At 56.2% G+C, this 69543-nt stretch overlaps 1 protein-coding gene across 1 annotated transcript; it reads left to right on the plus strand.

Moving 5' to 3' along the window:
- Positions 1–2531: 2531 nt before the first annotated feature.
- KCTD16 (potassium channel tetramerization domain containing 16) lies at positions 2532–59777 on the plus strand. The gene is made up of 2 exons (XM_041489996.1): positions 2532–3363; positions 59326–59777. Exons 1-2 carry the CDS (start codon positions 2532–2534, stop codon positions 59775–59777), a joined length of 1284 nt encoding a protein of 427 aa, XP_041345930.1.
- Positions 59778–69543: the final 9766 nt, after the last annotated feature.

Genomic DNA, 69543 nt, shown 5'->3' on the forward strand with positions numbered 1-69543 from the left:
GGGACAGCGCTGTCACTCCCAGAGGCAGCTGTCATCTCTCTGGCTGGTCATGCAGATGTTAAATCCTGTCTGCACTGACTGCACCAGGCTCTTAAAAAAGTAATGAAGACATTTAAGTGAACATGATCTCACATCCCACCTTTAAATCCTCTGTGCAGGGGTTACGGAGCACTTGACCTGCACTGCTTCAGCTGCTCTGCGGAGCCACAAAGGCAGGATGCAGGACTTGGGCTTTTCTGAGGCACAACCAGCACACCCTGTAGTGGCCCCAGACTCTGCTGGTTTGAAAATGAGAATCCTGAACTGTTCAGCAGTGCAGCAGTTGCTTAGAATTAATGAATTAAGGTAAAAATCAAGGTTGATTAACTGTTCAGCTCTCAGATTTAATTTGAAAAGTCTGTAGGTACACAAGTAATGATTTTCTGTCTTAGCCTTGAAAATTATTCTTTTTGGCTATTTTGTTTTAAATTATTGCCATGTTTTTAGAAGAATCTCACTGAAGTATCTGCAGCCTCAGCTGGTGCTAATACACCAAGGCAGTGGATTCAATCCCCGTGTGGATTTATTTAAGAGCTGGACTCCATGATCCTTGACCCTTCCAACTCAGAATATTCAGTGAATCTGAGGACTTAAGTGCAGTCAGCAAAAACTACTCCTGCATGGTGACTCCGTCACACAGAGACTTCACTCTAAAGCTTTTAGTCAACGTTTGAGTAAAAGGCTTTCTTTTCTCATACGTTATCATTCCGAGAAGAGTGTTTTTGCCCAGAAGTGGTGTGAGCTGTCACGGGGCTGTGCTGCCCCGTTCCCGCGGACTCCCGGCAGTGTGGGTGCTCCGGGCAGCCGCTCCCGCAGCTGCTCCGCTGGGTTTCGGCTGCCGCCGGGATGCCGGCTCCTCTCTCCGTGCCCGCAGCGCCCGGGCCAGCCGCGGGGACGGACACGAGGTGGCGGTGCCGGCGCGCCCGCGGCTCTTCCCGTTAGAGACCCACAAGCAGAGCGGGTCCTCCGCACCGCCGGAGCCGCCCCCGGTCCCTCCTCCTCCCTCCCGCGCCCCGCGGCGGGTCCCCTCCCTGCCGGCTCCGGGGAGATGAGGAGCGGCGGCAGCGGGAGCGAGTCCCGGTCCTGCCCGGCAGCCGCGGCCGCGCGCACCGGGAGCGCCCGCGCTGCCGGCCCGCATCGCCGCTGGGACCCCGCGCAGCCGGGACAGGCACGTTGCGGGCGGGCACAGGTCGGGCGCTGCCGGCCGAGGGGACGGAGCGGGAGGGACTGCACCGCAACTCGGGCGGAGAGCCGCGGGCGGCAGCGCAGCCCGGCCCGGCCCGGGCGAGGCGGTGACCGGCGCTGTCCGCGGTGCTGCTGCTGTCCGCGGTGCTGCCCGGCGCTGCGCGCGTCCTGCTGCGCTCGCCAGTGCCCGAGCCCGGCGGAGCCCGGCGCTGCCCGGCGCTGCCCGGCGGAGCCCGGCGGAGCCCCGCGGAGCCCGGCGGGCGGGGCGGCCCCGGCGGTGCCGGCGGTCCCGGCGGGCCATGGGGGAGCCGCCGGCCGCGCTGCCGCCGCGGGAGCCGCCGGAGCCCGGCAGTGCCTAGCGCAGGCTGCGGGCTTTCTGCAAGTCATCGGGGCCGGCGGACGCGCCCCCGCTGCCCTCCCGCTCCCCCAGCCCAGCGCATCCACTCGGGAATTATTTAATTTATTTGTTTGTTTATTTATTTATTTTCTTCCGCCGTGCTGTATGTACTGGTTTCCTCGTCACCCGCCACGGTTAACTTCCCTGTGACTCGGTTTAACACTTGAGACCTCCGTGGATGCTGCTAAGAGCACTTCTCTTGCCTTTGCTGTCCCTTGCTGGGATCGGATTCACACTACCCGGACCCTGTGTGCCTGTATGTGTGTTCTGAGTGTCTTGACATTTTGGTTTTCTTTACAAGAGCTATGCATTAATTGTAACCAAGGTAAGACTCCCCGTTCTTGTTCCCTCATGTGCATGTCTAATTTAGTTGTTTCTTTAAAGATGAAATATGCAGTTTCTTTTAAACAGTGGAGTCATATGTAGCCCTTCCATTGATGAATACTTGTGAAATAGAAGTGTAGAACTTGCCAAAAAAAAGAGACCTATTTAGCAGATTTAGCTTGGCTCTACAAACTGCTCTGCTTTTCTCTGTTGCAGCAGCTGTGATGCTTAGAAGAGTAATTTGTGCCTTGGTTTTTTTCCCTTTTCACAGACCTGTGAAGGACCATTGGCTTGGCTTGACCTTGATTTTGATGGCTTTGTTGGAAGATCTGATGATGTGATTGCATGTCATGAGGTGATTGCTCTCCAGCCTCCAGCCTCCGTGGCTCAGTGTATAAACCACTTCTGCCACACTGTCACTCATGGACAATTCCAATTTTTCTTTTAAACAATCCTTTTGGCTGCTTTTATTTTCTCACTTCTCATTTCCCACTTGTTTCTTCTTAATGTTGGGAGCTTTATTCTACCCTCTGATGTGATTGATAGTCCTGCTTCTCCGTGCTGCTGATTTCCAGTTTCAACTACAATGGCTCTGAGTGGCAACTGCAGGACTTACCTTCCTGCCCGGGAGCAGGGCACGGGGCTGCACTCCTTCCCCGAGGTGGTGGAGCTCAACGTGGGCGGCCAGGTTTACTTCACTCGCCACTCCACCTTGGTTGGCACCCCTCACTCCCTGCTCTGGAAAATGTTCACCCCAAAGAGAGACACGGCCAACGATCTGGCCAAGGACTCCAAGGGAAGATTCTTCATCGACAGAGATGGTTTCCTGTTCCGCTATATTCTGGACTATCTCAGGGACAAACAAGTGGTTCTGCCCGACCACTTCCCAGAGAGGGGAAGGCTCAGGAGGGAGGCTGAGTACTTCCAGCTCCCGGACTTGGTCAAGCTCCTGACTCCCGATGACAACAAGCAAAGCCCTGATGATTATTGCCACAGCGACTACGAAGAGGTGTCCCAGGGCAGTGACTCCAGAATATGCCCCCCCTCGTCGCTCCTCCCGCCAGACCGCAAGTGGGGATTCATCACCATCGGCTACCGTGGCTCGTGCACTATTGGCAGGGAGAGCCAAGCAGATGCCAAATTCAGGAGGGTCCCAAGGATTTTGGTTTGTGGAAGGATTTCTTTGGTCAAAGAGGTTTTTGGAGAAAGTTTGAATGAAAGCAGAGACCCGGACAGGGCTCCAGAAAGGTACACCTCCAGGTTTTATCTCAAGTTCAAGCACCTGGAGAGGGCTTTTGACATGTTGTCCGAGTGTGGATTCCACATGGTGGCCTGTAACTCCTCGGTGACGGCTTCCTTCGTCAACCAGTACACAGACGACAAGGTCTGGTCCAGCTACACCGAATATGTCTTCTACCGTAAGTACCGGCGGCGCGGGGGAGAGCCGCGGCTGCCGTGCCGCCGACCGAGCGTTCCCGGGAGCGCCGGCCCCGTGCCCGCAGCCCCGGGCCGCGCTCGGGTCCGGGGGGACACATTGCCGTGGGGCCGTGCAGGTGCGGCGGGGCTGAGCTGGGCGGGCCGGGCCTGGCTAGGTGGCAGCACAGACTGCCGAAAGCGCCGTGCCTGTGCCCGGAGGACGCGGTGCCTCTGGCGCTGTAAATCAGCACCGGCTGCCTCGCACGCTGCCCGGGACGTGTGGGACACGAACCGAGCGCGCAAACGCTGCGAAACTCATTACAGAAAACCTTCGGCTGGGATTCACTTTGCAAAGGTAATAGAGGCTTGGTAATCACCAGGCACAGGCGGCCGAGCCATCTGTCAGCAGCGCTGACACGCTTCCACGCAGGGAGGGGAAAACACAATTCCATCCCTCTGGCCGCGTTTCAGCGGGGCGCTCTCAGAGGCGGCTGCTGCGCTCTGGAATGAGGCTCGGAGCAGAGAGGGGCAGGGGCTGGGCCTCGTTACGCAACACGCCCGTGGAAAAGCGAGTGTCCTCTCCAGGAGAAGTGTGTGCCCTGCTTCCTGCAGCCACATCGGAGCCGCGCTGCTCGCTGCCCTGAGCTGGAGTGCTCAAGGGCTCACTCAGCCTGGTTACCAGTGGTAACACCGGGGTAATCTGGATCCCGCGAGTCTGCACCAGAAAATCCTTCCACTTCTGCTGTGCCAAAACATTTGAGAGGCTCATGAGGCTGTTTGCCTCCATTTTCATTTGAGGAGGACGAAGGATGGAACAATTGCCCCATCCATCAGTGTAGCCAGCTGCTGCTTTGGCTGGTGGCCTTGGGGTGGAGGGACAGAGGGAGAGAGGGACACAGGGACAGAGGGATGGAGGGAGAACGCAGAGGTGCCACCCTGGGTGTGGTGCTCACAGTGAGCAGGCTCCTGGTGTGGGGAGCTGACAAAAGTTTTTGATGGAAGATGCATCAGGAAGTGAACAGCTTGGGTGTAACTCCATGGATTCAGTGCCATCTACCCTTGTGTGGGGCTCAACAGGCAGCCCTAATCTGCTTATGCAATGAAGCTTAAGTTAGCATCCTGAAAAGCCATCTGGGTTTTTGACATCTGTAGATTTACTTAAAATTAGTTTTCTAGCTGGATTTCTTAGCAAAATAGTTCTAAGGTCATGGATCTGCTTATATTCCAACAGGGATAGATGATTTGTGTTATTAAGAAGCTTCTGCTTGAAATTACAGTGTCTTGTACAAGTTCTAAGAGGAGAATTAATGTAGGTAAAGGAATGGATTAGAAAAATTGTGCTGGCATTTCTATTTAAAATAAGGAAAAAACATAAGTTCTTTATAGGCACAATGATCTCTGCTAATTGAAGAGAGGATGAACATAGGCTTTCCCTAAATTAGTAAAACAGACTCCTGATTTTCATATTTCTGAAATTTTTACCTTAAAGGATTGCACACTGCTCCCACATCACTTCAGCCAGGGTAGGGACCAAGAGGAGAGGTACTGTAGAAATTTTGGAGAATGAAAGTCCATAGCGGGTGTCACAAAATCTTCTCTCATCAGTTAAATCCAATTGAAGTTCCTGGAAAGATTCCTATCCAGTTCAGCAGGATTTGGCTCTGGTGGGTTTTGTGGGGTTTTGACACTGCTGCAGTTTCAGAGGTGGATTTTTCAGAGGGTCCTTCCCCAGGGAAAAGCCAAAGCCGTGGCTGTGGTGCCAGATGACCCTTTCTTGTCCCAGCCCGAGTGGTTCAGTTCTGCCTGGTGCTGGTGCTGCTGCCATGGAGCTCCAGCTGTGGATCTTCCCTGGCCCATGCTCAGGGCTGACCTGACAGCAGGCTCCACAATTCACCTGCAGCAAAGGAGCTCCCTCTCCAAATCTCCTGAAATAATTCCACTCCTATTGTCCCAAAGCCTTTCATCTGAAACTTTGAGGACCAATAAAATTGACATCTGGCTTTGCAGTGGAACATGGCATCTCCTCTGCAGCTGCTGAGCCGTAATTATCTCTTTAGATGCTGCCAGCTGTGCCTGTGTAAGCATTAATCATGGAGCTGCTGTGAGCAGGTCAATGGGCCTGAACCTGGGAGGTGTCTAACACAACTGAGGAGGCAGAGGCAGAGGTGGTCTTTGCAGGGCTGCTCAGGAGCTCCTGTGAAAGGCCTGTTGGAGGAAATCTTCCTGGCTGGAAATGGATGATTAGTTCCAAAGAAGGAAGAATACAGGGAGGAGTGGTGTTTCAATACACCAAGCACATTGTATGCTCCAAATAGCACTGGGGAGGAAAATGCCTGTGGTTGGCACAACGATAAAGAGCATTTTTCGTGTTCTAATCCATCTGAAAGTGGCTGAGATGGAGGGGAGGGGGTGTGAGCTGAGCAGCTCTCACACGGTACAGCGTGTGCCGGCGGAGCACTGCCCCATCAATATTGCATGGCCCTTTGTCCCTCGGGGCCGTTCCGGTGCTCTTAGGGGCTGTTCGAGACAGACAGTGCTCCTGTGGGGGAGGCGAGCCCTGCAGGATCAGCCTGGCACTGCCAGCCCGTGCCCAGGATCAGCCTGGCACTGCCAGCCCCGAGCCCAGGATCAGCCTGGCACTGCCAGCCCGTGCCCAGGATCAGCCTGGCACTGCCATCCCCACGCCCAGGATCAGCCTGGCACTGCCAGCCCCACACCCAGGATCAGCCTGGCACTGCCAGCCCCGTGCCCAGGATCAGCCTGGCGCTGCCAGCCCCGAGCCCAGGATCAGCCTGGCACTGCCAGCCCGTGCCCAGGATCAGCCTGGCACTGCCTGCCCCACACCCAGGATCAGCCTGGCACTGCCAGCCCCACACCCAGGATCAGCCTGGCACTGCCAGCCCCACGCCCAGGCTCAGCCTGGCGCTGCCAGCCCCGAGCTGTTTGCTGAGGAGCGCCCGGGGCAGGGGCACAGCAGGGGCACAGCCAGGCTCCAGCCAGCCCCCCATGGGCCGAGGCAGGGCTTGGGGACAGGCTGGCATGGGCCAGCAGAGCCACCCCTGCGCAGTGCAGTGACACAGCTCCCGTGGGGGTGGCACGGGGGTGGGCACGGGGCACTGCCAGGCTCCTGCTCGCAGGAGGAGAGGGGGGTGAGAGCTGAGGGGCTGCTCATGCATTTCCTTTCCCTCTGGCTTCTCCTATACCAAAGACATTTCCTTAAATTTTCTACTGGCTATGGATTTCTGACCAGGACCATTTTATGGGTTCCCCCCACTATTGCTTGAATGATCTTAAAGTAAAACCTCATCTCCAAGCTCTCTCATTTTTGAAGAGGGTGAACAGCCTCTGCTCGGGTCTTCATTTCGCCTGTTTTCAGCCTTTATAATGTGATGAACTGAAAGTGTGTGTGAACATCTGGTGACATCTGGTGGTGTTGGGGGCGGGGGCTGTGACAGCGGCCGGGCTGGCTCAGCCCCCCAGAGCCTGGCCCCGTTCCTGGGCCGTGGCAGCACCAACCAGCACTCTGCCTCCTCCCAGTCCCACAGCTGTGCCAGCCCTGGGGTGGCACCGTGAGCGTGGCTGCTGGGACTGCCAGGAGAGCAGAACAGCGGCGTGGGAAGGGACAGGGCCTGAGCTTCTGCCAGCAGCGCCGTGCCACAGCGGGTGTGTGTGCCTGTGCCTGCGGGCAGCTGGGACCTCAGGGACACGGCCAGGCATGGCATGGCACGGCATGAAACTGCCTGCCAGCCCCATCTCACGTGGCTATTCCCCAGCACCCTGGAGCCGTGTCCCATCTCTCTCTGAGAGAGGCTGACAGTCAGGATGGTTTCTCTGATTTGGTGGAGCCTTTCCTTGCACTGGCCCTTTCACAGCTGCACACAGGGAGCGTTCCAGGCACTGCAGATGTGCAAAGGAAGCGGTGAGATGTTGCTGGTGCTGTAGCTCTGGAAGCCAAGGATGGATGAATGATGCTCCTGCAGGCCCAGTGCTGGCTCTGCTCCCTCTGGGACCGTGGAGATGCTGGGCCCCACCTCGCTCTGTGCAGGAGCTGCCCAGGTGTGCCTTGCAGCTGCTGGCAGGAGGCTGATGGGCAGAGATGTTGGTGAAGTAGGCTTCAGAGTGTCCTGGGATAAACAGATGAATCCTCTTGGGTGGGGACGTGCAGGAGGAAGGAGAAATGTCAGGTGAGATTCCCCGATGCCTGTCCCTTGGACACCATTCCTGGGGATAATCCTGGTGTCTGCTTTACAGCAGGATCCATTTGGGATTGCTGCAGCCAGCTGGGGCCTGTCACTGTGCATGTGTGGCTGAGCTAAAGGATCCCATACTGATGTGCCTACCACTGACTCATAAATTCATTGTGTGGCAGAAATTTGACTCACAAAATGGAGCAGTCTTTGCACAGTGACACCCACAGCTGTGCTGTCAAACGGGCAAGATGTGGGAGAGGAACATCTCCCAGTTCTCTTTAAACCAATACTGTCACATGGTCCAGGAGCTGCTTCTGTCTGGTTTCAAATCAGTGAAGATCAAAATGACCCCAAAGTGAGCAAAATGAAGTCTAATCCAATGAATAATGCAAGCTTCTTCCCTGCTGACAGGAGATGTTTCTGTTTCCAGGTAATTATTGTCATCATCGGTGCCTCTGGTTCCTCTTGCCAAAGCAAACCCTCTCACCAGGATGATCATCTGCAGGTGCTGGGGCTGCCACCAGCCAGGTCTGTCAGTCTGTTCATGGCTGAAGGACCTTGCTCCAAGCTTTTTTGCTCTCCCAGTTTGTCAGGGCAGACTGAAAAACCTGCAGAGTTGTTGATTAGAGTTATTCCATAGATGAAAAAAGCTGTTATTTATTGGAAACCAGTTGTGTCAAATGTGATTGTCAGATTAGGCCAAGAATCTGCTGCTCAGTGAGCAAGCAAAGCAAAACTGGACAAAAGACTCGGCTGGATTTAGGGCTCAGAGTTTGTTCTAACAATGTACAGAAAGTGACGTTGGGGAGGCAGCAAGGATGGCTTTGGCTCCTGGCCTGTGTCTGCCCAGCGCTCAGTGACCCTCGGGTGTGACCCTCGTGCACTGCCACGTGTCTGTCCACACCTGTCCCCCTGCTCCAAGCGCCTCCAGCCATGGGGACAGCCCCTGGCCCAGCAGCTGCACGGCAGCCAGGCAGGCTGCTGCCAAGGAGGAGCCGTGTCCCTCTGTCCCTCTGTTCCCCTGTCCCCCTGTCCCCCTGTCCCTCTGTCCCTCTGTCCCTGTCCCTCTGTCCCCCTGTCCCTCTGTCCCTCTGTCCCTGTCCCTCTGTCCCTGTCCCTCTGTCCCCCTGTCCCTCTGTCCCTCTGTCCCTGTCCCTCTGTCCCTCAGTCCTTCTGTCCCCCTGTCTCTCCATCCCTCTGTCCCCTGTCCCTCTATCCCTTTATCCCTCAGTCCCTCTGTCCCCCTGTTCCCCTGTCCCTCTGTCCCTCTGTCCCCCTGTCCCTCTGTCCCTCTGTCCCCCTATCCCTCTGTCCCTCTGTCCCTCTGTCCCTCAGTCCTTCTGTCCCTCTGTCCCTCTGTCCCTGTCCCACTGTCTCTCTGTCCCTCTGTCCCCCTGTCCCCCTGTCCCCCTGTCCCTCTGTCCGTGGCTCTGGGGAAGGAAGGGCTCTGTGGCTGAGGAGATAAACCAGCACTGCCTGCAGCCGTGCCCAGCGGGTTGTGGCCTGCAGTTTGTGTGTTCCCTCCCTTCCCAAGGTGCCAGGAGGGCAGCGTGCCAGGGGCACTGGAGTGCCAGGGGCACTGGAAACACCCCGTGGGGCCGGTGCAGCCAGGGCCTGGCCGTGGGCACAGCTCTGGGCACATCCTGGCTGTCCCCAGCCACCGACGCTGCCACAGGGCCAGCGGGGAGGGACGGGAGGCACGGCTGTGCTGCTGCTGCTGCTCTGTGATCCGGAAAAAGACCACAGTGACTAACGGATTAACCAAGGAGAGCTGGCATTTAGGGGGGAAAAAAATCAATGTATTTGGAAGTGCAGCCTTGAGCTGGCCGTGTGCCAGGAGCAGCACACGAGGTCCCGCAGCCCCGTGTGGCAGCTGAGCAGGGTTTGCTGTGCTGGAAGCAGCAGTGTGCCAGGCAGGGTGTGGGCATGGCAATGCCCGCTCTGCTGCCCCGGGGTGAGCCATTCCCTGGGCAGGGCTGGGAGGGCTCCCTGCAGCCCCTTCTGCGGCTCCTTCAGCCTGGTGAGGGCTGGCCCCTTCCAGAGTTTGCTGAAATGTAGCTGTGGCTCTCAGGAAAACAGAATCAGAAAGAGTGAAGGAGTGCAAATGAGAAAACACGGCCCGGCATTTGCCGTTCAATAAACACCAGCAACATATTGTGCACACAGACAAACACTTCCTTGCAGCAGGTTGTTTTTTTTCTGTCCAGCCATCCTGGATTTGTTTAATTTTGTAACCACAATATTTTCTCAGTTTCTCCTCTTTTTTTTTCTTCGGCTTTTCAAGTTCAAGGCTAACGTACAGTAAATACGGAGACACGAAGGATAATCTAAATTACATCTTTGCACACAGAAAGAAGATCCCTTTTTTCTTTGAGCTTTCTTGCTCAAAATTGTATTTTTTATGAAAGAAGAAAATAGACTAAAGTGGTTTAGGCTTGGTGGAGTCACTTCAATTGTCACTGAGGTGTAATGCTGCCTGAGCTGGCCAGACCCAAGAATCCTGTGGCAGTGATTGCCCTGCTACTTTCAGATGTACTCGAGTTAATTCTGAATTACACTCAAACATTGCTGCCATTACTGGGCCTCCTAACGCTGCTCCCAGTGCTAAAGGGACAGAGGAGCTGAAGCTGCAGAACTCCTCGGTAGGGGAGGGTGCTGTGGGGATGATTTGGGAAGAGCTGAACACCTGGAACACCTCCTGGCTTCACCCAGGGCCGCTCTGAGGACTCAGGGTGGTACAGGAGCCCAGTGCTGGGGTGACGTGTCCCTTCCTGGCCCAGTGCAGGAGCCTGGCGTGCTCCCAGGCTCGTGGGCCCGGCTGAGCCTTCCCAGCACTCTGGGCTTACACAGAGGCACTTTTCACCAGGGTGTGGAGAACAGGGCTTGCAACCCAACCCATTCCATGGTTCCATGGCTCTATGGCTTCTGGAGCAAGCATCCCTTGGAGTGATTGTCCCTGGGAGTGACTGTCCCCTGGAGTGATTGTCCCTGGGAGTGATTGTCCCTGGGAGTGACTGTCCCCTGGAGTGACTGTCCCTTGGCTTTATCTCTCTAGCAGGGGCTGAGTGAATGGAGTAGGGAATGCCCAGCAGAGCCCTGGCTGGGCTGTTTTCCTTAGTTTCCCCAAAGCAGCTTGCTAAGTCAGCTGTCCAGCAGCGTTTGAAGCAGAGTGAGAAGTCTGGAGCTGTTAGCGCTGTTTTGCATTTCCGTAGCTGGTCCAGGCTGGGTTGAAATGCCCACAAATGTAAATTGGTCAGTTGGAGGGTGCCCCTGCTGACCCCTCTCTATCGACTCTCGCTCATGTCCTTCCCATCCAGGAGCTGCTCATACATCAGTCCTGTTACAGATTTCCCTGCACTGCCTGTGACTCTCCTAACGACGTGATTAACGATTTCCAGGAGCTCATTGATTAGCTGTTAGGGCCGCTGAAAAATTCCTCTGCCAGAAACAAAGTGAGGAGAAGTCTGGCCATCCTGGTCTGCAATCCATCCTGGCAATCCTGCTGCTGTGATGTTGGAAAGTGAGTACAACATCCCCAAACAATAAATCCCAAGGAGGAGGATGCTCCTGAGCTCTGGGAGTGTTCCTGGAACAGTCAGGAGGGCGCAGCAGCCTGAGGGACGCCCCCAGCCCGGGTCTGAGCAGGGGCTGCAGCTGGGAGCAGACCAGCACTGCCCTCCTGGTTCAGGCTTTGGCCAGGGCCTCAAAGCCGAGTTTAGAGAAAAAAAATCCTCTCTGCATATTTTGGAGGAGACTCATTTCAGGACTTCAGATCGAATTTCCATCAATCTGAATCAGAGTGTATTTTTACAGTGGAATTAAATCAGGCTGAAATAGAACCCAGTGGAACATGCTGATTTTGACTGAATTTTGCACTTTAAATATTTCCAAAGCCAAAAACTCCAAGCAAATCTTGAGTGAGGAAAGACCACACCACCAGAGATCTTGGGAACGTGTTTGTGCTCCTGCAAAGGGACTGTCACTGGATTTCTCTCAGAGCTTTCACTGCTGTGGGCAAGTCCAGCACTGGTCCCTTGAAGGATCTCAGAGGCTGATCCCGAGGCAGGGAGGTGAACATGGCTTATTGCAAATCTGCCCTTTGATGCTCCGGTAAAAATGTGATTTTTGACCACCACTTACACTAAATCTACCAGCAGGAGCCATGACGGGGCTCTCACAGACAGCTGGAGCAGGATTTTCTCTCTCAGTGCCATTGCCTCAGTGTGTTGCCGTGTGGCAGCTGAGTGTAGGGGAAACACTGAGGTGCCTCACTGAAGGTCTCAAACCCCCTTGTTCTAACGTGCCAAAATCAACCACAAGGAATTTGAGGAGTTACTGCTTGTTCTAAATGTTGGCTTTGCTTTTCTTTGGTTGTCTCTCCTGACCATCAGTCAGTGCAGGGAGCTGGGCCTCAAGAGGCTGCCTGGTGCTTTTTCCTTTGGTTTGATGTTACAGCATAATTGTGGGGAAAATAAATGACCATTGTCCTCCTGTGGAATTGCAGAGGGAATTCTGTTTCTGAATTAATGGTCCAGTGGTGGTCAGTGGTAACGTAATTTTTATGCATAAATAATGCCATTTATTATATTATTGATGCCTTTTCTTGTTGATGGTTTTTAGAGTCAGAAGAGCAGCTCTGAGGAGCTCGGGCTAATGGCAGGGTTTGTGCTGAGCCCAGCAGAGCTGCAGCAGCTCCCCAGTGCAGAGCTGGCCCAGCATTCGTGCAGCTCTGCCCTGGCAGCGTGTGCTCCCACGGGGCTGGCTAATTGCAAAGGCTGCCATGGTGAATCTCTCGTTGTGACACAGGGAATGTGTTTAATGTGCTTTGCTTAACAGCAGCTGGGCTGCCTTAGAGGTCACTGGCGGAAAAATGTTGCTGAAAACTTCTTGGAACTTGGGTTCCTTCAGTCTCAGGAGTTTGACTGTGACAAGCTATCACAGAGTCCCAGAATCCCGGGATCCCTGAGGCTGGCAAAGCCCTCCCAGCCCAGCAAGTCCCAGCTGTGCCCTGTCCCACCCTGTCCCCAGAGCCCCGAATGCCACCTCCAGCCCTTCCTGGGACACTCCAGGGATGGGGATCCAAACCTCCCGGCAGTGCCAGCGCAGGGACGGGCACTGCCCTGGCCCTGCTTTAACCCCAGTGCTCTGCCTGACCCCTCCTGCCAGCACTGCACACGGTGACTTTGCCTCAATCCTGCCATCACCTCTTGAGCCACAGTGTCCTGGTGAGAGAGGTTTTGTCCCCAGGCCTGCGGAACTCCCCTGGGCACTGTTTAACCCAGCCCATGTGTGGCTTTGCTCTCCCTGGCACGGCCACCATTACCAGGATGCAAAACCTCTCCTTTCTAGCTGGGAGAAGAGCAGTCTCCAGGTATTCTTGATTTCATTAATTTGTGAGCATTCAGGAGAACAAACCCTCTATTCTCTCAAGTCAATGCACTTGTATTATGTGAGGATTAAATCACTCCCTTCCCTCAGAGCAGAGTCTGCAGACAGAAACCTTCTATGCCTTTCCTTGTGTAGACAAAGAGTATTTAAATAAGGATGCTGATAAAAATGCTTTCACTGGTAAGGACTTGATTAAAGAAACTGCTGCTTTAGAGTCCTGTAGGTGAAGGCAGAAGTCAAGAGGTGCCATTTCGTGCAGAGAGATTGAAGAGTTCGTTTAAGTTTGGTGTGTGGGAAGAATTTTCACAACTCAGTGACATCTCCAGGGCTGGGGAGAGCCCAGGTGCCAGATCTAGTGGAAGTCACTGGTGGAGAGGATCAAACCCTGCTCTACCTTATTTCCATTTCTAAATCTTCAAAAAACTTGGCTTGTTCCTAGGAAGCATCATTTCACTTCACACAAGTTTTCTGTGTTTAAGAAGCCCTAATAATCCTTGCTGTGCTGAGACTCGAAGGACTGGAGCTGATCCACTCGAAACTGTCAATAATTGCCTCCCTTCCCTCCAGCAGCAGCCCACGTGTCCCTGGCAGGCTGCAGGGAGGCAGGTGGCACGTTGGCAGCCAGGCCCTGCTCTGGGGGAGGGTGACAGATTTGCCCACCTCTCCCTGAGCAGCTCCTCAGCCTCTTTGGTTCCTGCAGATAGGCCAGGGGATCCAGGGCTGGCTGAGGCTGCTCTGTTCCTGTCATGGGATGGTTCCCACCCCTGGGAATGCCTGCTGCACGCTGTGCCAGCCCCACACAGACTCACTGCAGGAGCACTCTGCCTGTGGAGCCACAACAGCAGACGGGACCAGCCCCTGCCTGGCTGCCAGCAGCCCTGGCTCCACAGCATCCCTGGCTCCACAGCATCCCTGGCTGAACGCTGCTGGTCCTGCTTTCCCTTCCCTTCCCTTCCCTTCCCTTCCCGCCCATGGCAGGGGTGGCACTGCCTGGGCTTTAATGTCCCTTCCAGCCCAAAGCATGCATGGTTCTGGGACTCCATGACACTGAAGTGTGTCTAAAAACATTCCCAGATTTTCTTTGCAAGAGGATAATCAACCCACAGGCAGAGAGGGAAGAGCAAACCCTCCCCCAAAGCCTCTGGAAGCAGCCTCTGCTGATGGAAATGCAGCAGAAATCCAGAATTCTCCCGAGGAAAGCTAAAAGCTACATGGCAGACAGTAAATAAATAATTGCAGGGAAACATTGCACATAGATTTCTTGGGGAACAGAACTTAATTAAATTTTGTGAACATGCCTACAGAGTTCCATTGATCAGGAAAAAATGGATATGGGCTACGTCTGTAAGATTTACTTGCTTGGTTGTGTTTTGCCTTTCTTCCCTCCCTCAGCTTCATTCACTTTATATCCTGCAGTGGTGAGGGAGCACATTTCTGGTTTTCCTCTGTGAAGAAATTGATTCTGGGCAGCACAGGACATGATGTATGGTTTGTAACTCTACAATATTGCTAAGTAAAAAAAAAAATTACTGAAGAAGGCCATGTAGATATTATATTAATTTCCATTTTAAAATGGATTTCTTCCCACTAGGACCAATAAAAAATGTGCAAAGACTTTCAACAACCTCTCTAGTAATGATTAATTAAAAGATGGGATAAATCTTGCTAGGCTAATTTAGCAAAGTAGTTTTTTTTAGACACTTCACAGGACATTTTTTGCCATTGAATCCAAACTTATACCTGATTTCACAGCAGCAGCCACTCTGGCTCAGGCTGGGATCTCAGCATCTGTTTGTCACCATGACCAGAGGCAGGCAGGAGTGTGGCTGGTGCCTGGCAGAGGAGCAGAGGAGCTGGGCAGCCACAGGGCACAGGGTGCTGCCAGCACAGGGCACAGGGTGCTGCCAGGGGCTGCACCTGCACCGTGGTGGGGATGGGGCCCCATTGCAAGGCTGATCCCTCCTGGAAAGGCTGATCCCTTCAGGAATAGCTGATCCCACCTCTGGAAGGCTGATCCCACCTGGAAGGGCTGATCTCTCCTCTGGAAGGGCTGATCTCTCCTGGAAAGGCTGATCCCTTCAGGAATAGCTGATCCCACCTCTGGAAGGCTGATCCCACCTGGAAGGGCTGATCTCTCCTCTGGAAGGGCTGATCTCTCCTGGAAAGGCTGATCCCTTCAGGAATAGCTGATCCCACCTCTGGAAGGCTGATCCCACCTGGAAGGGCTGATCTCTCCTCTGGAAGGGCTGATCTCTCCTGGAAAGGCTGATCCCTTCAGGAATAGCTGATCCCACCTCTGGAAGGCTGATCCCACCTGGAAGGGCTGATCTCTCCTCTGGAAGGGCTGATCCCTCCTGGAAGGGCTGATCCCTCCTCAGGAAGGGCTGATCCCTCCTGGAAGGGCTGATCCCCCTCAGGAAGGGCTGAGCCCCCTCTGGAAGGGCTGATCCCTTCAGGAATAGCTGATCCCACCTCTGGAAGGGCTGATCCCCCTCTGGAAGGGCTGATCCCCCTCTGGAATGGCTGATCCCCCTCAGGAAGGGCTGCACATGCTGCTGACTCTGCAGGTTGGCAAATGGGTGCTGCTGTGCAGAACAAAAGGTATTCCATAAGAACCCAGAGGACTTTTTTCTGTTCATATTTTACTGTTCAGGTGTCCTGCCCAAATTTCCATCGGGGCTGTGGGGGCTCCCGGGGTGCTGCTGGTGCTGCTTCCCCACGCTGGGGAGCAGAAGCCCCTGGTTTGCTGTGCCTGAGCTGGCCCCAGGCCGTTCCCCTCCCAGTAAAGCCCAGCCCCAGCAGGAGGTTGGTAAGTGAGGGGGCTGCTGTCCTTGCTGCAGGATTGGGAGCTGGCATATTGGTGAGGCATAAAAATTCCAATGGAACAGATGGTGTCAGGATTTTAACTTATGTTTATGAGATGCAGATGGTCCAAGGAGTGAACTTGTTCACCAGTTATTTTTATTTTGAACAGGTTAAGAACAAATTACTCTTTGACTATTGTTGTTACTGCTCTGCTTGTCATTTCTTCTTTCCCTGAGTGTGTTTATATGTGTGCATATGTACAAGTCTCAGAATCTCTTTTCCATGGAATGACAGACTGAAATAGCCCAATTTCTGCCTAAAACTCCTCTCTCTATATTTTATTTACGGTTCCCATGTGCTCAGCCCAAGCTCCTGTGGAAGAACTGTCCCTGTGCCCAGGGCAGCTCACGGAGCAGAGCTGGCTCCCAGCCCTGCACACCTGGGGGTGTTGGTGAGGATGGCAGGGCAGCTTTCTGCTCCTGGTTGCACTGGAATAACCCCAGGCTGACCCCACTTTTACACCAGTAAGGATGTGATTGTCTAACCCTGTCATGAAACATGGGGTTGTGTTTTTGTCATAATTTATACGCTTGTTCCATTTTTAATAGAAAGAAAATACATGTACTGCTACAAATTATTAATGTCCTCCTGAATATTTTACACCCACCACACAGCACTAATTTTCATGTGAAGGCCCCAGTGCTTGGCCCTGTGTACATTTTCCAGCCTGGTGCCCCAGTCCTGTGTCACACACTCAGGAGGGACCCAGGAGAGCCCATGCCCACGTGCCAGCCTGGGCTGTGCCTGGGCTCTGTCCCTGCTGGGCTGCATCCTGGGAGGGTGAGGTGTGCCATGGCACATGGAGCTGCTCCTGCAGGAGCTTTGCTGTGTGCAGCTGGGCACGGGGAGCCGGTGCCAGCTGCTGCTGGTGTTTAATTCAGAGCAGAGAGCAGGAGAGTCCCAGAGCTCGCTGCGGCTGGAACAAGCTGGAGGTGTTTGAGATCTGTAGATTGGGGAAAACAACATTTCCCAAGGGTTAAAGCACTGAGGAAGTGTCTGCCCAGCTAACTCCTAACAAGGAACGCATGGCTGAGGTCTGACTGTGATCAAGTGCCTGGGCCAGCAAAAATAAATCTTCGTCAGTTCCCTGTCCTTGGTGCATTTCCCGTGCCCGGCCTGGAGCACGGCTGCAGGGAAGGGTCCCAAGAAGCCCACCAACATATGGACAAGGGCAGAGCAGCAGTGCAGGTGTGGGCTAATCAGGTTCACTTATTCCTCCCCCGTGCCTGCTGCCATTACTCATCCTCTCTCCCGCATGCAAATGTGCAATCACAGATCTCCCTGCTAAAGCCCACGGAGCTTTGGTGGCTCTGCTGCCACCCTCAAACGCAGCAGCTCTGGGAATGCAGCACTGAGGGGACAGAGGCACCCGGGGACCCTGAGCCCCCTGGCTCAGCTGCCTTGCTGCTCTCACTGGAGGTGGGAAGGGTTTGGAGGGTGCAGGAGCTGCCTGGGAGCTGCAGGGAGGCTCGGGGGTGCCTGGCCACATCTCCAAAGCTGTGAGACGCCTTGTCCCCGCAGGGCTGGCACGTCCCCTCTCGCTGGGCCAGCCGAGCTGATGGGCTGGGCTTTGGGGATCCCCGGAGCACACAAAATCACCCTCCCACCTATTTCTGATAATGAGTATTTTCCATAATTATCCCGGATAAGATGACCTTGACCGAAAAGGCCGTGCCATAGCCAGAGGTGCTGGAGATAATTTGGGTTCCATCGGAGCAGCTGGGCAGGGCTGAGGGGCAGGGATTGAGGGGAAGGGGCTGAGGGGCAGGGGCTGGGGGGCTGAGGGGAGCACTGCCACTGCTCTGCTCGGGGCTGCAGTGCCCATGGGGGCTGGGGGTGAGCAATGGGCATTTCAGTGTGAACATCACAATGCTGTGAACGACAGCCACTGCGTGCCGTGCCATCCGTGCTGCCCCCTGCCCCAGACACCGGGGCTCCTGGCAGGAGCTCTCCCTGTGCCCACCAGCCACACCTTCCCCCTCTCAAGCAGAAACGCTTGTTGCTGCTTCTGAACCAGGGGCTTAGAGAGCTCTGCTATATCAACTTCTTGCACTTTGCACCGCGTTTGAAGCCTTGTCTTCAATCCCTGAGCCTCTCTGGCTGCGGGATGGGAGGGCTCTCCCTCTGCCCCCAGCGCTGACCCTGTGTCTCCATCGCGGGGACCCCCGAGCCGGGGGGGCCGTGCTGTGCCCGGGGTGCCCGGTGTGCCCGGCCCTGCAGGGAGCAGGGTGCAGCCTCACAGCGCTCCTGTTCCTGCTGGCAGCGCTGGGGATGCTCCCCGGACACAGCCTTGGGCTGCCCCATCCATCCTCCTGCCCCATCCGTGCTCCTGCCCCATCCATCCTCCTGCCCCATCCGTGCTCCTGCCCCATCCGTGCTCCTGCCCCATCCGTGCTCCTGCCCCATCCATCCTCCTGCCCCATCCATCCTCCTGCTCCCTGCCAGCCGTGCCCCGGGGTCAGGGCTTCAGGGGGCTCTGCCCAGGGGTTCCTGTCCCACTCTGCCCTTCCCTCACATCCCTGCAGCTCATCTCCACGGCTTGGGACAGAGCCGGGCCTGAAACCAGTGTCCCTAGGTCTGCCAGGGAAACAGAACTGAATCCCAAGTGTCCTCTGCTCTCTGGGGCCATGGGCCCTCACCTTGGGGCCAGGGAGAATTTCCTGTACCCGAATTTCCTGCACCTGACCCTGCCAGGTTCCTGCACTGCAAGGAATAATCATCAGTGTGTTTTGGTGAGTCAAGCAAATGGAATAATAAGTGGAATATCTGAGACACTGGGAAGTGTTTGCTCAGCTGCAGTGACAGCCTCAGTCCCATACTGTTTTTTGTTTGCAGATGCAGCTTTTACAGACCGTGGCTATAGGACAGATTAAATATTGTTTGAAAAAGTGATCAGAGATTTTGTTTGCAACAGTGCTGTAGCTCTTCTCCAAATATTGGAAGGATTTTAAATTGGTTTGTATTGATAATGGCACTGTAATGCCTTTCCTTGCTTGTACAGATCATCAGTGGTTTAATGTGCTTATTCCCAAGGGATGCAGTGACTGAAAAGAAGAGATTAAGATAAACCTTAAAGAATGTTTTGTGGGGGAAAATTGTATTTCCTTTGAGCAGGCTTTGTGCAAGGCCTTGGCTTGTATTTGTCAGTGCTGCTGTGAGCAGTGGGCACGGCCAGATCCCTGCCTGCCACACTCTGAGCCCCAGGGCAGAGAGAAGGAGCAAGTCAGGGATGTGCCAAGAGCCTTTCTGAAAAGGGGGTACCCCCATTCCTGTGTCCCTGGGGCTGGGCTGCTGGGCTGTGTCCCCATTCCTGTGTCCCTGTGTTCCAGCAGGGCCCTGGGGCTGCAGCTCCAACCCAAAGTTTTGTCTTCCAGCTGGGAATGGAAATGGGGACACCTGGGCTGTGCCCTGTCCTGGGCTCTGTGTGCCCTGTCCTGGGCTGTGCCCTGTCCTGGGCTCTGTGTGCCCTGCCCTGCCCGGGGCCGTGTGTGCTGCTGTGCTCTCGGTGGCTGGGCTGGCACAGCCAGCTCTGTCCTGCTCTGTGCCAGCCAGCACAGGGACACAGCCACTCCAGAGCCATCCAGCTGGTAAATGCAGCAGGACACCGTTTGCCAGAAGCTGTTTGGATGTACAGGAGTCACATCTTTACTGAGCTGTTCTGAGCACGTCCACCTGGATGCAGCCTCACACAGAGCAGGCTCCTTCTGCAGGACAGGGACGTGGCCCGTGTGTCCCCAGAGCAGCTGCTCCACGTGACAGCCCCTGCTCACAGCCCTGAGCTGATGTGCTCCAGCCACGAGCTCCTGAGGGAAATGCATGAACCTGTGTGTGCCTGCAGGAGCAGGATTGCTGAGCCCACCCACCAGTGGGGCTAAAGTCATCTCAGTGAGACCTTTACTGGGTTTGCAGCCTTGGTAGCTGCAGTTTGGGCTGCTGTGCGTTGCACACCCTGACAGCAGTGTGCCAAATGACACAGTGACACCTGTGTCACTGGGACCACCCAAAGCCACCACAAACAGTTCTGCTTTCTGCAGCAAGGCAAGGTCTCCTTGGTTTTGGAGCTGCTGGTTAAATGCAGGGTGGCACAAACATGTCTTGTCACTGTGGTTTCTGCTCCATGCCCTCAGCTCTGGGCAGCTGGATGGGGACAAAGCTCAGCTCAGGCCAGGCTCAGGAGCAGCCCAGGAGCTGGCAGTGCCGTGTGGATGTGACACCGGGTTTGTTTACTGCAGTAGAAATACAACAAAACCCCCACATAACCAATATTTCAGCTGATCAGAACTGGTTTATTTGTTGGTTTTTATTGATGCTCTGATCTCTGGTGAGAAAATAATTGGCTTAAGCAGCAGAAGCCTATTCCATCTAAACCCCGTGACAGCTTTGTTCAGTGACAGCAGTAGGTGACCCTGCTCTGGGTAAACAAACAAACACTCTCACTTATGTACCAATTATGTGTTATGGAATGGAAACTCTGAAGTACCCGCTTTGCTCTGCTCTAATTATTGTGCTGCCTCCCTGCATATGTCTGCTCTTGGTTAATTGCAGTTTTTAAACTTTGGATTGCACTCTGGGATATGGGCTGGTCAGAGCTCTGTGGGAGGGCAGCCGTGCCTGGCAGCAGCTGGACATGTGGGTACATATTTCAGTGTATTTATGTATTTCAGTGTATTTCTATATATTTTATAGATCCACGTTTAGCCCTGGCATTGGCTCAGCTGGGCAGAGCATGGTGCTGATGATGCCAAGGCTGTGGGCTCAGTCCCTGTGTGGGCATCCACCCCAAGGCTGGACCCGATCACTTGTGGGTCACTTCCAGCTCAGAATATTCTGGGATTTATCAAACGTTGGGCTTGATGGTCTTTCCAGCCTTGCTGTTCTCTGGTTTCCCTTACAGCCACCCCTGGGGAGCATGGGGCAGGGTGAGCTGTTTTTCCCAGGCCCAGGCAGGGCCAGGAGGGTGCAGAGGCCACCCCAGTCCCTGCCCACTCCATGGCAGTGCCAGGGCAGGGTGGCAGCAGTGCCAGGGCAGGGTGGCAGCAGTGCCAGCACCCCGGCAGGTCACAGCCCGAGCCACTGGGAACAGTGAAGTTATGTGAACTGAACAGGGAAGGACTCATCTTCTAAAAATAAATGGCTTTGTTTCCCCAGGTGATTTATTTTTGATGGATGGCTCAGTGTTTGTGCAGCAGCAGGACGGAGCCAAGGGGCACAGGAGGCTCCTGGGAGGGAGGCAGGGCTGCAGCTCTCCTCCTGGCTGGAGCGGGCACTTCTCGCTGCTTTGGGTGTTTATGCAGGGATTTTCCACCTGTTTACTTTACAGACTAACTGAACTTGAGAGGTTTTCGGTAGAGAGTAGGTCCTGAGCCTGTTTTCATAACCTGGAGACACACAAGATACATTCCTGTGGTTGTCCTGTGCAGGGCCGGGAGCTGGACTTTGATGAACCTTGTAGGTCCCTTCCAACTCAGGATATTCTATAACTTTAAGTTTTATTTCCTTATGATTTTGCTATATGATCATCTGAGTCATTCTGCAGACCGAAGACATTTGATTCTCAGATGAGAACACAAAGAGCAGTGTAGAAATCCAATTTTCTGTTAAGATAATCTGCAGACACGTACAGTTGCTCCCTGAGGAAGCCCAAGGTAGAGGAGCTGGAGAAGAGAAGCTGAGTGTCCCTCTCCTTGCAGGGCAGTGCCAGTGAGCCATTGTCACCCAGCTGGGTGTCGGGCAGCTCCAGCTGAGCCCTGCAGAGCCCCCGGCCCTCCGAGGGTCTCTGTCCCAAGCCAGGGTCCCTCAGAGCCCTGGGCAGGAGTGCTCAGCCCCCTGAGCCTCTCCCAAAGCCATCCCAGCCCTCCCCAGCTCTCCCTCTAAGCCACAGCGAGAGATTTCTGTCCTCACCGACAGCAGCAGGGCTGGGCTCTCTCAGAAGCAGTTTTGTTAGACCTGTACTTGCGTCTCTCATTCCCCCTCCAGTGTGAACGTTCCTCAGATAACACAGCTCACATGAAAAGACTTCTTCACATTCTTTAAGTGCACATTAAAATGCAAATCGGCCTTCTTATTAAAGAATTCTGGAAGTTCTCTGACAACACATTTAAATGCAAATCAGTGAAACGTAGACTCAATATTAAAATCCAAACAATTACTTGATCCACATGCTGAAATTAAAGTGGGAGCTCATGGTGTGTCTCCAGAAAAGCAGTGGCCTTTCCAGCAGCAGCTCTGGGGGGGCTGCCCTGGCTTTCCCAGGGGTCACCGAGCTCTCCTGCCCCACCACGGGGTGGCACAGGCCCAGAGCTGTCCCTGTGACACTCAGGGTTAGAGCTGTGACACACAGGTTCAGGGTTGTCCCTGTGACACTCAGGGACACACAGACCCAGAGCTGTGACACTCAGGCCCAGAGCTGTCCCTGTCACACTCAGGCCCAGAGCTGTTCCTGTGACACTCAGGCCCAGAGCTGTCCCTGTCACACTCAGGCCCAGAGCTGTTCCTGTGACACTCAGGCCCAGAGCTGTGACACTCAGGGCCAGAGCTGTGACACTCAGGTTCAGAGCTGTCCCCGTCACACTCAGGGACACACAGACCCAGAGCTGTGACACTCAGGCCCAGAGCTGTCACACTCAGGCCCAGAGCTGTTCCTGTGACACTCGGGCCCAGAGCTGTGACACACAGGGTCAGAGCTGTCCCTGTGACACACAGGCTCAGAGCTGTGACACACAGGTTCAGGGTTGTCCCTGTCACACTCAGGCCCAGAGCTGTCCCCGTCACACTCAGGGACACACAGACCCAGCGCTGTGACACACAGGGTCAGAGCTGTCCCTGTGACACACAGGCTCAGAGCTGTGACACACAGGGTCAGAGGTGTCCCCGTCACACTCAGGCCCAGAGCTGTTCCTGTGACACTCAGGCCCAGAGCTGTCCCTGTCACACAGCTCCCAGCGTGGCTCCGTGCTGCCGTGCCCAGCTGGCACTGCTGGGACACCAGCTGCTCTCTGTGCCTGGTTTGATGTCCCCCATGTGCAGTCCCGGGAGCAGCCAGGCTCTGGGGCTCTCTGGGCAGGTGTGGGCTCATCAGCATCCCGGAGATGAAGTGGCAGTGTGGGAGGCAGCACAGACCATTAAATTCCCCTTAATAAGTAAGGAGCCGTAGCTGGATTTTGAATTTCTCCTCAAGTGATGCAGTGTGAGGTTAAAGCTCTACCCCAGCCAAAGTGCTGGTAATTATCTGATGGAGTTTTAGTGGCCAGGGGCTGAGGCCAGTTCTAAAAGCTCGGGGTGTCAGGGGAGGCAGCTCAGCTGAGCACATCAGATCTGCCTCATTTCAAAGTGTGAGAATCCATTAGCAACAACAGGCTTTAACTCTCTTTAAATCGGAATGAGGCCCTCTTGCTTTGGCTCTGCAGTGCTCCTGGCGCTCCTCAAGAGGAGCAGAAGGTGCTTTTCCACCCCTCTTTGTTCCCCTCTCTGAATTCATTGGGCTGTTTCTGCTCAGGCTGGCTCTCAGAGGTCAGTGGGTGACCCTCAGGGTGTGACAGAAGCGTTTCTGTGCTGGGGCTTTTCTCCTGTTTCTCTCAGACTTTCCTTTTGGAATATGGCTGCTTTGTCTGAAAATATCACGTTTTACATCTCAGCCAATGATGACTGGGGGACAGGGAAGGTACTCCAGGAATATGGGACCCAGGTATTTGGGGAAAGCACTGCAGAGGGAGGGCTTAGAGGAACCGCCCCTGGTGACCCTCAGGTCCCTCACAGTGCTTGGAATCATTTGCTTGATTGAGCTGAGGGGACAGGGGACACTGCAGGGTCACTCCTCTCACTTGGCCAGGTCAGGTTTCATTGCTGGCTGGTGTGTAGCCACACCTGAGGCTTCTCCAAGACAAAAAGGGAATTCGTTTCTCTCCTGAATCGGAGATCCCACAAACAAGCTTTGCCAACACCAACATTTTATTTATTTGGGGTGTTTGAGGGATCTGAAGCTCTGCTTTTGTTTGGATCTTTTATGCCATTTCATGTGCTAATCAGGGCTTTTTAACTTGACTCTGTCACTCAAAAGCTTCTTGATGATGATGAGCAAAATTAAGCTGTTTCACTGCTGAGTGTGTATCATCAGTGAATTTTAATTTTAAAGGAAAAAGTGAGAATTTTTCCATTTTTAAAAGTATGACTATTTTATAAAGGACTCATAGTGGTTTTAGTTAATCTTCTAAGTAAAATGGAATCCAAAGTACAAAAAGGACCTCTCCTGGTTGTTTCCTCTCCTCCACATGCCATTTATTACATGAAAATAAATGCCATACCCAAGTAGATGTGAGTGATGCACAAGGACAAGGTGTCCTGTAGCTGGGATCCATCAGTATTTGAAAAATGGAAAGAACGGGAAGTGTTTCAGCTGCTGATGCTCATGGGCTCCTTGTCTCTGCCCCACCCTTGATTGCAAATATTTCAGTGTTGGGGAAATCGAAGATCAGGTCATGAACTGGAAATGAAAATGAATTGTATATGGAGCGGGTGGAGGCTTGGGAAAAAGGGGAAGAATCCCAGAATCCCTGAGGGCTGGAAAAGCCCTCCAAGGTCACCCAGTCCCAGCTGTGCCCCATGCCCACCCTGTCCCCAGCTCCAGGAGCTCCCTGGACACTCCAGGATGGGGATCCCACCCTCCCTAGGCAGCCCCTCCAAGGCCTGTAGGAGGTCCTGGAGTGTGCAGAGGGATCCGGAGCTGCTCCCGTGTGAAAGCACAGAGAAAGCTGGCTGGAGATCCCGGGACAGCCGGGAGGAGGGGGGGTCTGGGCAGCCCAGGAGGGGCTGGGGATGGAGGAGGAGGAGGAGCAGGGCTCTGGGCAGCCCAGGAGGAGCTCAGGGATGGAGGAGGAGGAGGAGGAGGGCTCTGGGCAGCCCAGGAGGAGCTCAGGGATGGAGGAGGGGGAACAGAAGGGGCTCTGGCGGGCTGTCAGGGATGGAGGAGGAGGAGGAGGAGGGCTCTGGGCAGCCCAGGAGGGGCTGGGGATGGGAGAGGAGGGAGGAGAGGGGCTCTGGGCAGCCCAGGAGGGGCTGGGGATGGAGGAAGAGGAGGGCTCTGGGCAGCCTAGGAGGGCTGGGGATGGAGGAGGAGGAGGAGGAGGGCTCTGGGCAGCCCAGGAGGGGCTCAGGGATGGAGGAGGAAGAGGAGGAAGAGGGCTCTGGGCAGCCCAGGAGGAGCTCAGGGATGCTCCTGCGGCTCCTCTGGCCCTGGGGCCGGGCTGGGTCCATCCTACTCGGAGGGTTTTGCTCCGATGGGGAGCAGCCAGGCTCAATTCCTGCCCCTTGTCCCCCCACGGGCCGGCGGTGCGGGGAATGGTGCAGGGGCTTTGGGAATGGTGGGGACGGTCCCTCCTGTCCTGCCCGATGGCCCAAGGAGCCCCGAGCTGCTCCTCTCGGTGCCCTCCTGCCTGCAGGGATCCGTGCTCCGGGACAGGGCTCCGGCTTTCACAGCCTCAGCAGCGAGGGGGAGCCGCCTGTGCCGCTGCAATCCCTGACATGTGCTCTTTATTTTGGGCTTAAGAAGCCTGCAAAATCAGCTCCCCGGCAATCCCTCAGCACAATGCTCCTTCCTGCAGCCTACAGCGCAAATCAGACTGGAAAACCGCGTTATTCCTGAGCTGTTTGTCCATGGGCTTTGTTGCTAAGTTGGTGCTTTCTCATTCAGAAGGAGACAGAAATGCAAAGTGCCGTTTTCCGTGGGTGCTCGGATCCGTGCGGAGAACATCTGCTTCCCACCAGCAGCGCTTGCCTCAGCTCGGTTCTGCTCCCTGCTCGGCCCCCACACTCTGTACCACGCTGGGAGTGGTTCTGAGCCCCGGGAATGTGCAGCAGTGCCCGGGAAGAGCCCCTGAGGGGTGCGGGCACTGCCGGGGCTCAGCCACCCCGCCCGGCACGCTGGAACGGGAGCGGCTCGGGGGCTCGGGCACGGCCGGACGGGGCTGCGGGGGCTCAGGGCTCGGCTCAGGGCTCGGCTCCTCCCCTCCCGGAGCGCCTTTCTCATGTCCTTCCTTTAGAAGTGTTCCTCTACAAGAGCTGCGGAGCGTTTGCTGCTGCGGGGGCTCAGCCGCGCTCTGCCCGAGCAGCGCTGCCCGAGCATCTCTCGGTGCCCCTGCCCGAGCATCTCTGGGTGCCCCTGCCCGAGCATCCCCCGGTGCCCCTGCCCGAGCATCCCTGGGTGCCGCTGCCCGAGCATCCCTCGGTGCCCCTGCCCGAGCATCCCTCGGTGCCAGTGCCCGACCCTGCCCGGGCTGTGCCCGCCACACTCCCTGCTGGGCTCCTCGGTTCCCTCCCTCCCCTCTCCCTGTGACCCCTTTGTCCCCAAGTCACCTCTCCACGTGCCACTTCCCCCTCCCCGTTGCCCTGCTCTCGCTTTCCCCTGTGGTGCAGTGAAAGATATTTCCATTTTCCTATTGAATTTCCACTCTGTGCTTGACCCAGCTTAGGAAGCTGCTGCCCTTGGGCTGCGCTGAGATTTCGGGGCAGGAGAGGGCCAGCACAGGGCCCGGCTCTCTGTGCCCTGCTCCCCTCTCCTGCCGCCGTGGGAAAGGCGTTCCTCCCCAGAAAGTGCCCAGCCCCTCGACGTGCCCTGGAAAACACAACCCAAACACATTTTCCTTAATGATCCCCGAGCAGCAGTCAATATCTAACAGTAGCTCGTGCAAGCTGCTTTCTGGGCTCCGAGGAGAATTCCTAAGGAAACAGTTTGTAGGAAATGTATCGGAAAATTAACTTTGTGTTCATCAACACATCGTTAACGGCTTTCTCACTCCAACAATCAAATGTCCCTGATTGTTCCCATCTCGGGGAAAGGTGAAGGCTGGCACCAGGCAATCTGTTCTCGCACCATTTGCTCGTGGCAGTGCTGGTCCCGGGGGACTGCAGGTTCCTGATGGGGGGGCAGTGCAGGAAAAGGCATCTGCTGTGTTCCTGAGCCTGTTTACAGCACCGAGTCCCAAATCTCTATGGGCTGGAAGTGATGAATTTTTTTCAAATTTGTTTTTACAAGAAACAGGCATCATTCATGATTCCCTTTTGCCGTTCTCAGTTTTCCTTGCCTCTCCTTCCCAGTCTCCTCAGCCAGCCAGTGCAGCTTTTCATCTCCTCCTGTGTTTTCTGGCATCTCTTCATTCTGTGTCAGCCTCCTCTGCTGCACCAAGAACATAATTTTTTATTCTGTTTGGTTTTGGGTGCTGGTCCCTAACTGTATGATTTGCTAAAGGAGCCAAAGTTTAGTTTTTCTTTTACTTGCCTGGCATCCATGTGAATTCAAACCACCCCCACCACCCCCACCCAGATTTTTGAGTCATGAGTGAGTTGCCTGGGAGCCTGTGACTGCTCTGCACTGCTCACTGTAGTAGTGACAGCCAGAACTGTGGGATGGCTTGGCTGCTGGTCCCCAGAGCCACCCCGGGGGCTGGCAGGGCTGCTGCTCGCAGGGACAAGGGCCTGCAGCTCCTTCCCCACAGTCACTGCTCTGGGCTCAGCAGGAGGCTCTCCCCAGCAGCCAGGGGGAACCACACTTCCCACAAGGGTCTCCAGGGCAACAGCCATGGATGCTCCAGCCCTGGCAGTGCCCAAGGCCAGGCTGCAGCAGCCTGGGACAGTGGAAGGTGTCCCTGCCATGGCAGGGCTGCAGTGGGATGAGGGTCAAGGTCCCTTCCAACCCAGACCAGGCTGGGACTCTGTGATAACCCCATTTCAGGAGAGAGGAAGGAGCTAGAGAAGTTATGGTTGTGAGGAAGAGGAGGCAGAGAAAGGGTTTGCAGGGGGACCCTGAGGTGACACCTGGGGCTGTGACCTTCCCCAGGATCTTCTGGCAGTGTGTGAATGGCAGGAGGGAGGAGCAGCCAAAGAGAAGAGTTCAATAATGATGGAGATGGGATTTTGTTCACCAGGGAATAGCAGAGAAGGCACCTTCAGTCCTTGGGCCAAAGAATGGCAGGGTGTGGGTGCAGCCAGGCCATCCCAGCTGAGGATGATGCCCAGAACAGGACTGAGTTATCTGTGTGATCAGGCTGCTGAGCCAGCCATGGAGAGGAATGTGTGGGAAGCTGGGAAGAGAGAGGGCAGTGTCCCCAGCCCTGCAGGACAGAGCTCCCCAGGGTGCCTGGATTTGGGGCTTGACTGAAGGAGAGGTGTGTGGAGCTGAAAGATGCATCTGTGAGTCATCAGCACAGAACTGTTAATTAAAGATGTGTTGAGGGATGAAATTACGCAGAAACGAATGAGGAGCAAAGACAAACAAGGCAGTGTGAGAGCTGCACAGGAAGCTGAGGGAGCTGTGGGAGAGGGGTCTCCAAATGATGGATTTCAGGAGGGGTTTTGTGTCAGGATGCGGAGTCTGGGGGAGAGGAGCTGCCTGAAGCCCCGTGCTGGAGCTTTGCCAGAGGTGCCTCCTCTCCTGTGGGCACAGCAGGGCCAGGAGAGGCTCCAGCAGCGTGTGCTGGCCAGGACTGGCACTGGAGCTTGGCTGGGAGGGAAAGAAAGGACAGCTCACAGCTGAGACAGCCTCTGCAGCTGCTGGAGAAAACAGGGACCGTGCAGAAGCAGACGAGGTGTGGGGTGACAGGGACACTGCTCCCCTGGCAGTGGGCTGGCTGGGGCAATGGGCAGTGGAGCTGTGATGGGAAAAGAGGGGGCAGAGGAATGCAGTGGAGGGAATCAGCCTGGCCATGGAGTTGGGATACCTGTCCCTGGGCAGGAGCAGGTGCTGCCAGCCTGGTGCTCATTTGCATTTTAACTGCATTTTCCCTCGAGGGAGAACACACCAGGTAATCTCCTGTTTTGCTTATTCTGACATTAAAAAGGGAATAACAATAGGGTAACAAAAAAAAAGAAGAGATTAATTTTCAAACAGTAATTGCCTTTCTGTTGATAGTACTGACAACTCCCAGGCACCTTCCAATTACAGCATTCGTGACTTCCCTTTGCCTCAGCTCCCGTGGCAGTCCCTGGAACAGGATCACCTGCAGCATCAGCCACCAGCTGGTCACCTCCCACTGCTCCCCAGTAACCTCCCACTGCTCCCCTGTAACCTCCCACTGCTCCCCTGTAACCTCTCACTGCTCCCCAGTAACCTCCCAGTGCTCCCCAGTAACCTCCCAGTGCTCCCCCTGCTCTGTGGGACAGGGAGTGTCCAGGTGGGGAATGTGTGGGCTGAGGAATCTCCAGGTTGTAGCAGTGTTGTCTCTGGCTGGAAACAGTGACCACAGCAAGGAGTGGTGCTGAGCTGGGCCAGCAGTTTCTGTCTGGGCTTTGTGGGGTTGTTGGACACTTTGGACATCAGGAAGAATTTCTTCCTGGAAAGGGTGGTTGGGCATTGCAGGGGCTGTCCAGGGAGGTTTGGATCCCCATCCCTGGAGTGTCCAAGGAGGTGGCACTCAGAGCTCTGGGCGAATGGCAGGAGGGAGGAGCAGCCAAAGAGAAGAGTTCAATAATGATGGAGATGGGATTTTGTTCACCAGGGAATAGCAGAGAAGGCACCTTCAGTCCTTGGGCCAAAGAATGGCAGGGTGTGGGTGCAGCCAGGCCATCCCAGCTGAGGATGATGCCCAGAACAGGACTGAGTTATCTGTGTGATCAGGCTGCTGAGCCAGCCATGGAGAGGAATGTGTGGGAAGCTGGGAAGAGAGAGGGCAGTGTCCCCAGCCCTGCAGGACAGAGCTCCCCAGGGTGCCTGGATTTGGGGCTTGACTGAAGGAGAGGTGTGTGGAGCTGAAAGATGCATCTGTGAGTCATCAGCACAGAACTGTTAATTAAAGATGTGTTGAGGGATGAAATTACGCAGAAACGAATGAGGAGCAAAGACAAACAAGGCAGTGTGAGAGCTGCACAGGAAGCTGAGGGAGCTGTGGGAGAGGGGTCTCCAAATGATGGATTTCAGGAGGGGTTTTGTGTCAGGATGCGGAGTCTGGGGGAGAGGAGCTGCCTGAAGCCCCGTGCTGGAGCTTTGCCAGAGGTGCCTCCTCTCCTGTGGGCACAGCAGGGCCAGGAGAGGCTCCAGCAGCGTGTGCTGGCCAGGACTGGCACTGGAGCTTGGCTGGGAGGGAAAGAAAGGACAGCTCACAGCTGAGACAGCCTCTGCAGCTGCTGGAGAAAACAGGGACCGTGCAGAAGCAGACGAGGTGTGGGGTGACAGGGACACTGCTCCCCTGGCAGTGGGCTGGCTGGGGCAATGGGGAGTGGAGCTGTGATGGGAAAAGAGGGGGCAGAGGAATGCAGTGGAGGGAATCAGCCTGGCCATGGAGTTGGGATACCTGTCCCTGGGCAGGAGCAGGTGCTGCCAGCCTGGTGCTCATTTGCATTTTAACTGCATTTTCCCTCGAGGGAGAACACACCAGGTAATCTCCTGTTTTGCTTATTCTGACATTAAAAAGGGAATAACAATAGGGTAACAAAAAAAAAGAAGAGATTAATTTTCAAACAGTAATTGCCTTTCTGTTGATAGTACTGACAACTCCCAGGCACCTTCCAATTACAGCATTCGTGACTTCCCTTTGCCTCAGCTCCCGTGGCAGTCCCTGGAACAGGATCACCTGCAGCATCAGCCACCAGCTGGTCACCTCCCACTGCTCCCCAGTAACCTCCCACTGCTCCCCTGTAACCTCCCACTGCTCCCCTGTAACCTCTCACTGCTCCCCAGTAACCTCCCAGTGCTCCCCAGTAACCTCCCAGTGCTCCCCCTGCTCTGTGGGACAGGGAGTGTCCAGGTGGGGAATGTGTGGGCTGAGGAATCTCCAGGTTGTAGCAGTGTTGTCTCTGGCTGGAAACAGTGACCACAGCAAGGAGTGGTGCTGAGCTGGGCCAGCAGTTTCTGTCTGGGCTTTGTGGGGTTGTTGGACACTTTGGACATCAGGAAGAATTTCTTCCTGGAAAGGGTGGTTGGGCATTGCAGGGGCTGTCCAAGGAGGTTTGGATCCCCATCCCTGGAGTGTCCAAGGAGGTGGCACTCAGAGCTCTGGGCTGGGGACAGGGTGGGGATCAGGCACAGCTGGGACTGGGTGGGCTGGGAGGGCTTTTCCAGCCTCAGGGATCCTGTGACTTTTACACTCCTTTGTTTCCAAAGGGACAGGATGGGAGGGGACAGCAGGCCCTGGTGTGACAGGCTGACGTGGCTGTCCTGGCTCGGGGTCCCCGTTGTCCCCTGGGCTCAGGCACTGTGCTGGGGACAGCAGTGCCTGGTGTCACCCGGGCTGGGCAGGCCTGCCGTGTGCTCCTGCCTGCTGGCCCCAGGCATGCCTGTGGCTGTTGTTCCACCTCGGCTCAGCTGAGCCCAGGGCAGGGCAGGGAGTGAACACGTCCCCAGTTTAACATCACAGACTCTCTTCTCTTTCACTGCTGTTTGGTTTGCATTTACAGCCCAAGGGGGTGCTCGGGGCCGGTGGATCTAAACACAGCAATCGGTGCCCGGTACCCTGCTCTGGGGAGGGCACAGGCGGCTCAGGGCTCGTGTGCTCCAAGGGCTCGAGGGCACCAGCAGGCTGTAGTGATGCCCCTTACCCTGGGCTCCCCTCCTGCACGCAGCCCCAGGCCCCTTCTCGTGTTGTTGGTGCCTCTAAGGGTGACCCGGGCAGGGTCTGGCTGTGCTGGGGTCCTGGCAGCCCTGAGCCCCGGTGCCATGGCAGTGCCATGACCATCGGGCTCATAAACAGAGACTGGCACCACGGGGGCGGTGCAGGGCACACCCAGAAATGCCAGGCTGGTGCTTGCTGCCAGCCCCGTGGGTGCTGCCTCTCCTGGGTTCCATGAACCCGTTCCTTCAGCAGTTCCCAGCTGCTCACCTTGCCCTGGTGCCAGCAGAAGGAAGGGTGAGCTGCCCTCCACCCACCTCCACCAATCCTTCCTAGCCTTGGGCTGTTGGTGAGGTGTAGGATGGAATCATTGAATAGCCCTGCAATAGCTATGTTAGTAAATTCCTCTGAGGCAGGATAGCAGTGATGATAGTGAAAAATACTCTTGTTACCATGTGCAGTTCCTGCTCTGATGTTTATGGCTGCCACAACCACACAAACTCTGTTCACAGGGCACGGATGATCCAGCACTTAGATGAGAACAGATTTTCTTAAACTTATTTTCTGAAGAAATGGGGTGAATTCCTGCTTGTCCCTGCTTGTGGCATTGCTGTGCTGCACAGGCAAGCACGAGGGGCAGGAGCGGTGTGCTGCCCGTGGGAAGTGCTGTGGGTGATGGTAATGCTGGGAGAAGTGTGTGGGGGCTGGAAGGAGCTGGGGAGATGCAGAAATGCACTTTGTCAAGTGCAATCCATCCCAGGATAACGCAGGTGCAGCCCTGGGCTCTGCTTCTCCACTGCACTGCAAGGGATGTGACATTCAGCTGCCCTTCCCACACTTGCTACATCCCCTGTGCCCATCTTGGGCCATCCCTGTGCCACCACAGACCGTGCCTGTGCCACCACGGGCCATCCCTGTGCCTGTCCCTTCCCTGAGCTCACATCCCAAGCTGGGGTTTCCCTGGCCCCCAGAGCAGGTGCTCTGGACGCTGCAGTTCTGCAGCTCTGCCCATGCAGGCATTCCCAGCACATCTGCAATTGTATTTCTCCCAATTTCCAGCAGCCTTTTAGTGTTGTCATTTTATGGGCGCCGGTACCTTGCTGCTCAGAGGGGAAAAAAAGACCTTTATAGGGAAAGCAGAGAGGATGGAGCGTTGCTGTGCATTCAGTGACTCCTCTTCATTTCCCTTTTCACCACAAGAAAGAACATGTGAGAGGAGCTGGATGACAGGGAATGACGAGCAGAGCCCGAGGCTGCCGGTGCTGCTGAGAGCATTTGGTGATTTTGTGAGCAGAGGAGGGGTTGGATGGGGAACCTGGGGGAAAGAAGCATTAGCACAAGTGGCTCCACAGGCCAAAAAAACCAAACAAAAGCTGCCTTTTAGGAAGAGCTGCTGGTGTATTTGTGGCCCGTGCTTGAATCCTCAGGAGGGTCGATATGGAGTTACCCATGTGCAGGGAAAATCCCACAAACTGTAAGAGCTGCATCAAGCTGTGCCTGGGTGATCAGGCCCCCTCAGTGCTGAGCTCCCTGCTCCTTTGAATCACTGCCCACCAGCACTGCCCAGGCCCCCAGAGCCCCTGCTTGCTTTGGCTCCCTGTTCTCTTGGGAGAGGAACTGAGAGAGACCATCTGCAAATACGGGAGCACCCTGAGCTGAGCTGAGGAGCTGAGGATGGGAGGAGCTGGCAGTGGGGGCTGTGTGGGACCCTGTCCCTGTGCTGGGGAGGGATGTGGCTCTGAGCCCCTGTCCTGGGATGTGGCTCTGAGCCCCTGACCCTGTCCCTGTCTCTGTCCATGTCCCTGTCCCTGTGCTCTGAGCCCAGCCGCTGCTGCAGATCTGTCCATTCTCTGGGAGTCCTGGCCTGGTGAGGTGGCAGGAGGTGACAGTACCACACCCAGCGTGGGGCGGGGGATGCAGACGCTCAGCAGATCAAACCTGATTGCTAGAGGCGAATTCTCACCTCCTTTTCCCCCTCCAGTCCAAGGCGAGCTGTCCCGGCAGGGCTGTGCCCGGCGAGCCGCAGCAGTGGGGCCGCAGGTTTGCTGTTCGTGTTTGCACATCACAAACACGATGCTTTTGGATGCTCCCCGTCATTCGGGGCAGGTTTAGGCTCTGGTTCCCGTCACCTGCGGTCAGCCCCGTGAAGCGGCCGAGCTCTGGGGGCCTCTGGGTGCGTGGGATCCCTCCTGTCCCCTGCGGGATCCATCCTGTCCCCTGCAGGATCCCTCCTGTCCCCTGGGGATCCATCCTGTCCCCTGCGGGATCCCTCCTGTCCCCTGGGGATTCATCCTGTCCCCTGCGGGATCTCTCCTGTCCCCTGCGGGATCCCTCCTGTCCCCTGTGGGATCCCTCCTGTCCCCTGCGAGATCCATCCTGTCCCTTGCGAGATCCATCCTCTCCCCTGTGGGATCCCTCCTGTCCCCTATGGGATCCATCCTGTCCCCTGTGGGATCCCTCCTGTCCCCTGTGGGATCCCTCCTGTCCCCTGGGGATCCCTCCTGTCCCCTGCGGGATCTCTCCTGTCCCCTGCGGGATCCGTGCCCGGCGCTCGGCAGTGATTTCTCCTCCGTTTGCCCAAGCTCCCGGCGTGAGGAGGCTGCAGCGGAGCGCATCCCGAGACAGCAGCCATCCTCTCAGCCGCCGCTGCCCGCGGCTCCGCTCCGCTGCTCGCTAATGAGGGGGACAGAGGCGCCGAGGCACCGGCGGAGCGGGGCGGCCGTGCGGGACCGGGGGGACCGGGGGAGCCGTGCGGGACAGGGGGAGCCGTGCGGGACCGGGGGAGCAGTGCGGGACAGGGGGAGCCGTGCGGGACCGGGGGAGCAGTGCGGGACAGGGGGAGCCGTGCGGGACCGGGGGAGCAGTGCGGGACAGGGGGAGCCGTGCGGGACCGGCGGGCTGCGGAGAGGGGGGACAGGCGGTGGGACAGGCGGTGGGACAGGGCTGCGGAGCGGTGCGGGAGCAGTGCGGGAGCGGGGGTACCGGCGGTGGGACCGGGCTGCGGGGCTCTGGGGCCGCTCTCTGCAGCACCGAGCACGGCTCTGCCTCGCCCGCCCCGCACGCGGCGCTTTCCGTGCCAATTACACTGGAAATAATGATTTCATTACACAATTCTTTGCTAACTGCTTTGCTCTCCAGCTCGTCTTTGATTGCTCGGGAGCGTTTTGGGGTGAAATGATGGCATGTTCAGGGAATTTGCTTCGAACCTGGTAATTATTAATTTCCCCCTCGGTTGGGGCTCCGCGTTTGGCGCACACGGGGATGGGGCTGCTCCTTCCCGGCGGGATCCGGGCTCTGTTTCTGCAGGGACATCACCCGGGCCGGCAGCCTCGCCCCCCCGGGGCCGCTGCCCCTGCACCTCTGTGCCCTGCAGCTGGGTGTTTCTGCAATCCAGCTGCCCTGTGCCTTCGAGCTGCTGACTCCCATTTATTAGTAACGGTGCGCTAATGATTCCGGTTCTGTGTCTGTTGGTAATTGCTTCAGATTATGAGAGTGTAGAACCACTGAGGTTGGAAATGACCTCCAAGATCATCAAGCCCAACCTCTGACCAATCATCCCCTTGTCAACCAGACCAGAGTATGTCTAGTGTTGAACAAAGTCCAAGAAATTACTTGTAGTAGTTAAAAGTAGTTTGAAGTTCATGAATAATATGTAGGTCATCTCAGGAGCCATCATTAACCTGTGCTGAATCCCACTGAAGAATTCAAACTCGGTTTAAAGCTCCCATTTCCTGGGCAGAGGTGATGTCTAGGTGTGAGGAGTGTGACCAATCCTCACCTCCACCCCGTCTATACTCTCCAGCAAGTGCTGAATTATTCTTTCCCATTCATTCACAATTAGGCCCATTCTGAATTTCCTGACTGTGAAATTTAAAAATCCAGTTTCTTATGTCTCTTAAAATGATAGTGATGAACCTTTTGTGGCTGCAGGAGAGGTGTGGCAGGGGAGGCCCGAGGCCCCCTCCTGGCCCAGACACTGCATCCTAAAAGCAGAATTGGAGAAGCCACTGTCACTGGGCTTGGTATTGAATTTCTGCTTGGGTCTTCTAGTTGGCAACCACTGTGAGTTTGAATAACTATCAGTGTAAATTCAAATTTCAGAGAAAATGCCATTGGGATGGAAGCACTTTGGAGGGAGTTTGGTTACTGATGGGGGAAGTGCAGGGGAAGTTTCTGGGGCCTTGCAGGTGCTTTGGAGGCAGATGCAAATCTTGTCTCTTCCACAGGTAACTCTGGAACAGGCCAGGGGCAGGGAATGGAGTTTGTTAGAGACTCCTGCATGTGCTGAAGCACAGAATTCTGAATGATTCCTTTGCACCCCTGAACCCCTTGTTTATCAGGGTCCCAAATCAGGGATGCTGAAGTGACATTGCTGCCACTCCTGGCTGCAGCAATGTCCTGCCCTGCCAGCCCGTGGGAAGGGACATTCCCTGGGAAACTGCCCCAGTCTCTCACTGAACTTTAGTCTAGTCATTTGACTTTTGCTCTTTTTCATTTGAGCTGAGATCAGTGTCTCAGCTTCTGGGGGGGCAGGAGGGTGATAATTCCACACTTCAGCTCTCTCCTGTGTTTTGTAGGAGCTTGGGGAGCCTCAGCTGTGACACAGGAGGCAAAGCTGGGTAACTGCCGTGGTGGGGGACAAGCTTTGTGATGTGTTCTGTGACAAACAGGAAACAAATTATGATTTGGAAAGGATTTAATTAACCTGAATGAATTCAGTTAAGTGGCATTAAAAGTTTTGCCCAGAGTATTTGCTGTCTTATTTTTTAATTTCAATGTAAAAAGGTCCCTTGCTGGGTTTGTGCACGTTACCTTGAGGTTTTCATTAACTTCAGTGTTTTCATTAGCTATCTGTAATTAAATATTTATGGTGCAGTACATCCACGTTCCTGCACAACACTGACAGCAGAGAGGAAACGGGGCTCAGGAGCAGGAGAGGGGCTGGCTGCAGCTGGGTTTGTGCTGGGTGGGTTTGTCAGCCTCTGGTCCTGCTCCATCCGAGCCCTGTGCTCAGCCTGGGGGCTCTGAGCCCTGGAGCAGCTGCGTGGGAAGGGCCCATCCTGGAGCAGCAGAGATTGCTCTGCACTGGTGCCTCCTCTCGGGCTGTGCACGGCTCATGGGGAGCAGGCAGATTCACCACTCCTCCTAAATCACCTTGTCCGTGTTTGGAATTTGGGCTCACAAAACTGACAGGAATTTCTGGTGTGGGAGACCTCGGGGGCCATAAAAATTGGGAGCTTTAGTTAGATTTAATTAGTGACAAAAAGTAGTTTTGTCAGACTCTTTCCTCGCAGAGCCCTGGCTGGCAAACCCCCCATGGGCCTTGGGAAGAGACTCCTGGAGCTCAGGCTCCTGACTCAGGCTCCACACTTTTGTTTAAAAAGGAGCATCTTGACAATGAAGGGGAAATGTCCTCAGGCTGCCCCAGGGAGCTTCAGACTGGCTGTGAGGAGCAGACCCCAGGGTGTGGGTTGGTGCTGGAACAGACCCCAGGGTGTGGGTTGGTGCTGGAACAGACCCCAGGGTGTGGGTTGGTGGTGGATCAAGGAGCAGACCCCAGGCTGTGGGTTGGTGGTGGGTCAAGGAGAAGACCCCAGGGCTGTGGGCTGGTGCTGGATCACTGGAGCAGACCCCAGGGTGTGGGTTAGTGGTGGATCAAGGAGCAGACCCCAGGGTGTGGGTTGGTGGTGGAGCAGACCCCAGGGTGTGGGTTAGTGGTGGATGGGTGGAGCAGACCCCAGGGTGTGTGTTGGTGGTGGGTCACTGGAGCAGATCCCAGGGTGTGGGTTATTGGTGGATGGGTGGAGCAGACCCCAGGGCTGTGGGTTAGTAGTGGATGGATGGAGCAGACCCCAGGGTGTGGGTTGGTGGTGGGTCACTGGAGCAGACCCCAGGGTGTGGGTTATTGGTGGATGGGTGGAGCAGACCCCAGGGCTGTGGGCTGGTGCTGGATCACTGGAGCAGACCCCAGGGTGTGGGTTATTGGTGGATGGGTGGAGCAGACCCCAGGGCTGTGGATTATTGGTGGATGGGTGGAGCAGACCCCAGGGCTGTGGGCCGGTGGTGGGTCAGGGGATCCACGGTCACAGAGCCCTTCCAACCACGATGACTCTGGGAGTGCAGCTGATCTTGGATCAGGCAAAGCCTTCACAACCCAGTTTTGTCCTGTTGGTAAAAAGCAGAAGAGCTGGGATCTCTTTCAGGCAGAAGCTCGGCAGCTATTTCAGCACAGCTTTCTCTGCTTAAACAAGGAATGTGTTTCTGCTGAAAGCCAGGGAAGCACAGATGATTTGCTGTTGTTCAGCAGCCAGGGTGGTGGTAGCAGCTGTGGAAATTGGTTTAACTTCATTGACTTCCCCAGAAATGAACCAAATCTTCTCCACTGTGGATCTGCTTCTATGGGACTTAGCTGATTTTCAAGCTGACATTTTTACTAGGAATAACTTTTAAAGTTCAGATAATATTCATCAAGTATTTACTGACTGGTGCCCCCACCATCCTGCCCAGGTAAATAAGGTTACTGTATGTATAGAAATCTGATAAATAGATAAAAATCTGGATATTATGTTTATAATTAACCAACATGGGAAAGGTGAGACTGCCTGAGGAGAGCTGTGATTGGACTGAGCTGCCAGCACATCCTCAGGCCTGGGAGCTGTGTCACTGTCACCTGAAATGAGGTGGATCCAGTTCCCAGGGTTATGGGATGCCCCTAAAAAATCAGGTCAGTTTGGTGGACTCAAGCACCAAAGATTCTTCAACCCCCAGCAATGCAGACATCTGTCCTGTACATACCTGTTAATATGATGTACTAAATGTGCATCAAGTGCCTGTGCATCAGTGACAGCTGCCAGGCTGCTGTCCTCCTCAGGAGGCTCTGACACAGCAGGAGCAGGGAGGAAAAGCCCCAAGGAGGGACCAGAGTCAGAGCAGGCTCACTGGCAGCGCTCAGTCCCTGACTGTAGATACAGTGGCAGATGTAAAATACTGGCTCTGGCACCAGAAAATTGTTCTTTGAATAATTGTATTATGTACTTCAGTGCCTCCTTGATGAGGAGCAATTTGTGTGAGGAGTTGGTAAGTCAGTAATCCCTGGTTTTCCAAGGGCATTTTACAGGGAACAGGGCTGTGGATGAGAAGATCCACCCATGCATTCTGGGGGGAGAAATGGGCTCCTTTCAAGGGGGAAGTGTTACAGCTGGAGTAAGGTGAGCCTTGCAATTAAAACCACTCCAGTGGCTGGAAATGTCAGGGATGAGGGAGACTTTGAATCCCTGGCTCTGATAAGATTTTTATCTTCCCCATTTTCCTTGAGCAGAGCCACAGGAGCTGGGCAGGGCCTGTGCTGGGTGACCCACCCTACAAAGTGCCCCCCAAGATGACTGTAGTGCCAAACACTTGGACCTCATGGAAATCCTCCCTGCTCATTGCTGCCAGGACAGGCAGCCTGAGGTGCCCCCAGGGCTGGTGTTTGCTGTCACGTCGGGATCTTTGAGCTGCCATGTGCAGAAATCACAAGCCAGGCAAACACAGGTGATGTCAGGTATTGTTTTCCCTTTTATTCCTGCTCTACTAAATGCTGCTCCTCTAGAAACAAATGTGTTGTGCACTAATTTGGTTGGGCGCCAGGAACAGCATCTGCATTTGCATTCTGTGAATTAGAAGCAATCTGTTGCTAAAGGGGAGCTGGTGTAGTCATTTCTAGCTCAGAGTGCTCCTGAGATATTTCACCCAAAATACTCTGTCTGAGGCTGCTGCTGCCTCCTGTCTCGGATAAAAACGGCCACACAGGTGCTCTCGGAAAAGAATCATTCACAGCTATTTGTGTCACTTACCTCATGTTGCTCCAGAGAAACAACCACCATGCTTCCAAGGAAGACAGATTTATTTTTTTCTGTGAAGCTTTTTTTAGTAACATGAAATGCTTGGGTTGCTTTACCTTTCTGTTTAGGAAATGGCAGAATTCCACCTGCAGGAGGGTGAATTGGGGGTGCTGCCGACACACAGCCCCTGCATGATCACCTGGAAATGCCACGAGCCTTCCCAATCACCTCTGGAACGGTTTGATGGCTGATGGGTTTGATGTTGTACAACCACGTGAAATGGATGAGGTTCCTGTGAGTGTGAGGGTTTGCCGTGAAAGCAAGGCAAGCTTCACACGCAGTTTTTTCAGGGCCGGGTTGCCCGGGGCTTGGAGCACCTGGGACAGAGGGAGGTGTCCCTGCCCATGGCAGGGGTGGCACTGGATGAGCTTTTAGTCCCTTCCAACCGAAACCAGAGGATTCTGTGGTTCTATGGCCCGCAGGGACATCCTGCTGTGTCCCCTCCCTGTGTCCCCAGGCACCAGAGCCAGCCCAGCCCCGGGCTCCGGCAGCCGGGCAGGTCCGGGCGGAGCTCCCCTCTTCCGTGTGGGTTCTGGTGATGATGATGATGCCCTGAAAAGCGCTCAGCCTTTGCTGCCAAGGGCCCAGGAGCTGCCGAGTGTCTGATGCGCGCAGTGGAGCTCCGGGCGGGCTGGGGCCGCGCTGCCGCAGCGGGGATGGGGCGCTCCTGCCCGGGGCACCGTCCGTGCCGCAAAGGCAGGGCTGGAGCAGGCTCTCAGCCGTGCTGGGGCCGTTCTGTCCGCGAACAAAACCCGTGCGGATGAGCTTTGCTGCTGGCCGAGGCTGGCACTCGCAGCCTCGCCGGCCAGGCTGGCTCAGACGGCAAAATTGAGCGGCTTTGATTGAAAAAAGCAGCGGAGAGCCTGGGAGCTGCTCCGGCCGATCTGCCCTGACCGCGGGCGTGTTCCTGGGAGTAGCTTTTCCTCCCCCTCTTTCAAATGCAATAAGCAGTCCGCTGTGACGGGCTGAATTCGGGGAGCAAAAGGAGAGGGAACAAAGGCAGCGGTGCCCGGTGAAAGCCAGCCGGGGGCAATGGGCACCTTTTAGATGGTTCGCTGCTCCTCTGTCCTCTCGGCTGTACAAAAGATGAAAGCTCTCCCTCTCGGCTCAGGCTGGCAATTAGAGCTCTCAGCTTTCTGCCCAGCCCGGCTCAGCCCGGCTCAGCCCAGCGCTGCTCTCGCAGGTACAGCGGGCACGGCCTGGCACAGCTGCACCAGCGACCCCTGCTTCCCTGGGAGGGGGTTAGAACAGCCCTGGAGCGGGGTTACACGGCCCTGGAGCGGGGTTAGGGCAGCCGGGATTACACAGCCCTGGAGCGGGATTACACAGCCCTGGAGCGGGGTTACACGGCCCTGGAGCGGGGTTAGAACAGCCCTGGGAGCGGGATTACACAGCCCTGGAGCGGGATTACACGGCCCTGGAGCGGGGTTAGAACAGCTCTGGGAGCGGGATTACACAGCTTTGGGAGCGGGGTTACACAGCCCTGGAGCGGGGTTAGACAGCCCTGGGAGCGGGATTAGGGCACCTGGGGTTAGGGCAGCCCTGGGAGCTGGGCATTAAAGCAGCCCGGCCTCCCTGCGCTGAAATCTCTCCCTCCGAGCCCGCCTGGCCTTCAGACAAAGGCAGGGTTAAAGCCAAGACTGAAAACCTCCGTGCGGGGAGCGGGGAGAGCAGGACAGGGTCTGGCCTGGGTGAGCAGGCAGGGAAGGGAGCAGCCCTCCTGGAGGAGATGCAGGTCACTGCTGTGCAGGGCTGGTGCGTGGTTCCCAGCTCTCCCAGGGCAGCGTCATCCCTCTCCAGAGAGAATGGGAAGTGAAGGATTCCCATGCTCACGGGGGGAGCTTCGACAGAGCCACTCTGAGCAAACCTTGGCTGCTCCCAGAGCCCCCAGCCCCCGCCCCACGCTGTCCTGGGGCCGAGCTGGGAGCAGGGATGCCACGGGACAGGCCAGGTGCTTCTGTTCCCCTCCTGTGCCAGGCAGAGGGAGCAGGGATGCCGTGGGACCATCCAGGTGCTTCTGTTCCTCTCCTGTGCCAGGCAGAGGGAGCAGGGATGCCACGGGACAGGCCAGGTGCTTCTGTTCCCCTCCTGTGCCAGGCAGAGGGAGCAGGGATGCCACGGGACAGGCCAGGTGCTTCTGTTCCCCTCCTGTGCCAGGCAGAGGGAGCAGGGATGCCACGGGACAGGCCAGGTGCTTCTGTTCCCCTCCTGTGCCAGGCAGAGGGAGCAGGGATGCCGTGGGACCATCCAGAGCCCTGTGCTCCCCTCCTGTGCCAGGCAGAAGGTGGGCACAGGTCTCAGGGTGAATTTGGCCCTGGCAGGTTCTGCAGAGGGCTGCAGTCCATCCCTGGACCTTTGGGGCCATGCAGAACCTGCAGAGCCGATGGAAGGAGCTCAGTAAACTCTGAGCCTGCTCCACGTGCTGGGTTCCTTTCCCTGTGGAGGAGCAGATCCTGGTTTTGATGCCGGTGTTTGTCAGCATCCCTGGAGCTTTTATTTCCTTGAGCTGCTCTCACTGCAAACGGCACTGATTTGTTTGGCTGAATCCTTGTCGAGGCGCTTGAGCTAAAAATGAAATGCAAATGTACAGGAGCTATTCCTGTTTTTTTTCAGCTGTAAAAAGCAGGAATTGGAAAGATAAATTACCATAGTTCCCTTTAAGCACATATTGCTGGGAAGCAAACACTAAAACATCAAAATAAAGCCTTTTTTTCTTCTTCCCTCCTTTTAAAGCAAGAATATAATTATGCTCCCTGGCTCTCACCAGAGCACAGATCAAAGCCATTAAGTAACTGCTCTGGGCTGTTTTACTGTGGTTCTGGGTGGCACATCCAGGGTTTGTAGGGGTGCCACGGGCTGCAGCTGGCACTGCAGGAGCAGCCCTGGCACCCAGGGAGGGCTCTGGGCTCCTCTGTCCCAGCCACCCTGGGTGTGCTGAGGGCACGAGGAGCAGCAGCAGCCCCAGAGAGGGGTGGGGGGCTGCCCTCAGCCCCTGCCCTGTCTGCCAAGGCAAAGGCTGGGGATGGGGCAGGGAGGTGCCTCAGGCTGGTGGTAAAGTGGATGCTCGTATCAAGTCACTTGTAGCTTCAGTGTCTGCCTGGCTTATTCTCATTTAGGATAAAAATCTCTCTCTGAAGCTCAGGAATGCCTAAATGCAACTCCCCTGACTCCCACTTTGCACTGACAGCCCTCAGTCTGGAACTCAGCAATGGCACCGGGTCATTTTCCCCAGCACAGCCAGGAGATTGTGCAGAGATAAGACTATCCATCATTTTTAACACGGGCAGGCTTGGCAAAAAAAAAAAAAAAAAAAAAAAGACATTTCGAGACTGAAAGCAATTTATATTTCCCCACAGAAATGTTCCCCTATTTTAAAACACAATAGTTCCCTTCTTGCCTTGCTTCTGCCTGCAGTCCCCTGCTCCAGGGCGTGTTCCAGCACTGGCTTGTTTCTGACTGCAGGGAGAATTCCCAGCTCCTGCTTCCCCATGGGGAAAGGAACAGCCCCAAGGAAAAGGCAGCTCTGGAGAGGTGGCAGGATGAGGAAAAAAGGGAATGATCCAAGTGGGGAAAGGATGGTGTCCCTCACAGGAGTGGGAGCTGCAGCATCAGCCAGGTCCCAGCCAGGCTCAGCTTAAACCTCCCGTTCAGAGAAACTCACCTGTTTAACCTGTTAATTAACCAGGTTAATGCCACACCAGGTCCAGACCCACAGGGATTCACTGTGATCCAGTTTTTGTGGAGTGCCCATCCCTGAGGTGTCCAAGGAAGGGCTGGGGACAGGGTGGGGATCAGGCACGGCTGGGACTCCAGGGGCTGGGAGGTCTCTTCCAACCCCAGTGAGGCTGGGATTCTGTGCCCCATGTGCCACAGAACAGAAAACCAGCTTAAAACACCCTCAGTGGTGGCAGGCTGGCATCTACTCAAGGTGTCTTGGAAGAAGGACTCGGAGAATTGTCCTGGTGACCTCCCCAAAAACTGCACACGGACATTTGTGCCGCTGCAGACAAGGAGCCTTTGCATGAGGGGATGGGAAATAGATCACCACTTGGCTTGGGTCAGATCCAGAGGTTTTGTTTGGAAAAGAAGTTTCCAGAGGAAAAGAACAAAGTCATCCTGAGGAATGCTTTCTCATTTGCCCTTTCCTCAGGCTGCCAGAGGAAAACTCTCCATCTATGCCACGGCTGCTATTGGGTCCCCAAAAATGTAGACTTAAAGCCAGAGTTCCCCTGAAATGAACCAGGATATTAATTAAAATCTGTAATTGCAGAGCTCCTGAGCCAGTAATGATAGGATGTGTGAGTGTTTCTCTGTGATTCCTGTTAATCAAGAGGAGAGCCAAAGAAACAATGCGTTAATCACAAAAGTGAAGATTTCCGAGCACATAATGATTGGTAAGGACCCAACTGCCATTGATTATCCCCGGGAGTTTCACACACTTGGCCTTTTGTGCCTTCCAGAGCCTGCCTGAAACGGAAACCCCCAGATCCTGCTGGGGTGGGCACTGGGGGAGGGCTGGTGATTTCTCTGCTCTAATTGCAGGGAGTTTGGGGCCGAGCTTCCATTGGGCACCTGCAAATCTTGGATGCCTGCCACTGCTACAAAACCTGGCTGCCAGAGAGCCTGGCTGGGAGCAGCCTGGCCGTGCCTGGTGCAGGGGGTGCTGGCTCTGGGCCATCACAGCCCTGCCCAGTGGAGCTGGGCACTGCTCTCTGGAGCCCCTGCTGAAGCTGCCCTCCCTGCTCTCCTGGAGGATGCAGGGCTGCCTGCGGGGCTGCCATTGCACCTCTGCTTCTGCAGTCAGAAACTGCCCAGGTGCCACGGAGCTGCAGCCACAGAGGCTGCCCAGGGCTGGGCACTGCCCTGGGGTGCCCGTGGGGCGAGCTCACAGCGTCTGTGGCATGAGCATGGCAGCAGCACCAGTGCTGAGGACAGCCCCATCCCCGGGCTGAGCAGGCACGAGGAAAGGGAATGCTCAGGAAATCTTTCCAGGAAAAAAAACCATCTCCAGCAGAGCAGCTGGAGAGGAACCTGACAGAACAAACTAGCTGAATCCCACGGTGGGGCTGGGCAGCTCATGGGCACTGCCCAGCTGGGCAGGGTCTGGGCAGCTGTGGCCTTTCCTCAGGGCAGCTCCTCCCTCCAGGGCAGAGCAGCAGAACAAATCCTCTGGCCGGAGTCAGCAGGAGCTCCTGCTGCCTGGGCAGGGTGATGGGTCCTCTCCTGGGTTAACAGAGGCTCTCCTGATCCCTCTCTTCATTCTCTCATCCCGTTTGTGCCTCTGCTTTGAGATGCATTTGTTGAGCAAGCAGTAAATCTGTCACTCCAGCAAGCGCCTAATTGAGCTACTCAGTCCCGGCAAGTCTTTGTTTCCTTTCAGAAGATAAATAAACTCCATCCAGCACAGTATTTCTTCTTCCTTGCCTCCTCCATCCATCCCTTTCTCAAACCCAGCACAACAAGAAAGCAGAATGTTCTTGTCCTGCTTCAGCTGGGCCCCTGCCTTTGGAGGCTGTTTGTGGCCACCCCGAGCTCCAGCTGGGCCACTGCCCATCCCACGTCCCACTTTGGCCTCACTGGAGACCGATGCTTTTTGCTGTTAGAATAATTCTCACTGTCAGATATTTTACTGTTGAGCTCACGAGACCGGCTCTAATGCTGGTTTGGGCCTTGAAATAAATTGCAGCTTCATCAGTTCCAGGATAAATCACTTAATGGAATTTCCCAGATGCTTTGAAATTAAGTTTATATTCTCCTAAAAGAACGTCAGGCTCGTTGCTGTGATGGAGGAGCTCTCACAGTTTACCAGAATGTTAAACTTCTTTCTTTGCAGCTGGAAGTCCAGCTGCTGCTGCCTGGGCTGCTCGGAGGGCTGAGCAGGGTCTCCCTGGGGCAGAGTGGTGCCCGTGGAAGCAGCAGGAGGGTCAGACAGCGCAGATCCCAGCGGATTTCAATTCCAAAGCAGCACAGGCTGGAGGGGTTGGGACACACTTCAAGGGTATTTTTTGCTCTGTCTGACCCCTCTGGTTGAGGGTGGCTGGAATCTCCTGCTCCTGCAGAATGAGGTCACTGCCCAGCAGCTGGGTTCTGTGGGAAGGGTCCCTGGGGGCTGGAGGCAGCTCTGGTGACTGTAACGTGACCCTGAGAGAGGAGAATCTTGCTCCAAGAGCAAATCCCAGTGCTGCCAGCCAACTCGTAATGAGGACATGAAAATCAGTTAAATAAAGGTTCCTGTGGGGTTTTGGTGCCGTGGGAGCCAGGGGAGCTCCGGGCTGGCTTTGGGTTGGTTTGGAAGCGCTGAAGTGCTCGTGCTGGGCAGCCCATGGCTCTGAAGGGGGACGTGCCCAGGCTGGGGGCAGCAGCAGCACGGAGGGCAGGGGGATCAGACACAAAGGACCAGGACCATCCTGCTGGGGAGAGCAGGCCAGCTGAGCCCGCGGGGCAGGGCTGGGGGCCGAGCACCACCGTGCCCTGGGCCGTGTAAACACTGCCCTTGGCCCTGGAGCCCGTGCTGCTGGAGGCACCCAGGGCTGCCTGGGCTCAGGTGGGCTCCAGGAGAGCTGGCCGTGGTGGCAGCGCTGCGTGGGGCTGGCAGGAGCTGTGTGAGGCACTCTGTGTGAGGATGGAGCTGTGTGAGGCACTCTGTGTGCAAGGATGGAGCTGTGTGAGGATGGATGGAGCTGTGTGAGGCACTCAATGTGTGAGGCACTCAGTGTGTGAGGCACTCCGTGTGTGTGAGGATGGAGCTGTGTGAGGCACTCAGTGCGTGAGGATGGAGCTGTGTGAGGCACTCTGTGTGCAAGGATGGAGCTGTGTGAGGCATCCAGTGTGTGAGGATGGAGCTGTGTGAGGATGGATGGAGCCGTGTGAGGCACTCTGTGTATGAGGCTGGCTGGAGCTCTGAGCTGTTGTGTGTGAGGATGGAGCTGTGTGAGGCACTCTGTGTGTGAGGATGGAGCTGTGTGAGGCACTCTGTGTATGAGGCACTCCGTGTGTGAGGCTGGCTGGAGCTCTGAGCTGACTCTGCTTCCCCAGGGTATCAATGAGCTCTGGACTGTCACAGCCTTTCCTTCAGCTCACCAGCAGAGTGTTTCACACAGGGGCTCCCAGACGAGCCCTGGGAAGGGAGGGATGCCCTTTGGGTGTGAGCCCTGCTCCCTGGCTGCCCAGGTGCCATGAGGCCGTGTGCTGGGAGCCCTGGTGGATCTCTGGGTGATACCTGGCCCCAGCCAGCCTTGAGCCCCAGACGGGCTGAGGGGCTGCCAGGGCCAGGGCTGGCAGTGCCCCGTGCTGCTGGGACCCGTCCCTGGGCACAGCCGGAGGGGGCTGGCACACAAATGCCTTCTGCTGCCCCGGGCTGTGCCTGTCCTGCCTGCCATGGCACTGTTCCCCTCGCCCGGGGTGCAGCTGAAGGGTGCCAGGGCTCCTTTGGGCAGGGGGCTCCTCTGGGGTTTGTTCAGGGCACGGGGGCTCATTCAGGGTGGGCAGTGGGTGCTGGTGGGAGCACGTCCCTGCCAGCCCTGCCGGGATTCCTGCGCACTCCTCTCCACGTGCTGGGGCATTTCCATCACTCCCAGTGCTCTCCCTGTGCTTTCATAACCGTTCCAGCCACACCATCAATATTTAAAGAGGCTCCAAGTGCTCATTTCCAGAGCTCCCTGGTGCAGGCAGTGGCTCCAGCTGAGTGCAGCCCTGCGTAGAAAACTTCTGCTGGGCTCTCCGCCCTTCCTTTTCCTTGGATTTGACTGTTATTATGGATATCCTGAAAGGAGGATACCAGAAAACATACATTAGACCAATAACCATATCATAAATATGTATTTGCACTGGAGCGGGCAAATTTATCTGTGGAATGATTTAAAACAAAATAAATTCACAGGCTAAATTATTCAGTGATTAATATTTGACCAGGCACAGTGTATGCAGAGTTACCTTAATCTGTTTGGAGGGCTGGGTAATGCACAGCGTTGTGCAGGATTTTTACAGCTGTTAAATATTAAGGGCCTCTTGGTCATGTGCACGGGGGCCCCATAAATCATTTTGTCTCTGTAAAGGGGCCTTGAAACACAAGTAAATCACTTTGCTGCTTGTTTTATGGCCCTTGTATGCAGCAAGAGAGATATAAAAAGGCTTAATGTGTAAATGAGGCTCTGATTCTGCTGCTTTGGGATCTGTGATGCTTTCCCAGCACCAGACTCCCGCAGGGAGCGTGGCCGGAGGCAGCACACGCCGAGGTGGAGCAGCTCCCTGGCCTGTCCCATGGCCTGGCAGGGTCCTGGCCCCCTGCCCTGCCCCAGCCCCCTGGCACCCCTCACCACGGGGTGAGCCCGGTGCCAGCCCCGTGCTGCAGCCCCGGGCTGCTCTGCCCGTGACAAGGGGTCAGCTCAGCTCAGCTCAGCTCACCAAAGTGTGACTGAGCCCAGCCCAACAGGAGCCTCTGCCCCAGACACTGCCAATGCTGCTTTTAATGTTATTGTTGCTTACTATGTAAGAGAAATCTCTTAAACTCGGTGAAATCCATCAGCTGGCAGGATGGAAACTGCCGGAGCCAAGCTGTCACTGTGATATCATAACTAGAGCAAATGGCTTTTGATTTGGTGATGGCAACGAGACAGACCTTTAGCTGTAAATTATTCATGTACAGGACTAATACAGCAAACATTACAGACCATGCCAAAATACTCCTTGGATATTTGCTATGCTTGACTGCGATGCAGACGAACGATTCCTTTGTCGGCGGTGAATCCCCGATCCTCAGCTACTGCTTATCACAGCACAAATGCAAGTACCCATGAAATGAAATTTCACTCTATTAATTAAATATTTTGTGTTACAGATTAATCTCCCGCGTTGAGTAAGAGTTTGCTCCGTTTTTTGAAGGTTAAATTTGAGAGTGAAATACAATATCAGGCGAGCGGATAAATCCTGCTAGGCCCGGCACCCTCCAGAGCACCCCGGAGCCCAGCAGCCCGAGGCTCCCGGGTGCACAGGGTGCTTCCCCCCGGCACAAAGCTGCTGAGCTGTCCCCTCGTCGCCATCAGTGTCCCCAGGGCCGGGCCTGGCCCAGCCCGGCCCCGCTGAGGCCTGGCGTGGCCCGGGCCGGGCTGCGTGTGGCACCGCAGGCAGGGCCCCTGGCGGGCCCAGGGCACAGCCCCTGGCAGCGTCACCCCGCTGGAGCTGCGGGCACGGCTGTGGGGAGCAGGACGTGCCTCAGGCCGGGCCCAGCTGCCCTGGCATGGCTGACAGGGCTGCAAAGGCACAGGGCGGTCAGCGAGGGCCCGGGGGCACCCAGGCCTGGGCAGCGCTCGGGAAGCTGGGCACGGTCTGAGCAGGAGCTTCTCTCTCTCACTCAGCTGTTGAGCTGAAACATTTACACTCTTCAAATTAAGTTTGGGCCTTTTTGCTCTATTTATCCACCCCATCTCTGTCCTCACACAGGTTCTCTGCTGCCTGGACTGTGGTTATGGCCGAGCAGGGGTGCTGGGATGGGGCTGATGCAGCCCTTGGGGGCCAGACTCTGCACCCCCAGGGCTTCCCCATGGCCGAGCCTGTCCCCCCCTGAAGCTCCAGCCTGGTTCCGAGAGCTCCAAGCACCCGATTCAGACCTCACAGCTGGTCAATAAATAATGACCATAAAACTACAATGAGCCTCTTGACCAGCAGGTCACGCATGCATTTACAGTGTAATTTATCTTTCCTCAGCCAAGGAACTGGGCTGCAGCATTTGGTTTTCACCAGATAAAGCTGAAATAAAGCAATAGGTGAGACCTGAGCAGCTGCTCCCTATGTCAGCATCCAGAAATGACTCTCAAAACCGAGCTCTAGAGCATTTCCTTGTGGCTGGGGGCTGGCTTGAGGAGAGCTGAGGGAGGGCTTTTAAACCATGGGCTGCTGGGGTTCCCACCCTTCCCCACCAGAGAAAGCCCCTTTGCCCTGCTGGGCTCAGTCAGTCTGTCAGACACGGGGTGGAAGGACCTGCTTGGGTTCTGTTTTCTTGTGCCACGGAGCTGCCTCATTCCTTAACAAGCTCCTTCCCTGGCCAAATGACTTTGTTTCTGTAGCTGATTTGATGGCAAAAGGAGGGTGCAGGAGGGAAGGGGGACAGGAAATGTCTCGAGCAATGGGTGTGATTAGGGCAGCTGAACGCTCTGCTTCCCTAAACCTGCAGAACTCCCGGGAGCTGTGTCTGTCTGAGGGATGGGGCCTGGCCAAGGCTGCCCTGCCAAGGCTAGCTGAGCCCAGCTGATTTCTTGGGTGGTGCTGGATGCCACCCGTGAATCCACCTGCTGTAATTACCTTCCATTTTTAAGTCAAATCCCAGAATGGCTGAGGTTGGAAACATCCAGCCTGTGCCCAATCCCCACCCTGTGCCCAGCCCAGGGCACTGAATGCTTCCTGAAGATTCCTGGAGACTCAGGCAGCCCTCACAGGGGGCACAGGGTGCTGCCCTTCCCCAGCTCAGCACCTCCTCATCCCCTCAAACCCTCTGCAGAAGGGAAAAGCCTCTGATCCCAGAGCATTTAGGACTGCCCAGGCATGGGTAACTTAATTGGTCTTGAAACCCGTGCTGAAAATGTTTGGAATAAAGTAGTGTCTGGAGGGTCTCCCACTGCCTGCATTTATTTGATGCAAAAGTGCTTTGCTCAAGATGCTAAATCAGATAAACCAAACCATTCATTTCTGAAAGTTCAATTCACCACTTAGAGGATAGAAAATAAACCAAGCTAAGCCACAGCACCACTGAACAGCGAGATACGGGGTTTAAGGCAAAGCCCACTGTGCCTGGGAATGTTTCTCACATAAATCAAATTTATCTCTGTAGAACAGAAGCCCTGTTTATGAGGTTCAGACAGGGAAAAAATAAGAAAACTTCCAGAGAGGGTGTCTTAAATAGCTCATAAAAACGGAGCATGTGCCCCTATGGAAAGGGATATCTGATAGTCCCAGAAAAGTGCCAGCCCTGCTGCAGAGCTCAGCCCCAGCTGCGCTCCCGAGGAGGGCTCGGGGTGTCCCTGCCTTCCCCCGGCAGCAGCAGCAGCTCCTCTGACCCTGATCGTGCCCCGGGAATCCATCACCGGCGGCTCCTCCTTCTTCCTGGGGGAATCCTCCCCCAGCCCCTCCCGGGCTCTCTGGGGCTGGGACAGGGACAGGGACAGGGACAGGGATGGGACAGGGACAGGGGCTGGGACAGGGATGGGACAGGGACAGGGGCTGGGACAGAGAGAGGGACAGAGATGGGACAGGGACAGGGACAGGGACAGGGATGGGACAGGAGCAGGGGCAGGGACAGGGACAGGGACAGGGATGGGACAGGGACAGGGACAGGGGCAGGGACAGGGATGGGACAGGAGCAGGGGCAGGGACAGGGAGAGGAGCTGGGGCAGGGACAGGGACAGGGAACAGGGACAGGGTTAGTAATTTCCAAAGTAATTGTTTTCATAAGCATCTTTTTCAGCTGGGTGTCTCAGCGGAGCCATTTCTGGCTGCTCTGCTGCCCTGGCCCCTGTCCTGTGCCAGCCCAGGCGCAGCAGCCATGGTCCGTGTCCCTCGGTAACAGGGACATACATCATGTCACTGTGCCCAGGCAGAAGCAGCTGCTCCTACTGGCTCTGCTGCTCCAGCCAGCCCCGGGGGCAGTGCCAGCACGGGGGCTGAACGAGGCAGGGAAGGAATAATAACACGGTGGGCTGATGGCTCCAGGCTGCTCCTGCAGCCTGCCACCTGTGCAGGTGTGCTCCGTGGTGCTTCACAAGTGCTTGGCCAGTCCAAATGGGGGAGACTCCCTTGCAGGCCCTGGGGTACCACTGGCAGAGCTGGCAGAGCTGGTGTGCTCCATCTGCCACCCTCCACGTGGCATCCAGCACGGGCACTGAGCTTTGCCAGCTGGGTGGGTGTGCCAGGATGGGGGAGCCTGGAGACCCCTCCTGGGGGGCTCCTCTCCCAGGAGACAGCCTGGCAGCAGATCCTCTCCTCTCTTGAGGCTGCCCAGCCACCCCCTGAGCTGCCAGGGGGAGCAGCAGGGCTGCATTCACTCACCTTTAGCAATATTTGCTTTGAATTCAACGAAACTCCTCCCACCAGCAGCCTTTTTCAGCAGTCACTTCAGTTGTGGGTTGTAACAGCTCGCTGCCTGCTGTAAAGCTTAATTATTGATTGATAGCCCTGTTATACAGCTTAATTATTGATTGCTAGCATGGTAACCCCTGCTGTGGGAAGTGAAGGAGGGACTGGCAAGGCAGAGGCAGGAAGCTGCAGCCCTGAGGAGAAGGGGACTGCAGAGCCCCGGGAGCAGCTCCTGGGAAGGGTGACTTTTGGGAACAGCACTGGAGCAGAGACAAAGGGACAACGGGAGGATACTCCAAGAATAGCAGATCACTTGATACTGAGAGTAAAAGATGAGAGAGAAGAAACTGGAGCGACTGCAAGAACAGAACAAATGAGAGGTGAAAGGGGTGAATTTCTCCATGTGACGGTGGCACACAGAGGCCACGGCCAGGACCCAAGGAGACACAGATTTATCTACAGGGAAGATGAGGACCAGGTGGGAAATGAAAGGGAAGAGAGTACGGCATTAAATCATTGGGGGAAAAAAAGTGAAACTTGGCCCTTTGAAAAGGAAAGCTGGGTTTGTTCCAAACGTATCCAAAGTAAAATGTCATGAAACGACAGCAGAACTGTAGCTGGATTAAAAACTCCCTTACTCGCTGGCTGCTAGCAGAAGCTCCTCATTTAAGAGCTGCTTATCTCTCAGCCTGGGGATTTCCCTCGGTGCCGTGATGGACTAGCCTGTCAAGCTGTGCCCGTCTCAGGGTGACAGTGAGTGACAGGCTGGCTGTCCCTGAGCTGCCCCTGCCCCGAGAGCTCTGTCCCTGCGGGGGCTGCCCGCCCCAGCACTGCAGCACACCCCCCGCCTGCTGCTGAGCACTTCTTTGGGTTATTTGAGTCTCATGGCAGGATTTGGGGCCCTGGCTGTAAAGCCAAACCAAAAACCAAAGCCATGGTTCCAAGCCGTGCTTCCTGTCCCCAGGGCTGCCGTGGAATAATCAGGGAGCTTGGCTGGGAAGGGATCTTGGAGAAAACTGACTTCCAGCTCATTAAAATAGAGCAATATCAGAGCTGCCGTGCTGGAGTGTTGGAGGTGGAGCCCCAGGAGCTGCCTGTGACCCTTGTGCCTCTCAGCCCTCATCTCTTCCCAGTGCTGTGTCACTGCACCTGCCAGGGGGACAGGGGGACATCAGGAACCGGGCTCCTGCTCCCTTTCTCACTCTGTTTCCTGAGATTTCTTTGCACTGATGTCATTTGTGGTGGGGGTAAAGGGGAACATGCAATTTATTCTCCATTATGTTCAGAGTAATGACAAGTCTTAAAATAGCTCTCAATTAGCGATTGATTGCAATTAATTGGAACAACATAGGCTGACATGATAGCTTCGGATCTCCAGAGCATTTTTGAGTTCATGAGCTCTAATTTCCAAAAATTCAAGAATTCTGGCTCCCACATTACCACAACCATCTGTCAGCAGTTTCTCACACGGGTCTTGGAGAAGCAGGAGCAATAAACACTCTGGCTTTGCTAATGAAAGCAGGTGTCCAAAACGGGGCTCATTTCATGTGAACTGGGGGGCTCCATCCAGGCACGGAAACATCCAGGTATTGCCAGAGAGGTGTGGGCTCCCAGCCCTGGCAGTGCCCTCGGCCAGGCTGGCTGGGGCTGGGCTGGCTCTGCCCTCACACTGCATTGCTGCAAAGCTCTGGCAGCAGTTCCAGAGCTGGGGCGGCGTGAGGAACCTGTTTGCTGCTCATTCAGACTGGTGTGGTCCTACCTGTGCTTTAATTCATGCCTGACTGGAGCATCTCTCTTCACAAGAGGCTCAGCCCACGATCCTGGCTCGCTCCCTGCGCTGTGGCTGTGGCTGTGCTGGCTGAGCAGAGGGCTCTGTGTGTGCACTGCAGGTCAGCCTGGCCAGGGGTCATCCCAGGGGTCCCCAGAGAGCACAAGGAAACCCCTGCTCCTCGGCCCAGGCTGCTTGCTTTCCATCAAACTTCACTTCCAAGGTCTTGAGCATAAACGGAAAGTAACAGAGAGCAAAAGGAGAGGCTGTGTTAAGGTACTGGGTTAATGTGGCATTGATGAATCAAAACATACTCAGAAAAGTCTTACATTTGAGGAGGCAAGGCTGAACTGGAAGAAGGAAGATGCAAATAGTGACAGCTGTGAGTTCTCTGTGCTCCAAACTTACCCGAGCTGGAGTCTGGCAGAACAGAAAGAGCAAATGCTGTGAGCAGAGGAAAACTGAAGTGCCAGGTTTTCATATCAACATCGTTTTCCCAGAGGAAAATACACTGAAATGCCTCAGTCCTGATGGCCAAATATTGTTTCTGTTCACAGTCCTGGGAAAGGGGAGCACCGAGCAAGGGAGCCAGCAGCACTGAGTTATTCCTTCAGGCACTGCTGCTGTACTGGAGTGCTGAGTGCTGAGACCTCAGCTCTTCCCACAGAGCAGGCTCATCTTTTCCTGCTCTCCTGCAGGCAGAGTCCCCGCAGAACCCGCAGTGAAAATCCCAGGGAGAACTGGAGGGGCAGCACTCAGCTCTGCTCCTGCTCCAGCCTGGCCAGGGGCTCAGGGGGGCAGCTGGAGCTGGGGGAGCAGCCTGGGGGTGCAGGGGCACAGCTGGGTTTGGGGGAGCAGCCTGGGGTGCAGGGGCACAGCTGGGTTTAGGGGTGCAGTCTGGGGGTGCAGGGGCACAGCTGGAGCTGGGGGAGCAGCCTGGGCTGCAGGGGCACAGCTGGATTTAGGTGCAGCCTGGGCTGCAGGGGCACAGCTGGGTTTAGGGGTGCAGCCTGGGGGTGCAGGGGCACAGCTGGGTGTAGGTGCAGCCTGGGCTGCAGGGCTCGCAGGGAAGGCTTGGCCCTGCAGTGACGGCCAGCCTGGGGACACCAGCAGAGTCCAGAGCGTCCCCTGCACAGCCCAGGGGGACGGGTGAGCACGGGGGAGCTGTCTGCAGGCTGGGGTGCCCAAGCTCCCAGACACAGCAGCTGCTCCCCACAGCGCCTGTGCCTCACCATGCTGCTGCTCACACTCCAGGCTGCTCCCTCCTCTCCAAATTCTAACTTCATCACATGTTACTTTGAGAAGATCCCTGTATAAATATTTTGGCTCATTTAATATGCCTTCTGGTATTTTAACACCAGGTCTCTTTTTCTTCACCATTTGGGGAACTTATTTTTATTTTCAAACAAATTTGATGCTCTTACAGAAGTTCACTTCCAGAACCAAGTGTTTTAGGGAAGATTGCAGGAGTGCTGATGAAATGACAGTGTGCTGGGGGACTCCTGATGGCAGTGTGTGTGCTGCTGGGCACTGGCTGAAAATCACTGTGCATGAGCAAGACAGACCAGGGAACAATTCTGGGGTTTATATTGGGTTGGCAAGTTCCGAATATTTAAATGGGAAACACTTTGAACTAGAAATTTTAAATTTTAATTTAAATTTCAATTGAATTCAAATCAGATGGCAGCATCCATGTGTCCCCAGCTGCCCCCAGAAGGGTAAGAAATTGTGTGAGCTTCCTAAGGGGGCTGGAACAGCCACAGGCTCTGCCTGTTCCCTTCCTTCCTTGGTTCCCTTTCTCCCCAGCTCCCTGCTCTCCCCTGGTCCCTCTCCCCCACTCTCTGCTGCCTTTGAACATCTGGGAAGGCTCAAACCAATAGTGTTACTGCCAAGTCCTTCCCGGGACTGTCTCACTGAAATTTTACTGCAGATGCTTGATCCTAAAAGCAAATAAAAGCAAATAAATCCCAGGACAGACCCTGCAGCCGTCAGTGCCTGGAGTTTGTCATCATTGCTCAGCTCTGGGTCATTTTATTTAGACTGGGGCATTTTCTGCTGGTAAATCTGGCCCCATTACCGAGGCAGAATGTATTTATTAAAACACCAGTTAGAGCTCGGTCTCTCATCAGTCCCAACCCCTCAATTCCCGCATGGATGCAGACCCAGAGGCGCTGGGCACGCCCCGTGCCTGCTCCAAACCAAAGTGGCACTGCAGCAGCGTCACCCTGTCCTCAGCCCCGGGCAAACCCAGCTGGGACCGACCCAGGACAACGGGGATGTGTCCGAGAGCTCCAGCACTGCCCTGCTGGGTCCCCAGAGCTGCCCAGGGCTGCAGGCACGGCGGTGACAGGGCTGCAGTGGCACCGAGGTGACAGGGAGCTGCCAGCCCTGCCAGGCGGGCACAGTGGGTAATCAGCTGCTGCCATCACAGCACAGAAAGGGAGGAGGAGGAGGCAGCAAAGCCCGGAGGAGAGGTGAAAGTCATGGGACAGGAAGGATAAAAGGAGCGTGAAACAGAAATAAATCAAACCAACAACAAAGCCCTAAAGCAGAAAGAGCAGGGAAAGGAATAAAAGGTAAGAGGACAGCACAAATGGACCAGAGTGGATTGAGAACAGTAGGAAAATGGCTCAAGTGATGATCACAGGCTGGGAGGTTGGTACAGCCACACACGTGGAGGTAAATGAGCATCTGGATACAGAAAATATCCCTGTCTGCCTCAGAAACGGGCACCAGATGTGCCTGGGCTGTTGCCTGGGGACATTGTCCCTTCCCAGCCCTGTCACCATCCCCAGCCTGCACACAAACCTCAGGACAAAGGGCTGTGCAAGCTGCAGAAACTGGACAGAAGGAACATTATTGTGAGAAGGAGCCTGCGAGGGCAGAGCTGTGGAGGGCTCAGTCCCATCCCAGGGAGTGCCCTCCCAGAGCTGCCACTTCCACTCCAAATTCAAGAGGAGTAAAAATGAAAATGTTGAGATTTCCCAGAGAATGGAAATTTGTAACATTTGTTCTGAAATATGACAACATTGTATTTCTGGGCACCGGGCCTTGGGGCACTCTTGGACCCCTCTGCCCTTGGGGTGGCACTGCCAGCTGGGGGGCAGAGGGATGGGATAATGGGATGGGATTGATGGGATGGGGGATGGGGCGGGATTGATGGGATGGGATGGGATGGGATGGGATGGATGGGATGGGATGGGATGGGATGGGATGGCATTGATGGGATGAGATGGGATGGCATTGATGGGATGAGATGGGATGGGGGCCTGCCCTGTGCCCCCAGGACTGTCTGTGCTGGGCTCTTCATCCCAGGCTCAGCATCTCCCAAGTCAAACCCTGATCAGAGGTGTCTGAGCGGGGGGAGGTCCCTGGCCCATCTCTCACCATGAGAACTCTTCAGTGCCTTTGTCAGTCTGGTTTCCATCCCAGCTCCTCCCCAGCTCTCCCACAGCACCTGTCCTCCTGCACGGGGATTTCCCATTCCCTCCTTGCAGCCTGGTTGGGAAAGAGGGAGAGGAGAAGGGGAAAACTGGGTGGCTGCTGGCTTGTGTGTCAATTATACATCAGAGGCTTTGCTGCTGCTTCAGAAGCTTCTAATAATAATTATTATAATTAGGGCACTGGGAGAGAAATGTGCTGAGATCAGGGAGGAAAGCAGGAAAGCCAGGCCAGAATTAATTAGCCACTTTTATCTAAGAATCTCAAAGCATTTAGACATTAATTAACGGGTGCCGTGGTTAAGTCAGCGATGCTCCTTCGCTGCCGCCGTGGTGCCGGCTCGGGCTCAGCCCCTCCTTGCCCAGCCGGGGCTGCTGCAGGCATTCCCCGGCGCTGCGGGGCACAGACACGGCTCCTTCATCCCCTGGCTGTGCCCCGAGAGCTGCAGGAGCCCCGGCCGGGCAGGGGTGGGCTCTGCAGCCGGGCACACCCCGGGCACCCCGTGCCCGCGGGCAGCAGAGGCTCCTGCTGACCCATCCACCGTGCCATGGCACCTGGGGCAGCAGCAGAACTGTTCACTGGGGCAAATCCTCTCTGTCCCCCGGCTTACCCGTGGTGCGCCCATTGTTGGTGAATATTCATTAAGTGAAATTAGCATCTAATAGGTCTTAATTGACTTATAAAAACCCTGTTTTGTGGTAATGAAGCCTCTGCTGTAGCTGTGCCTGAGGCAGCTGGTGGGTCCCTGTGCCCCAGCTGCCACCCGGCTCCATCCCTTCTGCTTCCCCACAGCCCGGGAGCTGTGCCTGCCCCACCCCGGGAGCGTCCCCAGCCAGCTTGGAGGGACCCGGGCTGTGGGGGTGTCCCTGCCCCTGGGGACTGTCCCTGTCCATGGAGGGTGTCCCCCTGCCCGTGGTGGGTGTCCCTGTCCATGGAGGGTGTCCCCCTGCCCCTGGGGACTGTCCCTGTCCATGGAGGGTGTCCCCTTGTCCGTGGTGGGTGTCCCTGTCCATGGTGGAGGTCCCTGCCCATGGTGGGTGTCCCTGTCCATGGGAGGTGTCCCCCTACCCGTGGTGTGTGTCTCTGTCCATGGTGGGTGTCTGTGCAGAGCTGGCAGGGGCTGTTCCCTGGTGGTGTTTCCATGGTCTGGGGGCTGGCAGAGCTGGCAGGGGCTGTTGCCCAGTGATGTTTCCATGGTCTGGGGGCTGTGCAGAGCTGGCAGGGGCTGTTCCCAGGTGGTGCCTCCCATGATCTGGAGGCTGGCAGAGCTGGCAGGGGCTGTTCCCCAGAGGTGATTTCCATGGTCTGGGGGTGTCAGGGCTGTGCAGAACTGGCAGGGGCTGTTCCCCAGAGGTGATTTCCATGGTCTGGGGGTGTCAGGGCTGTGCAGAACTGGCAGGGGCTGTTCCCCAGAGGTGATTTCCATGGTCTGGGGGTGTCAGGGCTGTGCAGAACTGGCAGGGGCTGTTCCCAGGTGGTGCCTCCCATGGTATGGAGGCTGGCAGAGCTGCGCAGAGCTGGCAGGGGCCGTCCCTGCCAGCAGGATGGATGCTCCCCGATGACCTGTGTGCAGCCCAGGGCAGAGCTGCAGCTCCAGCCAGACCAGCCCCGTTCTCTGTTGTTCCTCCAGCCCCTGTCCCACCTGAGAGACCCTCAGGGGGTGACACTGGGGACAGGCCATGGCTCCCTGTCACGGTCAGAGTGGGGCTGCAAAGCCGGGTGGTGCCTCTTGTGGTCTGGGGGTGTCAGGGCTGTGCAGAGCTGGCAGGGGCTGTTCCCCAGTGGTGTTTCCATGGTCTGGGGGCTGTGCAGAGCTGGCAGGGGCTGTTCCCCAGTGGTGTTTCCATGGTCTGGGGTGTCAGGGCTGTGCAGAGCTGGCAGGGGGCTGTTCCCCAGTGGTGTTTCCATGGTCTGGGGTGTCAGGGCTGTGCAGAGCTGGCAGGGGCTGTTCCCTCGTGGTGTTTCCATGGTCTGGGGGCTGGCAGAGCTGGCAGGGGCTGTTCCCCAGAGGTGATTTCCATGGTCTGGGGTGTCAGGGCTGTGCAGAACTGGCAGGGGCTGTTCCCAGGTGGTGCCTCCCATGATCTGGAGGCTGGCAGAGCTGGCAGAGCTGGCAGGGGCCGTCCCTGCCAGCAGGATGGATGCTCCCCGATGACCTGTGTGTCCGTGCTGGCTGCGCTGCCGTGGGCACGGAGCCGCTGTTGCCGGTGCCAGCTCTCCCCTCGGTCACGGACTGCTGCGGCTGGGCAGGGCTCCAGCTGGAAAACAGAGCCCAGCCCTGCGCCGCAGCATCGGGAACCGTCACTGTCCTGGGCTTCCCTGGCTGGGCTCTGCAGGGGAAGGACCCGCTGTCCCCAGGGGCTCTGTCTGGCTGTGCCCAGGCTGCTGGAGGGAGGCAGGACTGCGGTGTGGGGAGGGAAGGGGATGTTGGGGGATGATACCTGCCACGATAGAGGCTGGCAGTCCCAGCTGGCTCTGCCGTGGAGCCTCGGAGCAGAAACGGTGCCTGGAGAAGTCAGGGGGCTCCGGCTGTGGTTGCTCAGTCGGACACTCACTGGTGGTTCCTCCCTGGGGATCTCTGCAGAGGTTTCAGCCCACGCTGGGTATGGAGCAGCACACGGCAGCGGGGTGGATGAGGAGCTCCAGGCTAACGGGGATCTGCTGCTGCTGGGCCCTGGGGGAGCTGTGCTGGCATTGTGGTGATGTCCAGGGAAGGTCCCTGCGAGGGTCCTGTGGCCCTGGCTGCCCTGCCGGCCCGGGGGGGGCTCAGCAGCCTGTCCTGGGCTGTGGGGGGCTCTGGAGCTGCCGTAACCCCGGGCTCTCTGTCCCCCTGCAGGCGAGCCCTCCCGCTGGTCCTCGTCCCACTGCGACTGCTGCTGCAAGAACGGCAAGGGCGACAAGGAGGGCGAGAGCGGCACGTCCTGCAACGAGCTGTCCACGTCGAGCTGCGACAGCCAGTCCGAGGCCAGCTCCCCGCAGGAGACCGTCATCTGCGGGCCCGTCACGCGCCAGCCCAACATTCAGACTCTGGACCGGCCGGCCAAGAAGGGCCCGGTGCAGCTGCTGCAGCAGTCCGAGATCCGCAGGAAGAGCGACCTGCTCCGGACTCTCACCTCCGGCTCCCGCGAGTCCAACTCCAGCAAGAAAAAGGCAGTCAAGGAGAAGCTCTCCATCGAGGAAGAGCTGGAGAAATGCATCCAGGATTTCCTCAAAATCAAAATCCCAGACAGGTTTCCCGAGAGGAAGCACCCCTGGCAATCCGAACTGCTGCGGAAGTACCACCTTTAGGCTTCGGGTGGGCAGAGCACGACCTCGTTACGCTAGAGCCACATCCCAAGTGACACAGCAGTAATTCCCAATAACAACTACTCGTTAGGTCGCCAGAACCAAAATCCATCTCTAGTACTGCCTAATTCGCCTATTTCACCTTAACATTTCTAGTCGTAGGGGAACGATATTTTTGCAGTCCTGGAAGCACAATGACAAACGCTTTTGTTTGTAAACTTGGAGTCTTACACAAGCTGAAAACCTTAAGGGCACAACCAGGCCCACCCCAAGGGACGCTCGTGTGGCCCCGGAGCAGGCAGGGCACGGGAGGGCTCCGTGCCCTCTGCACCCTGCTGGGGGCACGGTGCCTGCAGGGAGGAGCACAGCACAAAGCCCCAGCTCTGCCCCGGCAGTTTAAGCATGTGTATTTATATATGTGCATATATATATGTGTGTATATATATCTCTGTGTATATATATATGTATATATATATCAATATATATTGCTTAAAGATTTTCTGGCTCTCTCCTTATAACTGCACTTTCTCAGAAAAGAGCATTTTTTTAGTCTGTGGATGTCCCGTTTCTTCTCCAGGCCTTTGAGGGCTGAGCAGTAGAAATCCATCTCCCTGTCTCTCTCCCGCTCCCCCTGCCAGTCCTTCCCCTCCCTGGGGCGCTGTAACCGTGTCCCAGTGGAGAGCAGGGTGCAGCCTCTGGGTTTGTGTCACCATCAGCAAAATATCCCGCTTGTCTGGGATGCCCTTGTCCCTCCTGTGTTTCCCAAGGCTCTCGCTGTTACAGGCGTGCTGATCCCCCTGGAAAGCTGCAGGGATGGCTCCGGGCTCTGGGGGGGCTGGGGAGGGCGCTGGCTGCTCAGGTGCCAGGTGTGTGTGCCAGGAGCGGCTGTCCAGCTGGCAGGGACAGCGGGCACCGCGCCCCTCTGCCCCAGAAATGCCCCAGCCCAGCCGGGGGGCTCCGAGCCGGCGCTGCAGGAGGGAGCAGGGCTCTGCCAGGAGGAAACAGCCCGGGAGGAGCTCCCTGCAGCCCCTCAGTGAGTGCCAGCCGTGCCAGGGCCGTGTGGCACTGCAGCAAAGCACTGTGCCCTCCGTGTCCCCGGAGCTGAGGGAAGGGCTGGGCTGGTCCTGCGCTGCCCCGAGCCCGGGGAAGGGCCAGGGGAGGGGGCACGGACTGGCCAGAGAGGGGCCGGGGCTGGGCAGGGGGCTCGGGCTTCTGGGGCAGCTGTGGACAGGGACAGAACACTCCAGTGCTCCAGCTGGGGAGGCCACAGCTGGGAACACATCAGCTGGAGGATTTGGGATCAATAATTTCTTTTCTAAAGGCACAGGAAGAAGATTTATATATATATATATATCTATGAATATGAGACTGTGGGCAGTGCCAGTGCTGGTAACTCAGAACTCGGGTTCTGACTCAGTGTCCTGCAGGTTCCAGGCTCCCCTCCCACGCTGCAGGAGCTGCTGTGGGAGTGCAGTCCTGCTGTCCTGCTGTCCTGCTGTCCTGCTGTCCTGCCTGCACAGTCCCTTCTGCGCTCCAGCCGGGAGGAGCCGCAGTGCCTGCAGGGCTCCATCGCCCCGGCTGGGCGGGGGTCCCAGGGAGCCCCCAGCCGTGTGGGGGTCGGGTGCACTTACAGCAGCTGTAAAAGGAAGCAATACTTGTGCAGAGGGGCGGGTGGCAGGAGCTGGCTGCAGCTGGGCAGCCTGGCAGCAATGCAGCGCAGGCACCCGCGCCCCTGGGGTCACCCTGGGGGCTGGGGGTGCAAAAGGAGCTGTCCCCCAGGGGCTGCAGGAGGGCTCTGCCTGGGAAATGCTCACTGGAGAGACCCAGCATCCTGGGGCTGTGCTGCAGAGCCAGCTCGGGGCTTGGGACGTTCCCTCCCACTGGAATTCTGGCTCTCGTGCCCCCCTCTACTCACGGGCTCAAAAGGCACATCTTCCCACGGAAATCAGAGATTTGTACAAGCTCCACAGATTTGGCCCTGCTTAGTCATTTCATGCTTCGTTTATAGCATTTTTCTCTCCCCACTCAACATTTCCTGCATCTTGTCCCCCTGGGACCCCTGCCCCTTGCTCTGGCACCAGGCAAGAGCCAGGAACAGATGGAGCTCTGCTCCGCATTTCAGCAGGGCACGGCATCAGGACAGGTCCCCACGCAGCAAAAACCGCGTGCTGGCTCTCCAGATCTTCCCCTGGCTCTCTTTCATATCCCGGCCCTCTGGGCTGCGTGTGCAGGGTGGAGGAGCAGGCACTGGGGGAGTGGGAGTGGGAGTGTGAGTGAGTGTGTGAGTGAGTGTGAGTGTCTGTGTGAGTGTGTGAGTGTGTCTGTGTGAGTGTGTGTGAGTGTGAGTGTGTGTGAGTGTGAGTGAGTGTGAGTGTGAGTGAGTGTGAGTGTGAGTGAGTGTGAGTGTGAGTGAGTGTGAGTGTGAGTGAGTGTGAGTGTGAGTGAGTGTGAGTGTGAGTGAGTGTGAGTGTGAGTGAGTGTGAGTGTGAGTGAGTGTGAGTGTGAGTGAGTGTGAGTGTGAGTGAGTGTGAGTGTGAGTGAGTGTGAGTGTGAGTGAGTGTGAGTGTGAGTGAGTGTGAGTGTGAGTGAGTGTGAGTGTGAGTGAGTGTGAGTGTGAGTGAGTGTGAGTGTGAGTGAGTGTGAGTGTGAGTGAGTGTGAGTGTGAGTGAGTGTGAGTGTGAGTGAGTGTGAGTGTGAGTGAGTGTGAGTGTGAGTGAGTGTGAGTGTGAGTGAGTGTGAGTGTGAGTGAGTGTGAGTGTGAGTGAGTGTGAGTGTGAGTGTGAGTGTGGGTGAGTGTGTGTGTGTGTGTGAGTGTGAGTGAGTCTGTGTGAGTGTGAGAGTGAGAGTGAGTGTGAGTGTGAGTGTGAGAGTGTGAGTGTGAGTGTGTCTGAGTGTGAGTGTGAGTTCCCAGGGACACGGATTGCTCCATGATTAATCACTGAGGGAGAATGAGACCAAATGAGAAGAGCCCAGGTGGGTTTGATTTATGTGTCCTTCACGCCTCCAGCCTGAGCTGGGATGGTTATTGCTCTCCAGTGCTACAGAAATAAAGGTCTCAGACTTCAGCAATGACAGGGAGCCGCAGGCTGCAGGGCAGGGCAGGGCGGGGGGCTCTGCCCGGGGGTGTTTGTGCGGGACCTGCGGGGGTGTGAGCCCACGGGCCGCTGTTTGTGGGTGCTTTGTGCAGGGCTGGGGCCGTGCTGGCAGGTTCTGTGCTGCTCGGAGGGACGGGGGGCTGCAGGTGGAACACAGGGGCCCTGGGCAGTGCTGGGGGCTCTCACACCCCCGGGGGGGTCAGCAGCTCTGCCCAGCACCCCCAGCGCTGCCCAGAGCCCCCCTTCCCCCTCCTCACTCGCTGCTCTCTCTGCACCACCAGGGCCCCACAGCACCCCTGCACCTTTGGGGTGTCCCTGTGCCACCCCCGGGACAGGGCTGGGGACACCGGGCAGGGCAGGGGGGCCCTGGGAGCCTGAGGCAGAGCAGGCTGAGTGGAAAGGCTGCTCACGGTGGCCCCGAGGCTCGGCGCTGGCTGCTGCTGGCTCAGGAAGGGGCACCCGAACCTCTGCAGGCAGCAGGAGGGTGGCAGCAGGGTGACATCCCCCATGAGCCCGGGAGATCCCTTCCCAGCATTAGTGCCATGCACACAGAGATGCACAGCTGCACGGGGTGGGGACAGAGCCAGCTGGGTGACACAGTGCCCTGCAGGGTGGGGACAGAGCTACCTGGGTGACACTGTCCCTGCAGGGTGGGGACAGACCCACCTGGGTGACACTGTCCCTGCAGGGTGGGGACAGAGCCACCTGGGTGACAGGAGGGGCTGGTGCCTTTCTGGCAGGGCTGCTCCCCTCTGTGGGAGGTGGCACCTGTCCCATGCCAGGGCAGGACATCCCTGCAGAGGGTGGGTGGCACCTCTGGCCCCTTCCTCCCCTGCCCTGGGGCTGTGCAGGGATGGGGCCGGGATGGAGGGAGGGAGCAGTGCAGCACAGGGCAGAAAGGAAACTGGAACAGAGATTGCCTGAGAGAGCCCTGGGCTTGGCTGGAGAACATTCTGTCAAATTCAGCTTGGTCTCAGTGAGAGAACCCATGTGTCTGCCTAGGACAGGTTTTGTAGCGAGCCAGAATTAAACTCCACTCGTGGAGTACTTTATTCTTTCTAAAATATCTGGGCAGAAAACTGGACTTAGAGCTACTTTCCACCAGTAACAAAAACCAAGTTCTGTTGCAACTAATGTGAGAACTTCCCTAGCCTGCAGCGGGACTGAGGCTCGGCTCCCAAGGGCAGAATTCCCAATTTCAGGGGCTCTGCCACCCCTGAGACCCCTGAGCGGGACTCCGAGCCCTCGGGGGACACAGAGCACGTGTCATTCCCAAATGACCAAAAGCTTTGCCCTTCTCCCTAAGCCATCCCTCGCGGCGCTCCGGGCCCCGCGGCGCTCAGGAGAGCCGAGCACTGCTGGGCTCACCTGGCCGTTTGTCCGTTCCCTTCGCAGACAGGGCTGCGTGTTCCTGGCCACCCGAGCCCCCCAGCCGTGTCCCTCCCTGCTCTCCCAGCCCTGGCAAGGCTGGAGGAATTTCCCAGCCCCCTCCCCAAGCCCCCCAGCACTGCGAGTACGGGCTTGGCTTTCAGAGTACTTTATGCATAAGGCCCCATGTGTATCATGGTACAAAATTATTGTCCAGTCTTATGGATAGTTTATGCCCCAGCGGGGTTTTGTAGATTAATAGTAAAAGAACAACAGAAAAACAAAAAAAAAAAAAAAAAAAAAAAGAAAAAGCACTTTTAAATTATTTATATTATAAAAAGACATTCTTTATTTTTCTTGGCATTGATGTCACTTAGCTACAAAATCCGTTTATAAATAGGATATTGCAGATTTTAAACTATAGCAATGCTCGAGCAAACACGAATTCAGAGTTCCACAGAGAAAACGAGTGAGGTGAAGCAGAGGGTGGCAGGGCCCAGCTGGCTCCGCGGGTGACACTGCAGTGCCAGGGGATGTCCCTGAGTGGTCCCCCAGGCCTGGGGCTGTGCTGAGGTGCTGCCAGTGCAATATTTCCCAGCCACGTGGGAGGCAGAGGGGCTCTGGTGCCCCGGGCTCTCTCTCTCGGGGCCTTGCTCACGTTACATTTTCGGACCTCATCCAGCACTCAGTGGCTTCGCCGAGGCTGAGTCAGTCTGTTGCACATTGATGTAGATTAAGTGGCACCCACTGAATTACCTCTCGACTTTCCAACGTGGTTCACTTGTACATAAGTGTAATGTCAAACTGTTTACAGGTTCTTTTGTGCGTAATTGTGGGGAAAAAAAAAATGTTTTAACTGCAAATTTAAAGGAATCGATTTTACTGGAAGGTGTTTAAAAAAATGAATGTGCTTAATACAGTATAGACATCCTTGCTAATGGTCTCACCTGAATGCATGTATCCGTGTTGTCAGTCCCACCAGTGAGGTTATTGGCAATATTCTGCAGTCTGTGAATAGCAAATATGCATAAACTACTGTGACTCTGACAAATATAACTCGGTAACTGTTTCTACTGTGGTATGTGAAAAAATCCTGTAGCTTTTAGCCTGCTGTATTTCCCTGGTGCAAGGAGCTCCAGGAAAGAGAGAGATCTGGGAGAAATGAAGTCACAGCTGCGCCCTGGGCGGGGTGGTGACAGCCCCTGCCAGGTGCCCGTGCTGCAGGTGCTGAAAATGCCATTTTCAGAGGCCGGCAGCTGGAAGGGAAGGTGCTGCTGCCCCGGCTGGGGCTGGGGAGGGCAGAGCCTGGCAGGGGCTCTGGGACCTGCACGGGGGAGCTCAGCCATGCTCGGGGGTGCTGGGCTCACAGCTGCAGCCAGCTGCTGTTTGCCATTCCAGCTGACAGGGAATGGGCTGTACTGGGAGCTGCTGGTTGTTATTCCAGTTCACAGGGAATGGGCTGTACTGGGAGCTGCTGTTTGCCATCCCAGTCCAGCAGTGGTGCTCTGTACTGGGAGCTGCTGTTTGCCATTCCAGCTGACAGGGTATGGCCTGTACTGGGAGCTGCTGGTTGTTATTCCAGCTGACAGGGAATGGGCTGTACTGGGAGCTGCTGTTTGCCACTCCAGCTCACAGGGAATGGGCTGTACTGGGAGCTGCTCTTTGCCATCCCAGTCCAGCAGTCGTGCTCTGTGCTGGGAGCTGCTGTTTGCCATTCCAGCTGACAGGGAATGGGCTGTACTGGGAGCTGCTGGGTGCCACTCCAGATCACAGTGGTGCTCTGTACTGGGAGCTGCTGTTTGCCACTCCAGCTCACAGGGAATGGGCTGTACTGGGAGCTGCTGTTTGCCATCCCAGTCCAGCAGTGGTGCTCTGTACTGGGAGCTGCTGTTGCCACTCCAGCTCACAGTGAGAGCTCACAGGAGGGCACAGACCAGAATAAAGGTGCTGGTGCCCCTCAGCTGTCTCACACACCCACAGAAGTGCATCCATGGATACACCCAGGCTTTCTTGCTCCCAGGGGCTTAGCACTGGCTCATGTAACCCCTTCCCTCCCTGCTGGCTGGGCGTTATCCTCCCTCCAAAGCAGTGGCACTCTCCCGTTTATTCTGGGCTGGTTATTACTGTTTTTACCTTGCAGTACCTGGCTGTGGTCCGGAGGAAGCCCCTTCCCATGGCCCCTTCCTGGCAGGAGGTGAGAGCTCCATCTCTCAGCACCTGCCCCAGGCGGGCTCTGGGTGCTGCAGTGCCTGCCCTGGGGGCTTTTAGAGCTGTGTCCCTCAGTGGGGAGGGGGATGCTGGCTGAGCTCCCCTGCGGCCCGGCGCTGGCAGTGCCACGAGCCGGGTGATGCCAGCACTCCCACCCTGGCACAGCCCCTGTGCCCCTGAAGTGCCCTCCCAGCTCTGGGACCAGCTTCCCCCCATGAAGCAGCCCCGTGTGAGCCCAGGGGCTGGGGGGGCTGAGGGGACCCTGCTGCTGGGCAGGGGGGCTGCAGCCTGCTCCCTCTGCCCGGGCTGGGCTCAGCCTCCTTCCCTGCAGCCTGCCGGGAGCAGAACACGCCGGGGCTGCCGTGACCCCGGCTGTGACAGCTCTGCCCCCAGGACACCCCCAGCCCCGAGCAGGGCTCCCCTCCGTGTGCCCATCGCATTCCGGGCAGGAAGGTGATTTTGGTTATTCTGAGTGCTTCTGAGCACTGGCTTGTCTGCTTTCCGTGTCAGGGCAGATGTGAAAGAGCAGTGGGTGTTGAGGTAGAACACCTGCACAGTAATTACTGAGGATGTAATTACCTCCCCCCCGCAGCACGGGGTGATGTGCTCGGGAAGGAGGAGAGATTCCCTTTGGTACCAGGTGATGCCAGAAAATGAATTTAATCTGCCTTACAACTATATAATTAAGAGAGCTTATATATAGAAATATCTATCTATCTATCTCCTCACTAGTGTGTTTCTGGCTGGGACAGGGTGGGCAGCACCAGGCCTGGGCTGGCCCTGCTCTCTGCCCACTGCTGCCCCAGGGACAAACTCAAAGCTTGTCCAAAGCCTTTTCAGAGCAGAGGCTGCCCTGCCAGGGACCCCCTCCCCTGCCAGGGACCCCCTCCCCTTCCAGGGACCCCTTCCCCCAAAGGCTGAGCTGTCCCAGCACCCACACCTGGGACCAGCCGTGGCTGGGGATGCTGTGCCCAGCCCGTGCCACCCTTTCTGCTCCTGACCCTGCAGGTGACAGTGGCAGGTGAGGGGTGACCCTGCAGGTGACAGTGGCCTTGCCAGAGTGGCACTGAACTCTTGCCATGCCCCAAAGCCGAGCACAGGAGGAGCCCTCGGGCAGGAGGGGCGGGAGGGCAAGGCTGGGCTGCAGAGCATCCTCTGGCCACCCTGCTGTGCCCAGGCAGGGCCGGGGGCAAACCTGCTGCAGGGAGCGGGGCTGGGGGGCACAGACACCCCCTGTTCATCCCCTGGGCTCCCGGGGGGCACAGACACCCCTGCTCACCCCTGGGATCCCAGGAGTGAGCAGGAGTGTCCTGTGTCCCTGGGATCCCAGGGACACAGACACCCCTGTTCATCCCCTGGGATCTCAGGGGCACAGACACCCCCTGTTCATCCCTGGGATTCCAGGGGACACAGACACCCCCTGCTCACCCCTGGGATTCCAGGGACACAGGACACCCCTGCTCACCCCTGGGATCTCAGGGGATACAGATACCCCTGTTCATCCCCTGGGATCCCAGGGGACACAGGACACCCCTGCTCATCCCTGGGATCTCAGGGGACACAGACACCCCTGCTTGCTGCTCACCCCTGGGATCCCAGGGACACAGGACACCCCTGCTCACCCCTGGGATCTCAGGGGACACAGGACACCCCTGCTTGTCCCATTTCTCTCCCATGCCCGGGGCTCTGGAGGGAGAGCTCTGTAAATACAGCAGGTTAAAAACTGGCGCGGTATCAGCGAGTCTGTATTCAATGCAGATGTTTCCCCTGTTTTGTAGTATTGTTTTATTGATAAATAAAAATCAGCCAAAGACAAAGCCGGCGTTTGGCGTGGTCTGTGTGGGCATTTACAGAGACTGGCCCTGGCAGGGGGGCTGTGGCCTCCAGCCTGGCCCTGCCATCCCTGCCACACTGGGAATCCTCCTCCCAAACACAGACCTGGAAATGGAAATGGGAGGAGGGAGAACCTGCCCCGAGCTCCGTGGCAAGAGCAGCCCCGAGCTTGTCCCGGGTGTGCCCTGCACTGCCCCAGCTCTGCGTGTGACACTGAGCCACCCAGCAGGGCTGGGGGGCACAAACACCACGAATGGCTCCGAGAGAATCCCAAAATGCTCAGGAATTTTAAAGCGCAGCAAGAAAAGCAAAACTTGCAGCAATTAAACTGCATCTTAATGAGCTGCCTCCCAAAGAAAAGCTTGAGAAAAATGGGTTCATCAGAGACTCGTTAAAAAAAATCACTAAAACCATTAATACTATAAACATCCTCTCCGTGACATAAATTTTGCATCTTTCCAGATGTGTTTTTATTATCATGCCAAATTTATGGGAGGAGAAAACAAGGAGCAGCTCTTTGGGTTATTTTGTCCCAGGGATGCCAGCAGGCAGCAGCCAGGAGGTACAAAAACCTCCTCTTACCAAATCCTGTGCCACACCAGGCTGCCACATCCAAACCCTTTAGCAAATTTTAAGATTCCTGACTTTGGGGCTCAGTGCTGACTGAAGGGGAAGTGGTGTGTGTGACCCCGGGAGGGGCCACTTGCCCATGGAATGGAGCTGTGAGTGTCACAGCACGGCGTCCCCAAGGGTAATGATTAGCATTGGCCCCGGAAGGCTGATCAATCACTTCATTGTGCTGCAGTTGTTAAGAACCCATCGCCCTCGCAGACAGTCCAGTACAGGTGCACCCAGCAGTCCCTGAACCCAAACACCATCACCACTGGCCAATTAAGAAATCAGCCCTCGGTAAACAAATCTCCACAACACATTCCACATGTGCACAACAACAGGTGCAGCGAGCGAAGATTGCTGGAACCCAGCACATCCCTCTGGGTGCCCTGGATGGCTCAAAGCCCTGGCAGGGGCTCAGAGACTCTGACAGGAGGCCAAAGACACCTGGAAATTTGATTTCAACCCATGGAGCAAATTACCAACTTTGTATGAAGAATTACAGGTCACAGAAGTTTAAGTAGCATAGTAGTAGCAATCACAGGGTGAAGGGAAAAATTTGGAGCACTGTACAGGGGGGTTTTGGACCTTGTACAGGGGGGTTTGGGATTCTGTATTTGGGGGTCCAGGATGGAGGGGTTTGAGCATGCCCT

This window comes from Pyrgilauda ruficollis, unplaced genomic scaffold (genome assembly GCF_017590135.1).
Source record: "Pyrgilauda ruficollis isolate IOZ18807 unplaced genomic scaffold, ASM1759013v1 scaffold97, whole genome shotgun sequence".
Classification (NCBI taxonomy): Eukaryota; Metazoa; Chordata; class Aves; order Passeriformes; family Passeridae; genus Pyrgilauda; species Pyrgilauda ruficollis.

Bases quoted from the DNA above. Each gene is read 5' to 3' on its own strand.
- KCTD16 (XM_041489996.1), top strand. From the start codon at position 2,532: ATGGCTCTGAGTGGCAACTGCAGGACTTACCTTCCTGCCCGGGAGCAG. The intron at 3,364-59,325 runs GTAAGTACCGGC...GTCCCCCTGCAG, and splicing joins CACCGAATATGTCTTCTACC to GCGAGCCCTCCCGCTGGTCC.